At 43.5% G+C, this 60,133-nt stretch overlaps 1 protein-coding gene across 1 annotated transcript; it reads left to right on the forward strand.

Annotated features, from left to right (window-relative positions):
* Nucleotides 1-40,985: 40,985 nt before the first annotated feature.
* On the forward strand, nt 40,986-52,280 carry LOC138672564 (putative gastrointestinal growth factor xP4). Its single transcript, XM_069760664.1, has 6 exons — nt 40,986-41,101; nt 41,377-41,517; nt 43,429-43,575; nt 46,947-47,096; nt 51,021-51,167; nt 51,282-52,280. The coding sequence occupies exons 1-6, from the start codon at nt 41,029-41,031 to the stop codon at nt 51,299-51,301; spliced, it is 678 nt and encodes a 225-aa protein (XP_069616765.1). The 5' UTR covers nt 40,986-41,028; the 3' UTR covers nt 51,302-52,280.
* Nucleotides 52,281-60,133: the final 7,853 nt, after the last annotated feature.

Below are 60,133 nucleotides of genomic sequence, written 5' to 3' on the forward strand. Positions count from 1 at the left end.
ATAAAGGGTGATGGTGCGTAGTGCAAGGAATAACGAGGACACAGGGTTCAGTGTCTTTACCTTTTACTGAAGGTTTCAGGATCCTCAATCCGGGGCACTGTCAACAGGGCTGTCTGAGACCAGCCGGTCCGAAGGCACATCCAGAGTTCCCCTTGCAGGTGGAAATCAGTGTCTACCCACTAGCGCCTGTGTGTTGTAGTGCTTCCCTGCTGAGCATTAAGGATAGTCCTCACAACTTCGAGGAACTCCAGCTTAAAGAAACTGTAGTTGTCTGGGTTCCTTTCAGTGGGGCGAAGCTTCCTGCTGGCATAAGCGATTACTCGTTCCTTGCCCTTCTGGACCTGGGACAACACCGCTCCCAGCCCCATGTTGCTGGCGTCCATATACAATACAAGTGAACGATCCTTCCAGTCCGTCGTTCCAATCCAACGGGGTATTCTTACCCTTGGGTTTCTTGGGCTGGCCCACCAACAGGTCTTGCAACGGCGCGGCCTTCTTGGTGAAGTCCTTGATAAACCTCTGGTAGTAACCCACCAACCAGAGGAACTGCCGGACCTGTGGCCAGTCCTTGATCACCGTGACCTTGTCAGGGTCTGGGGCCACTCCTTCGGCACTCACCACATGGCCCAGGTACTGCACTTTGGGTTTGAGCAGATGGCATTTGGACGGCTTCACCATTAAGCCAAAGTTGGACAGCGCTTCAAATACCTCGGCCAGGTGCTTCAGATGGTCTTCATAGGTCTTAGAGAAGACAATGACATCGTCCAGATACAGCAGCATGGTCTCAAAGTTCTTGTGTCCCAAACAGCACTCCATCATCCTCTGGAACGTCCCCGGGGCATTACACAATCCGAAGGGCATGTAGTTGAACTCACAGAGACCCATCGGCGTCGTGAAGGCTGTCTTTTCCTTGTCCGCCTCTGCCACGGGAACCTGCCAATACCCACTGGTGAGATCTAAAGTAGAGAAGTAATTAGCAGACTTTAACGCGGCCAAGGACTCCTCTATCCTAGGCAGGGGGTATGCGTCCTTATGTGTAATGCGGTTTAATTGCCTATAATCCACACACATCCTCATGGTGCCATCTTTCTTCCTAACGAGGACTAACGGAGCTGCCCAGGGGCTACAGCTGTCTCTCACTACCCCAGCCTCCTTCATCTCTCGTAACATGTCCTTGACACACTGATAATGAGCTGGGGGTACAGGACGGTATCTTTCCTTTACGGGTGGGTGATCTCCGGTGGGGATGTGATGCTGAATCCCTTTTACCCGCCCGAAATCAAGGGGGTGTTTGCTGAATACCCGCTCATACTCGTGAACCACCCTGACACCAATCTTTTGATTGCTCTGCAGAGCCGTTGTCCTCTGCCGACTTGGACGGAGCCAAGGGCTCGGGTGCGTGTATCACACTATTATTAACAGTAAACAGCTTGGCAAGTGTGACATATTTGGTTAGGTGGACTTCCTCCTCCCCGCAGTTAAGAACACGCACCGGCACCCTCCCCTTGCCGACGTCAACCACCCCTCTGGCTGTCAGGAGGGTAGACCTATTCTCTGAATACACAGGTTCCACCAGGGCCAGATAGTCCTTACCCCCGAGGCCTATGGCTGCCCGACACCATATTAACATTTCACTCCTGGGGGGTATTGCAATGGGATTCGAATCACTCACTGTGACCCGGCCAATTTCACCACCAGTCAGCTCCACTTGCTGTCTCCGCATTAGGGCTCTGATTTCTTTCTGCAAAGCACGTTGTTCACTGTGACCAGCTGTCTCTGCTACTTGCTGCAACAAGACAATAACTTCTGCAAGACAATTTTCTATGACATTAGTACCGATGGTCATCATGGGGTAACGTTCACGATGGTCAATATCAATAATGACAAATCCTTGGGCCTCCAATTCTACCCGCCCCTCCTTAATAGTGACCTCTTTATATCTCACTTGCGGCAGTGGCTGACCATTGCTAGCTATTATGGTGAAATCATCATCAGGGGCATGGGTAATGTCAGTGTCCTCCCAATAACGCCTATAAAGAATGTAGGGCATAGTTGTCACCTGGGAACCAGTGTCCAGCAAAGCGTTCATGGGGATACCTGTTATGAAGGCAATCCAGTGACACAGTGTGCCAGCAATCAGAGCACATACAGTGATCTGACAATACCCAAAAACAATAGAACGAGCTCTGAGACATGGAATCTCTGTAGACCGCAATACCTGAACCTAACCTAAACACAACTAAAGGCAGCTGTGGATTGCGCCTAAAACTACCTATGCAACTCGGCACAGCCTGAGAAACTGACTAGCCTGAAGATAGAAATAAAAGCCTGACTTGCCTCAGAGAAATACCCCAAAGGAAAAGGCAGCCCCCCACATATAATGACTGTTAGCAAGATGAAAAGACAAAACGTAGGGATGAAATAGATTCAGCAAAGTGAGGCCCGATATTCTAGATAGAGCGAGGATAGCAAAGAGAACTTTGCAGTCTACAAAAAACCCTAAAGCAAAAAACCACGCAAAGGGGGCAAAAAGACCCACCGTGCCGAACTAACGGCACGGCGGTACACCCTTTGCATCTCAGAGCTTCCAGCAAAAACGAATAGACAAGCTGGACAGAAAAAATAGCAACAAAAGCAAAGAAGCACTTATCTAAGCAGAGCAGCAGGCCACAGGAAAGATCCAGAAGCTCAGATCCAACACTGGAACATTGACTAGGAGCAAGGAAGACAGACTCAGGTGGAGTTAAATAACAAAGCAGCCAACGAGCTCACCAGAACTCCTGAGGGAGGAAGCTCAGAAACTGCAGTACCACTTGTGACCACAGGAGTGAATTCAGCCACAGAATTCACAACAGTACCCCCCCCTTGAGGAGGGGTCACCGAACCCTCACCAGAGCCCCCAGGCCGACCAGGATGAGCCACATGAAAGGCACGAACAAGATCTGGAGCATGGACATCAGAGGCAAAAACCCAGGAATTATCTTCCTGAGCATAACCCTTCCATTTAACCAGATACTGGAGTTTCCGTCTAGAAACACGAGAATCCAAAATTTTCTCCACAATATACTCCAATTCCCCCTCCACCAAAACCGGGGCAGGAGGCTCAACAGATGGAACCATAGGTGCCACGTATCTCCGCAACAACGACCTATGGAATACATTATGTATGGAAAAGGAGTCTGGGAGGGTCAGACGAAAAGACACAGGATTGAGAATCTCAGAAATCCTATACGGACCAATAAAACGAGGTTTAAACTTAGGAGAGGAAACCTTCATAGGAACATGACGAGAAGATAACCAAACCAGATCCCCAACACGAAGTCGGGGACCCACACGGCGTCTGCGATTAGCGAAAAGTTGAGCCTTCTCCTGGGACAAGGTCAAATTGTCCACTACCTGAGTCCAGATCTGCTGCAACCTGTCCACCACAGAATCCACACCAGGACAATCCGAAGACTCAACCTGTCCTAAAGAGAAATGAGGATGGAACCCAGAATTGCAGAAAAATGGAGAGACCAAGGTAGCCGAGCTGGCCCGATTATTAAGGGCGAACTCAGCCAACGGCAAAAAGGACACCCAATCATCCTGGTCTGCAGAAACAAAACATCTCAGATATGTTTCCAAGGTCTGATTGGTTCGTTCGGTCTGGCCATTAGTCTGAGGATGGAAAGCCGAGGAAAAAGATAGGTCAATGCCCATCCTACCAGAAAAGGCTCGCCAAAACCTTGAAACAAACTGGGAACCTCTGTCAGAAACAATATTCTCAGGAATGCCATGCAAACGAACCACATGCTGGAAGAACAAAGGCACCAAATCAGAGGAGGAAGGCAATTTAACCAAGGGCACCAGATGGACCATTTTAGAAAAGCGATCACAGACCACCCAAATGACTGACATCTTTTGAGAAACGGGAAGGTCAGAAATGAAATCCATCGAAATATGTGTCCAAGGCCTCTTTGGAACCGGCAAGGGCAAAAGCAACCCACTGGCACGTGAACAGCAGGGCTTAGCCCTAGCACAAATCCCACAGGACTGCACAAAAGTACGTACATCCCGTGACAGAGATGGCCACCAGAAGGATCTAGCCACTAACTCTCTGGTACCAAAGATTCCAGGATGACCAGCCAAGACCGAACAATGAAGTTCAGAGATAACTTTACTAGTCCACCTATCAGGGACGAACAGTTTCTCCGCCGGACAACGATCAGGTTTATTCGCCTGAAATTTTTGCAACACTCGCCGCAAATCAGGGGAGATGGCAGACACAATGACTCCTTCCTTGAGGATACTCGCCGGCTCAGATAAACCCGGAGAGTCGGGCACAAAACTCCTAGACAGAGCATCCGCCTTCACATTTTTAGAGCCCGGAAGGTACGAAATCACAAAATCGAAGCGGGCAAAAAATAACGACCAACGGGCCTGTCTAGGATTCAAGCGCTTGGCAGACTCGAGATAAGTAAGGTTCTTATGATCAGTCAATACCACCACGCGATGCTTAGCTCCTTCAAGCCAATGACGCCACTCCTCGAATGCCCACTTCATGGCCAGCAACTCTCGGTTGCCACATCATAATTACGCTCAGCAGCCGAAAACTTCCTGGAAAATAAAGCACATGGCTTCAACCAGAACCTCTCTGTGACAAAACCGCCCCTGCTCCAATCTCAGAAGCATCAACCTCGACCTGGAACGGAAGAGAAACATCTGGTTGACACAACACAGGGGCAGAACAAAAACGACGCTTCAACTCCTGAAAAGCTTCCACAGCAGCAGAAGACCAATTAACCAAATCAGCACCCTTCTTGGTCAAATCGGTCAATGGTTTGGCAATGCTAGAAAAATTACAGATGAAGCGACGATAAAAATTAGCAAAGCCCAGGAACTTTTGCAGACTTTTCAGAGATGTCGGCTGAGTCCAATCCTGGATGGCCTGGACCTTAACCGGATCCATCTCGATAGTAGAAGGGGAAAAGATGAACCCCAAAAATGAAACTTTCTGCACACCGAAGAGACACTTTGATCCCTTCACGAACAAAGAATTAGCACGCAGGACCTGGAAAACCATTCTGACCTGCTTCACATGAGACTCCCAATCATCTGAGAAGATCAAAATGTCATCCAAGTAAACAATCAGGAATTTATCCAGATACTCACGAAAGATGTCATGCATAAAAGACTGAAACACAGATGGAGCATTGGCAAGTCCGAACGGCATCACTAGATACTCAAAATGACCCTCGGGCGTATTAAATGCAGTTTTCCATTCATCTCCTTGCCTGATTCTCACCAGATTATACGCACCATGAAGATCTATCTTAGTGAACCAACTAGCCCCCTTAATCCGAGCAAACAAGTCAGATAACAATGGCAAGGGATACTGAAATTTAACAGTGATCTTATTAAGAAGGCGGTAATCAATACACGGTCTCAGCGAACCATCCTTCTTGGCTACAAAAAAGAACCCTGCTCCCAGTGGTGATGACGATGGGCGAATATGTCCCTTCTCCAGGGATTCCTTCACATAACTGCGCATAGCGGCGTGTTCAGGCACGGATAAATTAAATAATCGACCTTTAGGGAATTTACTACCAGGAATCAAATTGATAGCACAATCACAATCCCTATGCGGAGGTAGGGCATCGGACTTGGGCTCTTCAAATACATCCTGATAATCAGACAAGAACTCTGGGACCTCAGAAGGAGTGGATGACGAAATTGACAAAAATGGAACATCACCATGTACCCCCTGACAACCCCAGCTGGATACCGACATAGAGTTCCAATCCAAAACTGGATTATGGGTTTGCAGCCATGGCAACCCCAACACGACCACATCATGCAGATTATGTAGCACCAGAAAGCGAATAACTTCCTGATGTGCAGGAGCCATGCACATGGTCAGCTGGGCCCAGTACTGAGGTTTATTCTTGGCCAAAGGTGTAGCATCAATTCCTCTCAACGGAATAGGACACCGCAAAGGCTCCAAGAAAAACCCACAACGTTTAGCATAATCCAAATCCATCAGATTCAGGGCAGCGCCTGAATCCACAAACGCCATGACAGAATACGATGACAAAGAGCATATCAAGGTAATGGACAGAAGGAATTTGGACTGTACAGTACCAATGACGGCAGACCTATCGAACCGCTTAGTGCGCTTAGGACAATCAGAAATAGCATGAGTGGAATCACCACAGTAGAAACACAGCCCATTCAGACGTCTGTGTTCTTGCCGTTCAACTCTGGTCATAGTCCTATCGCACTGCATAGGCTCAGGTTTAATCTCCGACAATACCGCCAAATGGTGCACAGATTTACGCTCGCGCAAGCGTCGGCCGATCTGAATGGCCAAAGACATAGACTCATTCAAACCAGCAGGCATAGGAAAACCCACCATGACATCCTTAAGAGCCTCAGAGAGACCCTTTCTGAACAAAGCTGCCAGTGCAGATTCATTCCACAGAGTGAGTACTGACCACTTCCTAAATTTCTGACAATATACTTCTATATCATCCTGACCCTGGCACAAAGCCAGCAAATTTTTCTCAGCCTGATCCACTGAATTAGGCTCATCGTACAGTAATCCAAGCGCCAGGAAAAACGCATTGACATTACTCAATGCAGGGTCTCCAAAACAAAAAGAGAAAAAGGGGGATGAGCTGCACAGCCTAGCTCCTTCCTTGTAGATCGACAGCGGTGAATGTAATCAGCCTTCAGCGCAGGGGGTGCTCGCATGGAAGACAACTGCATGTGTAAAACAACAACGAAGAAATGCGGCAGCACTCACCCTGTAGTGGTCCAATGCTTTATTCAATGCATAACCGGTTACAGCTTCACGGCCCGAGGGAGTGCTGGTGGATGGGAGGTGAGCAGGGGAAGACGACGGCCGTTTCGCGCTGATACAAGCGCTTCTACGGGTCTGGTATGGGAGGAAGTGGCGCCGGCTTATGAACAGGTGAGTGAGGATAACCGCCCCCGCCCCTCAATGCAGGGTCTCCTGGCGCAAGAGAAAATGCCCAGTCCTGAGGGTCGCCGCGCAAAAGAGAAATAATAATCAAAACCTGTTGAACAGGATTACCAGAAGAATGAGGTTTCAAGGCCAGAAATAGCTTACAATTATTTTTGAAACTAAGAGACTTAGTTCTATCACCAAAAAACAAATCAGGAATAGGAATTCTTGGTTCTAACATAGATTTCTGATCAATAGTATCTTGAATCCTTTGTACATTTGTAACGAGATTATCTATTGAAGAGCACAGACCCTGAATATCCATGTCCACACCTGTGTCCTGAAACACCCAAATGTCTAGGGGAAAAAAACAAAACAAAGACTGAACACAGAGCTGAGAAAAAAAAAAAAAATGATGTCAGAACTTCTTTTTCCCCTCTATTGAGAATCATTAGTTTGGCTCCTAGTACTGTTATGAAGGCAATCCAGTGACACAGTGTGCCAGCAATCAGAGCACATACAGTGATCTGACAATACCCAAAAACAATAGAACGAGCTCTGAGACGTGGAATCTCTGTAGACCGCAATACCTGAACCTAACCTAAACACAACTAAAGGCAGCTGTGGATTGCGCCTAAAACTACCTATGCAACTCGGCACAGCCTTAGAAACTGACTAGCCTGAAGATAGAAATAAAAGCCTGACTTGCCTCAGAGAAATACCCCAAAGGAAAAGGCAGCCCCCCACATATAATGCCTGTTAGCAAGATGAAAAGACAAAACGTAGGGATGAAATAGATTCAGCAAAGTGAGGCCCGATATTCTAGATAGAGCGAGGATAGCAAAGAGAACTTTGCAGTCTACAAAAAACCCTAAAGCAAAAAACCACGTAAAGGGGGCAAAAAGACCCACCGTGCCGAACTAACGGCACGGCGGTACACCCTTTGCGTCTCAGAGCTTCCAGCAAAAACGAATAGACAAGCTGGACAGAAAAAATAGCAACAAAAGCAAAGAAGCACTTATCTAAGCAGAGCAGCAGGCCACAGGAAAGATCCAGAAGCTCAGATCCAACACTGGAACATTGACTAGGAGCAAGGAAGACAGAATCAGGTGGAGTTAAATAACAAAGCAGCCAACGAGCTCACCAGAACACCTGAGGGAGGAATGTTATGCTGTGCTATCAGGCAACACAGTGTGCAGTAATCAGCGCACATACAGTGATATGGCAATAACCCAAAAACAATAGAACAAGCTCTGAGACGTGGAATCTCTGCAGACTGCAATACCTGAACCTATCCTCACACAACTAAAAGCAGCAGTGGATTGCGCCTAACACTACCTATGCAACTCGGCACTGCCTGAGGAGCTGACTAGCCTGAAGATAGAAATACAAGCCTGACTTGCCTCAGAGAAATACCCCAAAGGAATAGGCAGCCCCCCACATATAATGACAGTTAGCAAGATGAAAAGACAAAACGTAGGAATGAAATAGATTCAGCAAAGTGAGGCCCGATATTCTAGACAGAGCGAGGATAGCAAAGAGAACTATGCAGTCTACAAAAAACCCTAAAGCAGAACCACGCAAAGGGGGGCAAAAAGACCCACCGTGCCGAACTAACGGCACGGCGGTGCACCCTTTGCGTCTCAGAGCTTCCAGCAAAAGAGAATAGCACAGCTGGACAGAAAAAACGGAAACAAAAACAAAGTAACACTTATCTAGCAGAGCAGCAGGCCACAGGAAAGATGCAGTAGCTCAGATCCAACACTGGAACATTGACAAGGAGCAAGGAAGACAGACTCAGGTGGAGTTAAATAGCAAGGCAGCCAACGAGCTCACCAAAACACCTGAGGGAGGAAGCCCAGAGGCTGCAATACCACTTGTGACCACAGGAGTGAATTCAGCCACAGAATTCACAACAGTACCCCCCCCTTGAGGAGGGGTCACTGAACCCTCACCAGAACCCCCAGGCCGACCAGGATGAGCCACATGAAAGGCACGAACAAGATCTGGGGCATGGACATCAGAGGCAAAAACCCAGGAATTATCCTCCTGAGCATAACCCTTCCATTTGACCAGATACTGGAGTTTCCGTCTAGAGACACGAGAATCCAAAATTTTCTCCACAATATACTCCAATTCCCCCTCCACCAAAACAGGGGCAGGAGGCTCCACAGATGGAACCATAGGTGCCACGTATCTTCTCAACAACGACCTATGGAATACATTATGTATGGAAAAGGAGTCTGGGAGGGTCAGACGAAAAGACACCGGATTGAGAATCTCAGAAATCCTATACAGACCAATAAAACGAGGTTTAAATTTAGGAGAGGAAACCTTCATAGGAATATGACGAGAAGATAACCAAACCAGATCCCCAACACGAAGTCGGGGACCCACACGGCGTCTACGATTAGCGAAAAGCTGAGCCTTCTCCTGGGACAAGGTCAAATTGTCCACTACCTGAGTCCAGATCTGCTGCAACCTGTCCACCACAGAATCCACACCAGGACAGTCCGAAGACTCAACCTGTCCTGAAGAGAAACGAGGATGGAACCCAGAATTGCAGAAAAATGGAGAGACCAAGGTAGCCGAGCTGGCCCGATTATTAAGGGCGAACTCAGCCAACGGCAAAAATGACACCCAATCATCCTGGTCAGCAGAAACAAAACATCTCAGATATGTTTCCAAGGTCTGATTGGTTCGTTCGGTCTGGCCATTAGTCTGAGGATGGAAGGCCGAGGAAAAAGATAGGTCAATGCCCATCCTACCACAAAAGGCTCGCCAGAACCTCGAGACAAACTGGGAACCTCTGTCAGAAACAATATTCTCAGGAATGCCATGCAAACGAACCACATGCTGGAAGAACAAAGGCACCAAATCAGAGGAGGAAGGCAATTTAACCAAGGGCACCAGATGGACCATTTTAGAAAAGCGATCACAGACCACCCAAATGACCGACATCTTTTGAGAAACGGGAAGGTCAGAAATGAAATCCATCGAAATATGTGTCCAAGGCCTCTTCGGGACTGGCAAGGGCAAAAGCAACCCACTGGCACGTGAACAGCAGGGCTTAGCCCTAGCACAAATCCCACAGGACTGCACAAAAGCACGCACATCCCGTGACAGAGATGGCCACCAGACGGATCTAGCCACTAACTCTCTGGTACCAAAGATTCCTGGATGACCAGCCAGCACCGAACAATGAAGTTCAGAGATAACTTTACTAGTCCACCTATCAGGGACGAACAGTTTCTCGGCCGGACAACGATCAGGTTTATTAGCCTGAAATTTCTGCAACACTCTCCGCAAATCAGGAGAGATGGCAGACACAATGACTCCTTCCTTGAGGATACTCGCCGGCTCAGATAACCCCGGAGAGTCGGGCACAAAACTCCTAGACAGAGCATCCGCCTTCACATTTTTAGAGCCCGGAAGGTACGAAATCACAAAATCAAAACGAGCAAAAAATAACGACCAACGGGCCTGTCTAGGATTCAATCGCTTGGCAGACTCGAGATAAGTAAGATTCTTATGATCAGTCAATACCACCACGCGATGCTTAGCTCCCTCAAGCCAATGACGCCACTCCTCGAATGCCCACTTCATGGCCAGCAACTCTCGGTTGCCCACATCATAATTACGCTCAGCAGCAGAAAATTTCCTGGAAAAGAAAGCACATGGTTTCAACACTGAGCAACCAGAACCTCTCTGTGACAAAACCGCCCCTGCTCCAATCTCAGAAGCATCAACCTCGACCTGGAACGGAAGAGAAACATCTGGTTGACACAACACAGGGGCACAGCAAAAACGAAGCTTCAACTCCTGAAAAGCTTCCACGGCAGCAGAAGACCAATTAACCAAATCAGCACCCTTCTTGGTCAAATCGGTCAATGGTCTGGCAATGCTAGAAAAATTACAGATGAAGCGACGATAAAAATTAGCAAAGCCCAGGAATTTCTGCAGACTTTTCAGAGATGTAGGCTGAGTCCAATCCTGGATGGCCTGGACCTTAACCGGATCCATCTCGATAGTAGAAGGGGAAAAGATGAACCCCAAAAATGAAACTTTCTGCACACCGAAGAGACACTTTGATCCCTTCACGAACAAGGAATTAGCACGCAGTACCTGGAAAACCATTCTGACTTGCTTCACATGAGACTCCCAATCATCAGAGAAGATCAAAATGTCATCCAAGTAAACAATCAGGAATTTATCCAGATACTCACGGAAAATGTCATGCATAAAAGACTGAAAAACAGATGGAGCATTGGCAAGTCCGAACGGCATCACCAGATACTCAAAATGACCCTCGGGCGTATTAAATGCCGTTTTCCATTCATCTCCCTGCCTGATTCTCACCAGATTATACGCACCACGAAGATCAATCTTAGTAAACCAACTAGCCCCCTTAATCCGAGCAAACAAGTCAGATATCAATGGCAAGGGATACTGAAACTTAACAGTGATCTTATTAAGAAGGCGGTAATCAATACACGGTCTTAGCGAACCATCCTTCTTGGCTACAAAAAAGAACCCTGCTCCCAATGGTGATGACGATGGGCGAATATGTCCCTTCTCCAGGGATTCTTTCACATAACTGCGCATAGCGGTGTGTTCAGGCACGGACAAATTAAATAAACGACCCTTAGGGAATTTACTACCAGGAATCAAATTGATAGCACAATCACAATTCCTATGCGGAGGTAGGGCATCAGACTTGGGCTCTTCAAATACATCCTGATAATCAGACAAGAACTCTGGGACCTCAGAAGGGGTGGATGACGAAATAGACAAAAATGGAACATCACCATGTACTCCCTGACAACCCCAGCTGGTTACCGACATAGAGTTCCAATCTAATACTGGATTATGGGTTTGTAGCCATGGCAACCCCAACACGACCACATCATGCAGATTATGCAGTACCAGAAAGCGAATAACTTCCTGATGTGCAGGAGCCATGCACATGGTCAGCTGGGCCCAGTACTGAGGCTTATTCTTGGCCAAAGGTGTAGCATCAATTCCTCTCAACGGAATAGGACACCGCAAAGGCTCCAAGAAAAATCCACAACGTTTAGCATAATCCAAATCCATCAGATTCAGGGCAGCGCCTGAATCCACAAACGCCATGACAGAATACGATGACAAAGAGCATATCAAGGTAATGGACAGAAGGAATTTGGACTGTACAGTACCAATGACGGCAGAGCTATCGAACCGCCTAGTGCGCTTAGGACAATTAGAAATAGCATGAGTGGAATCACCACAGTAGAAACACAGCCTGTTCAGACGTCTGTGTTCTTGCCGTTCAACTTTAGTCATAGTCCTGTCGCACTGCATAGGCTCAGGTTTACTCTCAGACAATACCGCCAGATGGTGCACAGATTTACGCTCGCGCAAGCGACGACCGATCTGAATGGCCAAGGACATAGACTCATTCAAACCAGCAGGCATAGGAAATCCCACCATGACATCCTTAAGAGCTTCAGAAAGACCCTTTCTGAACCAAGCCGCCAGTGCAGATTCATTCCACAGAGTGAGTACTGACCACTTCCTAAATTTCTGACAATATACTTCTACATCATCCTGACCCTGGCATAAAGCCAGCAAATTTTTCTCAGCCTGATCCACTGAATTAGGCTCATCGTAAAGCAATCCAAGCGCCTGGAAAAACGCATCAACATTACTCAATGCAGGGTCTCCTGGCGCAAGAGAAAACGCCCAGTCCTGTGGGTCGCCGCGCAAAAAAGAAATAATAATCAAAACCTGTTGAATAGGATTACCAGAAGAATGAGGTTTCAAGGCCAGAAATAGCTTACAATTATTTTTGAAGCTCAGGAACTTAGTTCTGTCACCAAAAAACAAATCAGGAATAGGAATTCTTGGTTCTAGCATAGATTTCTGATCAATTGTATCTTGAATCTTTTGTACATTTATAACGAGATTATCCATTGAGGAGCACAGAGCCTGAATATCCATGTCCACAGCTGTGTCCTGAAGCACTCTAATGTCTAGGGGAAAAAAAAAAAAAACTGAAGACAGAGCTGAGGAAAAAAAAAATGATGTCAGGACTTCTTTTTTCCCTCTATTGAGAATCATTGGTTTGGCTCCTTGTACTGTTATGCTGTGCTATCAGGCAACACAGTGTGCAGTAATCAGCGCACATACAGTGATATGGCAATAACCCAAAAACAATAGAACAAGCTCTGAGACGTGGAATCTCTGCAGACTGCAATACCTGAACCTATCCTCACACAACTAAAAGCAGCAGTGGATTGCGCCTAACACTACCTATGCAACTCGGCACTGCCTGAGGAGCTGACTAGCCTGAAGATAGAAATACAAGCCTGACTTGCCTCAGAGAAATACCCCAAAGGAAAAGGCAGCCCCCCACATATAATGACTATTAGCAAGATGAAAAGACAAAACGTAGGAATGAAATAGATTCAGCAAAGTGAGGCCCGATATTCTAGACAGAGCGAGGATAGCAAAGAGAACTATGCAGTCTACAAAAAACCCTAAAGCAGAACCACGCAAAGGGGGGCAAAAAGACCCACCGTGCCGAACTAACGGCACGGCGGTGCACCCTTTGCGTCTCAGAGCTTCCAGCAAAAGAGAATAGCACAGCTGGACAGAAAAAACGGAAACAAAAACAAAGTAACACTTATCTAGCAGAGCAGCAGGCCACAGGAAAGATGCAGTAGCTCAGATCCAACACTGGAACATTGACAAGGAGCAAGGAAGACAGACTCAGGTGGAGTTAAATAGCAAGGCAGCCAACGAGCTCACCAAAACACCTGAGGGAGGAAGCCCAGAGGCTGCAATACCACTTGTGACCACAGGAGTGAATTCAGCCACAGAATTCACAACAGAGGAAGCTCAGAAGCTGCAGTACCACTTGTGACCACAGGAGTGAATTCAGCCACAGAATTCACAACAGATACCGTCGATCACGATGGGGAGAACAGGATGCCCCCCGACGTATTTGGCTCTCCAATTTTGCGGGCCTGGGCGTTCTACTCCTGGGGGTTGGCCCTTGGCCCCAGGGGTTGCTCGTTTAACTGACAGTACCTTGCAAGATGGCCCACCCGGTGGCAGTGGCGGCAGATAGGTCATCCATCCTGATGAAAACGATCGTCGTCTCTGCCTCTGGTCCATGGAACCCTCCTTGGTCGTTGCCAGGGGACATCCTCCGGTCTGGAAGCCAGCTGGATCTTCTCCTTGGGGGCCTTCTGTAGGGACTGGACGGTCCGGGCTAGGGCAGCAACGCTCCTGGTCAGTTCCTGTACCTGAAAGCGCAGTCTTGCAGGGGAGTAGTCTTCCAGGATCTGGGCATTAGCCTCGGCGGAGACAGGTGCGTCCGGCGCCACCTCCTGGTGGTATGTGAGGGCTTGCCACCTGGGAAGTGTGGCACGGCTGGGCTGCCGCTCCGGTAATGCCTTGATAGCTTTATCTTTGAATTGCGCGAAAGTCAGATCTGGATTCTGCATGGCCAGGAAGTGTAGCTGGGCCCTTTGGTTACTGCACAGGAGCCCTTCAACGAACCGCTCTTTCAGGAGTTTATCTTCATCTTGCATGCTGTTTGGGTCACTTTGCTTGATGGCCCGCAGCGCCTCCTGCAGATTAAGGGCATAGTCCCATAAGCTATCCTGAGGCCGCTGCTTGCACCCATAGAACGTCAATTTAATTTCAGTAGCGGTGCAGGTGTCAAAGGTGGCTTTAAGCTTGGCAAATACTTGTTGCGCAGTTTTCTTGTCCGCAGCGGGCCAGGACTTACTTCCCTCAATGCCGCTCCAAAGAGTTGGCCGATTATCATATGAACCTTCTGAGGCTCCGTCAAGGGATAAAACTCGAGCAGGCTACAAATCCCTTCTTTAAAGTCAGTTAACGTATGAGCTTCTCCAAAGTATCGCAGGAGCCAGGCAGCCCCTGGTAGGTGCGGCATAGAGAAGGGCATTATGGCTGCTGTAGTGGCGGCAGTATCCGGCTGGTTGGTGGGAGCGGTAAGCCATGCGGCCTCTAGCGGTGATACCGGGTTTGTGGCTGCGCTTACCGCAGAATCCGGAAGTGCTCCCGAGTCTGCAGCTGTGGCCGCCGCCTCCGCTCCTCCGGAATCCGACATGGCCGTTCCTCCCTCCTTGCTAATCTGTTGGGGTCGGGGTTCTCCTTCCGGGGTCGGCGCCTCACCGCGTCTTCCGCTCCACGCGCTTTTCCAGCCGGCTCCACCCACGAAGCTATGGCTCCTCCCTTCACACTCCACACGGCGCGGCAATGGCGGATTTTTGGCGGCAAATAGCAATACACAGTCTTTGCAATAAGTCACAGTTCAATCACAGTTCCAAGGCACACATGACCTGATTCCTCAGGCTTAAAGGGACACTGTCACCTGAATTTGGAGGGAACAATCTTCAGCCATGGAGGCGGGGTTTTTGTGTTTTTGATTCACCCTTTCCTTACCCGCTGGTTGCATGCTGGCTGCAATATTGGATTGAAGTTCATTCTCTGTCCTCCGTAGTACATGCCTGCACAAAGCAATCTTGCCTTGCGCAGGCGTGTACTACGGAGGACAGAGAATGAACTTCAATCTAATATTGCAGCCAGCATGCAGCCAGCGGGTAAGGAAAGGGTGAATCAAAAACACAAAAACCCCGCCTCCATGGCTGAAGATTGTTCCCTCCAAATTCAGGTGACAGTGTCCCTTTAAGTAGATCCTGTTCGTGACGCCAAGTTGGATCGCCCCCAGACACAGGGCCACGAGTTACTCGGTACCGGTCCTCTGCTGGCTCAGTTCTGGGGTTCTCACGGTGGCTGGACCCGGTCCGTGACCCTGCTAAGGGGCGTCCAATAAAGGGTGATGGTGCGTAGTGCGAGGAATAACGAGGACACAGGGTTCAGTTTCTTTACCTTTTACTGAAGGTTTCAGGATCCTCAATCCGGGGCACTGTCAACAGGGCTGTCTGAGACCGGCCGGTCCAAAGGCACATCCAGAGTTCCCCTTGCAGGTGGAAATCAGTGTCTACCCACTAGCGCCTGTGTGTTGTAGTTCTTCCCTGCTGAGCATTCAGGATAGTCCTCACAACTTCTGTTCTCGTTCTTTCTAGATCTTTCTCTTCTCCGTCCCCCAGGTATGTTATGGCTATGCGCCTCAGTAGGATGTTGCCGTTCTCGGGGCACGACTCCTACTGGATCTCCTTTGTGCTGATCTCGTTTCTCACTGTTCCACAATATCCTTCGCTTCGTGTCTCTTTCTTAGGATACCGCAGCAAGGTAGTGCAGGCGCGGTTCCGTAACAATCTGTCCTTTCGCTAGGTACCTGCCAGATTTCCCAGTTCTGACAGGTCCTCCCTGGAGCTCTCCCAGGCTTCGTTCTGCCTAACTTCCTGTCCAACCCCTAGTTTTACCAATGTGAGGAGTGGCCCAATAAATAAAGCCTTTTACTCCCCTTAGTGGCCGGAGTGTGAAGTGTAGTGTGTGCTTGGTGATACCTGGTCAGTAGAACTCCTTTAGTGCAGTCAGATGTACCATCACTCCCCTTAGTGGCAGAGCGCCGTTACTGTAATGACCAGATCTCTGGGGCGCTGCAGTTCCATGACTAGAAATTTTCCCAGATAGTCAGAAGACAGAGCTAATATTGAAAGGTTTTAGTGATGTTTTTTGTCCGCGCTTTTAATTTCCTCCAATGCTACAGGTTGGCAATTTGAAATCCCAGGGAAGATAAAAAAAGATCGCCTTGATATCTGATGCGGTGTGCGTTACAACTGTACTGTTTGCTGAGCAAGTTCTGATACGGTACCTTCTACCTGCTGGCCTCATCTTCCCTACCTGAAGCTGCCTTATTCCTAGTCATATTCCCTGGTCTCCTTGTCCCTGGTGCCTGAGTGTTAGATACAGCATAGTTCAGTTCTTGATACATTCCCATCTGCCTGCTGTTCCTGTGGATACTCGTTCCACTTCGTTCCTGGCCTCCTTTTATTTGTAATACTATTACTGAACCGGGTTCCTAGTGATTACTGACTGCGCTCCTATGGAGACTTTTTGCTATCACATGTAATCTGTTGTGAATTCTGCTCTTGGGCCCCCTCCGGTGGTTATGAGTGGTAGTGCTGCGGTAGTTGGATCACAGCATTTATCAGGTGTATCTATTTTTTGCAATTTGGGCTGGGCTATATAGCCTTGCTTGATCCTTTAGTCAGTGCCAGTTGTCCATTGTTTATGGAGGATTCACATCCCTTCTGGTCTCTCCTGTTCGCTGTGCTTTTCTTCAAAGATAAGTCCTGGCTTTGTTTTTGCTGTCCACCTGCTGTGGACCTTCTAATTCTGTGCATTTTTCATGTCTGGTCTTGTCCAGCTTGTTGTGAAGGATTTTTTGCAGCCTAGCTGTGTCTCTGGAGATGCAGATATACCCTCCATGTCTTTAGTCAGATGTGGTGTTTTGTATTTTCTGTGGTGGATATTTTCTAGTGTTTTAATACTGACCGCATAGTACTCTGTTCTATCCTTTCTTTTTAGCTAGTATGGCCTCCTATGCTAAATCCTGATTTCATGTCTGCGTATGTTATTTCCCTCTCCTCTCACAGTCAATATTTGTGGGGAGCTGTCTGTCCTATGGGGATTTTCTCTGAGGCAAGATAGGTTTCCTGTTTCTGTCTTTATTGGTAGTTATTTCTTAGGCTGTGTCGAGGGGTCTAGGGAGCGTTAGGTACCCCCCATGGCTGCTTCTAGTTGCGCTGCTAGTTCAGGGTTTGTGGTCCGTACAGGTACCACCTTCTCCAGAGTACTTCTCATGCTGCTCCAAGGCCACCAGATCATAACAGGTTGGATTCTCTGGAGTTGCAGTTATACTCTCCACATCTTTAGTTAGGTGGTGGAGTTTTGTATTTTCTGCTGTGGATATTTTTGTAGTATTTTTATGCTGACCGCTTAGTATCCTGTCCTGTCCTTTTCTATTTAGCTAGAAGTGGCCTCCTTTGCTAAGCCTGTTTTCTGCCTGCGTGTGTCTTTTCCTCTCCAACTCACAGTCATTATTTGTGGGGGGCTGCCTATGCTTAGGGGGTCTACTCTGAGGCAAGATAGTTTTCCTATTTCCATCTTTAGGGGTATTTAGTCCTCCGGCTGTGTCGAGGTGTCTAGGTTTTGTTAGGCACACCCCACGGCTACTTCTAGTTGCGGTGTTAAGATCAGGATTTGCGGTCAGTATAGTGCCACCTACTCCAGTGAAGGTTTTCATGCTGCTCCAAGGCCACCTGATCATAACAAATCGCTATTTGGCTGTGAGTTTGGTTATAGGTCTGAAGTTATGAATGTGAAGTCCAGGAGGCTTTTGTCTTCTATTGGATGAACCAATAGACTAATTTTGATGCCACTTGAATAACACTGGGTTTTTAATTTTGTATGTAGTATATTATCAACTGTATATCAAAAACTATAGCATTGTATATATCAGTGGAGGTGTTTCAGTATCTTGGTCACAACTAGTCAACATTGACAATTCACCTTGGTCAAGATAGGTCACCATAGACAACAGTACTATAATAAATAGGCTAGATGAGTGTTGTGAATTCTGTGGCAGAGCTCCCTCTTGTGGTCACAAGTGGTACTTCGGCTGATTCTCTCTGTGAGCTTCCGTTGGTGGAGGAAAGTGGTACTGCGGCTTCTGAGTTTCCTTCCTCAGGTGATATGGTGAAGTCGTTAGGTGCTACCCTATTTAACTCCACCTAGTGCTTTGATCCTGGCTTCCAGTCAATGTTCTAGTATTGGACCTGTTTCCTCCTGGATCGTTCCTGTGGCCTGCTGCTTTGCATAGCTAAGTTCCTCTTTGCTATTTGTTTGCTGTTTTTTTTCTGTCCAGCTTGTCTTTTTGTTTTTTCTGCTTGCTGGAAGCTCTGGGACGCAGAGGGTGTACCTCCGTGCCGTTAGTTCGGTACGGAGGGTCTTTTTGCCCCCTTTGCGTGGTTTTTGTAGGGTTTTGTGTTGACAGCAAAGTTACCTTTCCTATCCTCGCTCTGTTCAGAAAGTTGGGCCTCACTTTGCTAAGTCTATTTCATCTCTACGTTTGTCTTTTCATCTTAACTCACAGTCATTATATGTGGGGGCTGCCTTTTCCTTTGGGGTATTTCTCTGAGGCAAGGTAGGCTTATTTTCTATCTTCAGGCTAGCCAGTTTCTCAGGCCGTGCCGAGTTGCATAGGCAGCGTTAGGCGCAATCCACGGCTGCCTCTAGTGTGGTTGGTTAGGATTAGGGATTGCGGTCAACAGAGTTCCCACCTCTCAGAGCTCGTTCTTGTTTTTTGGGTTATTGCCAGGTCACTGTATGTGCACTGACCTCTATGTCCATTGTGGTACTGAATTACCTTTCATAACAGATGAGCTATCCTTTTCTCCTAAAAGGTATATGCTGCTATTAAGGATGGTTAGTTGCTTAAAAAATAGCTCAGCTGTTAGAAATCAACAAATAATGCTGTGTCACAGCTCGACTCCAGGGTTGTTCCGGCGACCTCAGGCTGTGTGTTCCGTTTCCCTCTCTTTTGGACCACAGCATTCGTTGTCTCTGTCTAACTCCTGATAATGTTCTTGTCTCTGCTTTTCTTCGCTGTGCTGCTTCTATGCAGGTGTTTTCACTTCCTCGTTCTGATTTGTTCTAACACATCTTGGGAAGGGCTATTTATACTCTCTGGGCACATGTAGTCTTTGCTGGCTATATTCCAAGTTAGATGGATGTTTGGGTCCCAGCTCCCCAGTAAAGGATTATCTTGCCGGTGTTTTCGCTGTTGCTCTCCTGTGGTTTGTTTGCGTGTTCCTTTTCCCAGCACTCTTCCCACTTTCTTACATTTAGGATCTGAGGGTTTCTACACATATGATGGAAAAATATTTGGAATTGAGAGTCCTCAGTGGTTGATACCTTTTAATGGCTAACTGTTAGTCAGTTAGCCATTAAAAGGTATCAACCACTGAGGACTCTCAATTCCAAATATTTTTCTATCTACTGGCTAACACGGTACCAAGATATTTATCTTTCCTGTACACATATGACTGTCTTTTTGGGTTCCTTTCTGTTTTTCCATCTTTTTTGTGTGAATAAGTCCTTAGCTCTGTGTCTCACCCTCTCTCTGTGTGCACTGCATTGTGGTCAGAAGGTGTTGGAATGGTATGGGTTCTCCTGTGCCACCATCAATAAATGATAAGAAGACAGGAATCCAAAGATCAATTGCTGCGGTTTATTGGTCAACGCGTTTCGAGGTTCGAAACTTCTTCATCAGGACAAAACTACGGCAATCATTACTGTGGTTTTGTCTTGATGAAGAAGTTTGAAACTTCGAAATGCATTCCCAACAAACCGCAGCAATAGATCTCTGGATTCCTGCCTTATCTATCGATGGCAGTGCAGGTGAACCCTTACATGAAGTATTCAAGACACAAAGTCAAGAAAGACAACGGTACATACGTCGATATAAAGCCATGTCCAAATTACCTACAAGGACATATGATCTTTGTATATGAGCATTCCCTGGTAAGGACCCCTCTCTATATGCTAGAATGGAGAGCTCAAACATAACATGAATAACTACCATGTAATGCTACATATTTATTTGAGTACCTATGTATACCTAGATGAGTCTTCCCAGGCCAATTAGAGCTGATTGCCATAAGGTCTGGAAATATTCTAGCCAAATAATTCAACATGGTCAAAAATACCTCAACAGGAAGAGTTCAACAGGGTAAACCTCAGCCAAAAGAAGCCAACATGAACACCATAACTTAGGTCAAAATTGGTCAAAAAGGCTAAAAAACCATAGAAGATTAATGAGGTCAACAAAACATCCATCTACAGGTGAGATCTGAGTAGAATATCACTATCAAGAGGGACTCTCAAAATCATTACAACCTACTGTCAGTCAAGAGAGATGACCAAAGGTAATCATCCCTGGATCCAGAGGTGTCAACAAAATTCAATATTTGGAGATCTGACCGATTATAAAGAAATATGAAGGAATGAATTAGCACTGATTCAGTTTTAACAACAACATGGAGTTAAAAAGTGCCCATTCACATTTAGGATCATATAATGAATATTAACCCTTACCTCAGTAATACGATACGATACGATACACTTTATTGATCCCGTGGGACAAACGATTTCCTATATTTTTCCTTCTTACACCTCAGAAGTATTAGCCGGTTACTGAAGGTGCTCTTCTGTCTCATGAATAGCAGATATAATGGATGTGCATTATTGTTCATAATCGCCATACACTTTCTCAGAGTTCTTCTCTCCACTACCTCCCCAAAAGAGTCCAGCTTGCAGCCCACAGCAGAACTTGCCTTCTTAATAATCTTATTCAGCTTATTAGCATCAGAGGCCCGCACACTACTACCCCAGCACGTGATTGCAAAAAAGATGGCAGTTGCCACCACAGACTGGTAGAACATTTCTAACATTTTGCTACAAACATTAAAAGACCTCAGTTTCCTTAGGAAATACAATCTGCTCATCCCCTTCTTGTAGACAAACTCTGAGTGGCATCTCCAGTCCAGTTTGCTATCCAAATGGACCCCCAAATATTTGTAACTCTCCACCTGCTCTACCTCCTGACCAGCAATAGTGATCGGTAAGCATTCCATCTTTATCCTGCTATAGTTGGCCACCAACTCCTTGGTTTTCTTAACATTTAGTTGCAGATAGTTACCATTGCACCAATCCACGAAATTCGACACCACCCTTCTGTATTCCTCATCCCCCTGATCTCCCCTAATGCATACCACAACCATGGAGTCATCCGAAAATTTTTGAAGGTGGAAAAGTTCAGATTTATACTGAAAGTCTGAAGTATACAGAGTGAAAAGAAAGGGCGCAAGCACCGTTCCCTGGGGGGCACCTACACTGCTCAATAATCTGCTTGACACCACTGCTCCCATCTGTACAAACTGTGGCCGATCTGATAGGTAGTCAGTTATCCAATTTCTCATCCCCTCCTCAACCTTCATATCAGTCATCTTTTTGTGTAGTAAAAGTGGCTGCAGGGAGTTAAATGCACTCGAGAAATCGAAGAACATCACTCGCACCGTGGTTCCGTCAGTCTCCAGAAATGAATGTACCCTATGTAACAGAGAAAGGATAGCATCATCCACCCCCAATCTATGTCGGTAAGCAAACTGAAGGGGATCGATAAAAGCATTGACCCTCGGTCTTAAGTGAGCAAGCAATAATCTTTCCAAGGCCTTCATAGCGTGAGATGTTAAGGCTACAGGACGATAGTCATTTAGGGTTGCAGGAGAAGAAGTCTTGGGTACCAGCACCAGACAGGAAGTTTTCCATAACAGAGCAAAAGAGGGGAGAAGCCAGCGCAGCCTAAGGTTAAGACGCAATACATAAAGTGTAAATGCACATATTAATTTCTAACTGTATTTTCAAAATGAGACATTTAGCAAACAATTGATCAATTCTTTGAGCCACCCCGCCTCTTCACGGCATTCTCATATTGGGGTAGTCCTACAGTACGTTTTTTATATTCGCTGTGCCATAAAGGCCTCCTAAATGAACTAAAAGCAAGACCACATTAAATGCAAGCTGTACCTGGAGCATTACTGAGTCACCCCCATGGCGCCAGAGAAGGCAAGCGAGGATAAAGGTTGGCCAGGTCCAGACAGACATTTCAGATCCAACCTCCACACTGCCCATCCAGTACCACAGATGAAGAGTGAGACAGGCTGAGGCACAGGTGCATAATTAAACAAAGCCTAAGGCAGTGCAGGGCTGCTGTGTGTGTGTACAGCAGCCTATCAATCACAGGAAACACAGAAAGAATGGCGCACATAATCCGGCGAGGCGCACGGCAACAGTGGTGGTCAGCCACTTACCAATATCAAAGCAAAAGAGGGGAGAAGCCAGCGCAGCCTAAGGCTATGACGCAATACATAAAGTGCAAATGCACATACAGTATTAATTTCTAACTGTATTTTCAAAATGAGACATTTAGCAAACAATTGATCAATTCTTTGAGCCACCCCGCCTCTTCACGGCAATCTCATATTGGGGCAGTCCTACACTACGTTTTTTATATTCGCTGTGCCATAAAGGCCTCCTAAATGAACTAAAAGCAAGACCACATTAAATGCAAGCTGTACCTGGAGCATTACCCCAGCACGTGATTGCAAAAAATATGGTGTTAGGACTGGCGGAACGCACCAAAACAGATGGTATAGATGCGTTCGCAGTCCGGGGTCCACCGTGCAGGTGAAAACCTGCTGCTAGCAATTAGCAGACTATATGGCGGTACACTAGAGTATACACGCGTGGGTTAACCTCACCCAGCGTGAAAGAAGCAATCCTGTTAAGGCACAGGACCGCGGTACCGCACCTAAAGCGCGAGCAAGTAGTCAGCGAACTCAACCCCAACTGGGATTGAAGTCCGATTAGACCCTTGCTGGCGCAACACCGCAACTGGGTGTGAAATGAAACAGAAGAGCATGCAGTGCCGCACTGACGAACGCCACTAACCACCCAGGCTTGGGTAAGGAAAGCACAGAGGAAGTGCACGGCGCCGTACTGGCGGTCACAGCAACTGGACGCTATAATGTGTGACTAGTGCTGTAGGATAAGTCGGGCGCTAGGTAGCAGCCATACACCTTCCACGAACAGTCATACTATAGGGTAGGGGTATCCAAGGACGACTTGCACTCACAACATACACACATTAGCAATTGTTTGACAATACTAGCGCATGGCCGTGCGGTCATGCGCAGTTTATATAGCCAACCTACAAAAGAACAGGAGTATGCCCTCATTCGATAGAAAAACATAATAATAGAGCCTAAGTCTAGAAGTGGTGATTTTCCAAAGTGGATATTTTATTAGACAATTAGCTCATAAATTAATACAAAAACGGCTAAAAAGCTCAGATGTGTAAATGCATGACAAAAAAGACAAGGGGGAAAAAACACATAAAAAACAAAATCAGTCTGCCGAGGGGTCCATCCCCATATGCGAATGCTCAGAGTGGATTATAATCAGACATCCCCCAGTCAAGAAGACAAAACGGTTACATAGGGAGCCCATATATATGTATACCCCAGCAGGTAACACTGGAGTTACTATACTCATCGAGCGTAACATGCACGGTGCTTACCCATGTGGGAGAAAAATATGGAGAGACCACGGCAGACTGAAAGGTAGGGCCCCAACGAGCGTTTCACGAAGATGGCTTCCCCTGAGGAAGCCATCTTCGCGAAACGCGCGTTGGGGCCCTACCTTTCAATCTGCCGTGGTCTCTCCATATTTTTCTCCCACATGGGTAAGCACCGTGCATGTTACGCTCGATGAGTATAGTAACTCCAGTGTTACCTGCTGGGGTATACATATATATGGGCTCCCTATGTAACCGTTTTGTCTTCTTGACTGGGGGATGTCTGATTATAATCCACTCTGAGCATTCGCATATGGGGATGGACCCCTCGGCAGACTGATTTTGTTTTTTATGTGTTTTTTCCCCCTTGTCTTTTTTGTCATGCATTTACACATCTGAGCTTTTTAGCCGTTTTTGTATTAATTTATGAGCTAATTGTCTAATAAAATATCCACTTTGGAAAATCACCACTTCTAGACTTAGGCTCTATTATTATGTTTTTCTATCGAATGAGGGCATACTCCTGTTCTTTTGTAGGTTGTATATATTTGGTGGAGTCGCAGCTGCGCTCTCATTTTATGGTCTAGCATTTTGGGACCATATATATTCTATGTATATCCAGCATGTCAGCCATTGTTAACGCAGTTTATATAGCAGCAGCACAGGAAGTGGCCACAGCACTTTTGCCCTTCTAGGACCTGCCAAGAGGACCAATGGAATGTGCTGCAAAGCCTGAGCACATGACCCTCGATCTCCAACGGGAGACCTTACGCTGGGCATGCTCAGTACGTGCAGACAAGGACTTAGTCCCAGAGAAGTCCGCTCGCTGCTGACCAGCACTGACTTTAATGGCAGAGACTGGAGAAGCAGCAGTAACTCTCAGAACAGAGTGAGAATGAGCAAGACACTGGGACCGACGTCCCTGCTGAGCAGACTCCACTGCGGCTGGACAAGAATGGGAGACCGCAGCGGAAGTGGCTCGAGATTCCCCCTGTGCAGAAGCGGGAACTCGACCCCTAACATATGGCACTTGCCACTACAGATTGGTAGAACATTTCTAACATTTTGCTGCACACATTAAAAGACCTCAGTTTCCTTAGGAAATACAATCTGTTCATCCCCTTCTTGTAGACAAACTCTGAGTGGCATCTCCAGTCCAGTTTGCTATCCAAATGGACCCCCAAATATTTGTAACTCTCCACCTGCTCTACCTCCTGACCAGCAATAGTGATCGGTAAGCATTCCATCTTTATCCTGCTATAGTTGGCCACCAACTCCTTAGTTTTCTTAACATTTAGTTGTAGATAGTTACCATTGCACCAATCCACGAAATTCGACACCACCCTTCTGTATTCCTCATCCCCCTGATCTCCCCTAATGCATCCCACAACCATGGAGTCATCCGAAAATTTTTGAAGGTGGCAAAGTTCAGATTTATACCGAAAGTCTGAAGTATACAGAGTGAATAGAAAGGGCGCAAGCACCGTTCCCTGGGGGGCACCTACACTGCTCAATAATCTGCTTGACACCACTGCTCCCATCTGTACAAACTGTGGCCGATCTGATAGGTAGTCAGTTATCCAATTTCTCATCCCCTCCTCAACCTTCATATCAGTCATCTTTTTGTGTAGTAAAAGTGGCTGCAGGTAGTTAAATGCACTCGAGAAATCGAAGAACATCGCTCGCACCGTGGTTCCGTCAGTCTCCAGAAATGAATGTACCCTATGTAACAGAGAAAGGATAGCATCATCCACCCCCAATCTATGTCGGTAAGCAAACTGAAGGGGATCGATAAAAGCATTGACCCTTGGTCTTAAGTGAGCAAGCACTATTCTTTCCAAGGCCTTCATAGCGTGAGATGTTAAGGCTACAGGACGATAGTCATTTAGGGTTGCAGGAGAAGAAGTCTTGGGTACCGGCACCAGACAGGAAGTTTTCCATAACACTGATGAATACTTACAGAATATATATTTACTCTTGTGTCTTTATCTGTCAAAGAATATTTATATTCCATGGAATTGTAGACTTTCAGGTCATTCCATATCTTGCTCCATTTATGTAAAGCACTTTACGTCCAGCTACAAGGCTTGATAAGCTGAAGTATAAACTTTGCTTTGGCTGCAGTCATAGACCATTCATAATTATGATCAACATCCTAAAGAAAGTCCTGGAAAGGAAATATCTGAATTTTCTGGTGTTTATTATGTGACGTGGGACCAAAATAGTGCATTTATAAGTTCTTAAAATGAGATATTTAGTACTGCACACTACAGTGATCCATGAATTCGAAAAAGAGAATTTTCTGATGCGTCAGGGAGTCACTGGATTGGATCTGGGAACTCCTCTTATGTCATAAACAAGTAGGTCCTGATAATTATTTTGAATTTGGATATGTGTGAAAATTCCACATTTTCCAGGATCAGGTTGGCCCGGCAGAATGCCAGAAGTTCTCAGTAATTTTATCTTTAACCACTCCTGAAGGAGGCATCATCAATGGCTTGGCTCACGATGCACCCACAGACTTAGTTCCCTATTTATAGATTGGATAGGATCAGCGCTCTTCCCAATCCTTAATTTGACTGTACAGCTTTGAAATTGCAGCCATACAGTCCTTTCTTTCTCCTCCCTGGCAGTAATCTCAAAATAATTACTGGAAATATTTGCTTGTTTTGTCGTCATACTGTCAAGTCGCTTGTCTATTTGGGCCTACTAAGTCTCTCAGCGCCACTCATTACTGTTGTCCTCCTCCACTGAACAAAGCAATGCCGTCTGTGTACTCCTGTTACCAATTTTGAACTGCATTTAGCCTACTTTTTTATTTTGGGCCTACTAAGTCTCTCTGCACCACTCATTACAGTTGTCCTCCTCCACTGAACAAAGCAATGCCGCCTGTGTACTCCTGTTACCAATTTTGAACTGCATTTAGCCTACTTTTTTATTTTGGGCCTACTAAGTCTCTCTGCGCCACTCATTACAGATGTCCTCCTCCACTGAACAAAGCAATGCCGTCTGTGTACTCCTGTTACCAATTTTGAACTGCATTTAGCCTACTTTTTTATTTTGGGCCTACTAAGTCTCTCTGCGCCACTCATTACAGTTGTCCTCCTCCACTGAACAAAGCAATGCCGCCTGTGTACTCCTGTTACCAATTTTGAACTGCATTTAGCCTACTTTTTTATTTTGAATAAAATTGGTGAATCGAACAATCCATTTATCTCAGAAATTCTCCTAAAACAGATTCACAAACAAGAAGAGTAACGATGTCAGCGTCCAAAATGAAATGACATCAATGATGTTTATTTATCTTCAATAAGCCATATCAAATATGGAGGACCAAAAGAGAAACATCTAATTACATGTTTTGCAATTGGGGCCCTTCGTGAGAAGAAAATCAGGTGAAAACTTTCCTACTTCAACCAAAAGTCTGAAATTTACTTGTTACTAACTGTTGATATTTATTATACATATAACAAGATGTCCTCAGTATTCTTCAGAGCAGCTAAAGAGGACATAGCTGTTACACAAGATTCATCTGCTAATAGGAGGACACAGCTGCTTGTAAAGGGTTAATCTGAGTTTCTAACTACATACTGCACAGAGACGGCTGTAGGATTTACCTGTACTGCAGACAATCTTATATTGTCACATACTGTATATAGCTACATTCGGTTTGCAGAAACTCTCCTGTGTTTACAGGATATATCCAAGCTTAGAAACAGGAATCTGTCAAATAGTGAGACTCCCGACTTTAGACTCCTTCGCTTAAAAGGTCAAAGCTTTTATCACTATATTAGTGAGGATATGTTTTTTTTAAATTCTGTATATTTGAGAAAGGCTTTTAATTGGTTTTATTTTACTATAAGCGGTTTCCAAAGAGGTGATAGTTTGTCTTTCATTTCCAATAACCATAAGCTGAGGTAGTCTAAATGGGTCAAATATGTGCTTGATGAATAAGGTGGACAAATGAGTTTACAAATAAGAAGGCTGGAAAGTGGACTACAGTATACCATTTTGGAGAAACAGTCTACACTACCCAGATAACTGCAATCCGAAGAATTTGGAAAATTGGTTCTAAAGTCCATGGAGATGTGTTCCTGATGAAGAGTCTCAACCTGCAGGATCATAAAATGGTGGAGTAGTGGACAACTTCAGTCAATATTTCAAGTGAGGCTTTTGCCTATTGTTTTTCCAGGTAAGACACTGTAATCTGGTGATGTATACAATTAGCAGATGCACACCTTCTGGCTAACAGGTACCTAAATGACTCTATTTCTTAAGTCCAGACAATTGGCAAAAAGGCCTTAAAAAAGCTTGCAGTGACTGGGCATTGACTAGTGTGGGAGTCCAATGTCGTGTGTTAACCAACGGTCAGTGACACGTTCAGAAAGAGGTTGCCTAATTAGGAGATGACCCAAAGAAGGTAGGAGATTACCCAAAGAAGAACACCATATTGTAAGCAAGCACAGCCCTATAAGAAGAAGCAGAATTTGACTTATTTGATTTTTCAGCCTTTTATCCAGCTAAACCGCCATGAAAAATCCTTTCTTCACAACCCTATACCACCAGGAAGACAAGTCCACCAGATAATTTTTCTTGACCACCAGATAACCTTCCTTGAAACTTCATGAAAAAAAAAAAATCTGAGCCAAAAATACATATTACGGTAAATTGCAGACAATAAAGGTTTTTAGTGGTAGAATTCCAGGACAACCAGGAATACTAAACCCTAAATTGTAGAAACCACTAGGAATATTATAAACCTGTAGACCACATTGGATTCTTACTACTACATAGCATAGTGATTTAGGCATTTGGTGGCACTGCTGCTTGGTTGCTGTAGGTCACTTTGGCAGGGGCTCGGTATATGAACTTGTGATGTTGGGGGGTGTACAGTTTTAATGGTGGACCAGAATAAAGGTATAACTTTTTTAATTTTGTTAAATTATAAAAATTAATTAATTTTGCTTCAGCCTTCTTTCTTCAGTATAACTTTTCTTAACAAGATATCTAGCAATAAATTGCTTTGTGGACATACGTGTAGAAAATCAGTGATGGTGCATCTGGTAATCTCGTAATCTTGCCAGGAATGAGTCGATGAATTAACCTGTGAGGTGCTCAATCTAATGGATATAAATGACTGGCAGGTTGCGATAAGTGTCTACGTAGGCAGCCATTGTTTGACTGGACAAACCTTCTAGGTCACAGATTAGATATAAACGTAATCAGCTTGGAAACTGCCCAATGAGTCACTTATGATAACCGTTATTAATAGTTTCACTATCCCTAATAGTACACAATAATAATGACATAAACACAGGATAGAAAAGAATTCAATCTGATCGCCATTGCTCCTGTCAAGTCAGTGGCTGCATGCGAGAGTGCATGTACCACACCATAGAGGCCAACCAGACAGACACTATGGGGCTCCAGGTGACATACTTGTAGGCACATGATGACTTCTTGAACCTGGCCAGAAAAACTGAATCGTAACAGTGTGTATATTATCCACCCAGAGGTGTAGCTAAGAGTTTAGCTCAGGGGAGCGAAACATCTGAGTGGGCCCTAAACCTGGCAACCATGTTTACAACTACAGTAGTGGACCCTAATCATGGGTTTAGCGGAACCTTGGCAGATGACCGCGCTGTGACTGAAAACAGTGTCCACATTTTACCCCCAGAACTAATGCCCTATGTGAACTACATTGATGGTCTCTGTATGAGAGACACCTGTCTCCTCCATACATCTATGACCTCGTCTCCCGGTACTTACCTACACACAACCTTTGATCCTCACAAGATCTCCTTCTCTACTCCCCTCTTATCTCCTCTTCCCACAATCATATACAAGATTTCTCTCGCGTATCACCCCTACTCTGGAACTCTCTACCACGACACATCAGACTCTCGCCTACCATCGAAACCTTCAAAAAGAACCTGAAGACCCACCTCTTCCGACAAGCCTACAACCTGCAGTTACCACCGATCGACCAAACCGCTGCACGACCAGCTCTATCCTCGCCTACTGTATTCTCACCCATCCCTTGTAGATTGTGAACCTTCGCGGGCAGAGTCCTCTCTCCTCCTGTACCAGTTGTGACTTGTATTGTGTAAGATTATTGTACTTGTTTTTATTATGTATACCCCTTCTCACATGTAAAGCACCATGGAATAAATGGCGCTATAATAATAAATAATAATAATAATAACCAATGGTCACAATACCGAGTGTTCCTATAACAATAATTTTTCTAAAGTGCCCACTTAACATTTGTCCCTTGAGTTCCCCATATACAGTAAAAATGTTCCCTGAGTCTACTCACATACCGTAATATTGTCCTGATTTCCCCATCATCCAGTTATAATGTTCCCTGAGTCCCTCCATGTACAGTAATCACATCCCCTGATTGTTTGTTTATTCATATTGTTTCTTCAATTGACATTGCTGCTGCTTCAGCATTTTTTGTTAAACTCCTTGACTAATTGGGTTTTATAATTCATTTTGTTTACCTGTTTTGTTTTCATCCCAGTCTGATGAAGGTCTATGTGAAAGAGCCAAATGTCACAAGATATTGGGATCTTTAATAAACTAATTGCACATGCAACTATTTGGCCGGCGTCACACTACCGAGTTTTACAGATGTATGAGCGCAGAAAATACGTCCACAAAATACGCATTGCACACGGCCCAATGATTTTCTATGAGGCAGCTCCTATCTGCCGTATATTACGCATCCGTAATATACGGTATGTTACGGGCGTAGAAAATCGCAGCATGCTGCGTTTGTCAGCGTATTGCGCAAAAAATACGCCAATGAAAGTCTATGGGAGCGAGAAAAATACGGATTACACATGGACCAGCAGTGTGAATTGTGAGAAATACGCAGCGGTGTTCTATAGAAAAGCCGGTAATTCAGTGCGGTGTACAGTAAAATCACACTGAGAGGTTAGAATAGAATAGGTAGAATAAATGTCTACACATAGAATAGGTATATATATATATATGTCAGTGAGACACATATATATATATATATATATATATATATATATATATATATATATATATATTTATATTTAATTCAGTGCTAGATAGCAGAAAATCCGGTAATTCAATTGCCGGCTTTTCCTATCTCCTTCCCAAACCCGACAGGATATGAGACATGGTTTACATACAGTAAACCATCTCATATCCCTTCTTTTATTACATATTCCTCTTTACTACTGTAAGAAGTGTCTTTGTGTCAAATTTGGGGCCTCTAGCTATTAAATTAACGGGTTAAATCACAGAAAAAATTGGTGTGGGCTCCCGCGCAATTTTCTCCGCCAGAGTAGTAAAGCCAGTGACTGAGGGCAGATATTAATAGCCTGGAGAGGGTCCATGGTTATTGCCCCCCCTGGCTAAAAACATCTGCCCCCAGCCACCCCAGAAAAGGCAAATCTGGAAGATGCGCCTATTCTGGCACTTGGCCACTCTCTTCCCATTCCCGTGTAGAGGTGGGATATGGGGTAATGAAGGGTTAATGTCACCTTGCTATTGTAAGGCCAGGTTAATAATGGAGAGGCGTCAATTATGACACCTATCCATTATTAATCCAATAGTACAAAATGGTTAATAAAACACACACATTATTACAAAGTCTTTTAATGAAATAAAGACACAGGGTGTTTTAATATTTTATTATACTCTTAATCCACCTATAAGAAAATCCCAAAGAGCATTATCGGTGGTGGAGACCAATTCTATCAGAACTGAATGTGTGTGTATATAGAAAACCACACACTGATGTATATCTATCCAGTATACCACCACCTATGCCTGGACACCTGGACAACTGCAATGTATAACAAATACGACAACAAGGAGCACCCAGCAGTCAAAAAGTCCAAATAACAATAATTTTATTATATCACAACATACTAAAAATAGACAAAAGATACATAATGGGGCTAAAAAGATGACTCAAGAGGGTCACCCACAACATGAAAAGCCCAAGGTAGGGTGTCAACCTATCACAGAAACAATGGTAGCAAACAGGGTATAGCGCTTAATATATTAGTGTGGCCACATAAAAGAAAATAGTTTTGGCCATAATCCATATACGCTGTATAGTAACAAAACTTCCCCAAGCTCAAATGAGCCATGTACGTTTACCTGATGCAGATGGTCAATACTGTAGGGACACCCGACCACCCCGACGCGCGTTTCGGTGTGTTACCTTCCTCAGGGGGCGCATAACCAGACAGGGGGCTAGTCCGTATATAAAGGGTTCCGATGATCGGGTGGTGCAGCTGTGTGCAATAGCACTTCCGCGCAGCCTCAGTGAGCCGGGCGCGAGACGACCGGAAGTACGTGGGGCCCCACGTGACCAGGAAGTCCGCGCACGGTCAGCAGAGAGCCGGCGGTAAAGAGTGTGCAAGCGTACAACAGTATACAGCCGGCGCCACCATATTGAAGGAGGGCAACATACGGGCAGAGGGACAAGACGCCGCAGTAGTAAGAGTGAATGAAAATATAACAGGCGCCGGCATACGGTACACAGTACTAGGCGGATACTACCCTGCCATTCTAATGGTAAATATAACTATACAAACAAATATAGATACATGCAGGGCTAATTCGAGAGGACAAACAGTACAGTCCATAGTATGTATTATAGGTGTGTATACATCGCCAGAAACCCCATCACCTCCCACAGTATCCACAGTATACCAATGTATATACAAGTAATACATAACAATATAATAGCTCTAAATACAATTAATACACGTACAAATAGGAAACATTGTGGAGGGGGTACATTGTTTCACAATAATGATCAATCACCGCCATAAATATACACGTTTGCAAAATTGGAAAAGTATGCCCCCAATGTGCAACAAAGGACCGAAATATGCCAGATGGAAGTCTTCCTCTCTTCCAGGCCTCTAGCAGGTTCCCGAAAGTTGCCTACTTTCCTATCCCTTTAAAGGAAACCCTAAAATCCAAAAAGAAAGATAGAAAGAAAAAAGAACAGTTAAAACCACAATAAAAACAAACACGATGCGGGCGTATACCCCGACACAGCAATGAGGTGACTAGAGAAACGGCGCATAACTAATGTTTTCGTTCAATCCCATAGGGGCAACTGTATCCAAAGCCCAAATCCAACGTGTCTCCAACTGACCCAAGCGTTTAAACAAATTGCCCCCACGGATATTAACATTAAGTACATCAATGCCCCGTACTCTAAAGAGGGTACTATCACAGTTGTGTAGGGCCTTGAAGTGCCTCGGGATGGTTTTTAACATAGATGGATCTTGTTGGGTAGCAGCGGCTTCAATTCCCAGCACGTGCTCCCTGATTCTCACTTTCAGTTGTCTCGTTGTCATCCCGATATAAATTAATCCGCAGGGGCAAGTTGCATGATAGATAGTGTATCTAGTGGTACATGTGATCCATTTACGAATGGTGTAACTCCTATTCCCATTTGAATTTGTAAATACTTTACACCTATCCATATTTGGGCACGCGACACAACGGCCGCAGGGGGCACAGCCACCTCTAGATGCAATGTCGTCAAGGAAGGTTTTAGATCCCTGACCCACATAATGACTTTTAACCAAATGGTCCCTTAGGTTCCTAGCCCGCCTGAACGTTAACAATGGTCTCTTGGGAAGAAACTTGCTGATGACTGGATCAACTTGTAAAATAGGCCAGGCCTTGGTAAGTGCCTCCCTAATTCACCTTAATCCACCTGAAGACCCTTGTCACCTGAAATAAAGTTAAAAAAACAAGCAACAATATTCTATACCTTCCGTCGTTACAGTCTTGTCCCACGCTGTAAATCCATCTGAAGGGGTTAAGTCACTTGTTTTTATTATGTGTACTTGTTTTTATTATGTATACCCCTCCTCACATGTAAAGCGCCATGGAATAAATGGCGCTATAACAATAAATAATAATAATAATAATAATAAATCATTTTACACCCAGGAGCTCTGCTAATGCAGCTGTGTTTCTGGCTGTAAAACTTGGTGAATGAATGGAATGCAGGGGAATGTACTGTAGTTACTGCGAGTTGCGGTGATGCGCCCTATGCTGGATGAACTCATATGAACTCGAGCCTGGGAACTTTTCAGAATATTTAAAAAAATAACCAATAAATTTCATTCAACTTCACAATTGCGTTCCACTTGTTGTTGATTCTTCACCAAAAATTAACATTTGGTATCTTTATGTTTGAAGCATGATATGTGAGAAAAGGTTGAAAAGTTCCAGGGGGCCGAATACTTTCACAAGGCACTGTATTTGCCATTAAAAATTCAACCTCTTCAGCACCAAGTTTTCACTTTAAAGGGAACCTGTCACCCCAAAAATCGTATCTGAGCTAAGCCCACCTGCATCAGGGGCTTATCTACAGCATTCTGTAATGCATTCTGTAATGCTGTAGATAAGCCCCCGATGTAACCTGAAAGATGAGAAATAAAGGATATATTATACTCACCCAGGGGTGGTCCCGCTGCGGGCCGGGTCCGATGGGTGTCGCGGTCTGGGTCCGGCGCCTCCTATCTTCATTCGATGATGTCCTCTTCTTGTCTTCTTGCAGCCGCTCCGGTGCAGGCGTACTTTGCCTGCCCTGTTGAGGGCAGAGCAAAGAACTGCAGTGTGCAGGCGCCGGGCCTCTCTGACCTTTCCCGGCCCATCGGACCCGGCCCGAAGCGGGACCGCCCCTGGGTGAGTATGATCTAACCTTTATTTATACATCAGGGGCTTATCTACAGCATTACAAAATGCTGTAGATAAGCACTGATGCTGGTGGGCTAAGCTCAGATATGATTTTTGGGGGTGACAGGCTCCCTTTAATGACTGGGCCAAATTTTACAATTACGACAACAGTCACTTTATGTGTTAATAACTCTAGATCCCAGTGATTCTGAGACTGTTTTTTCATGGCATATTGTACCTCAGGATAGTGGTAAAATTTATTTGATATGACTTGCGTTTCATTTGATGAAAATTTGTAAAATTTAGAACATTTTAAATTTAAATTTTTTTTGCCTCAAACCAGAGCTATGTCACACAAAATAGTTCATAAATAGCATTTCCCACATGTCTACTTTACATCAGCACAATTTTTGAAGCATAATTTTTTTTTTCGTTAGGAAGTTATAAGGGTTAAAAGTTGACTGGCGATTTCTGATTTTTCCAACAAAATTTACAGAACCATTTTTTTTAGGACCGCATCACATTTGAAGTGACTTTGAGGGGTCTATAAGTGCTTCTCAATAAATTAGGATATCATCAAAAAGTTCATTTATTTCAGTTCTTCAATACAAAAAGTGAATCTCATATATTATATAGAGTCATTACACACAGAGTGATCTATTTCAAGTGTTTATTTTTGTTAATATTGATGATTATGGCTTACAGCCAATAAAAACCCAAAAGTCATTATCTCAGTAAATTAGAATACCTTGTAACACCAGCTTGAAAAAATGATTTTAACATTCGAAATGTTGTGCTACTGAAATGTATGGTCAGTAAATGCACTCAATACTTGGTCGCGGCTCCTTTTGCATGAATTACTGCATCAATTCTGCGTGGCATGGAGGCGATCAGCCTGTGGTGCTGCTGAGGGGTTATGGAAGCCCAGGTTGCTTTGATAGCTGCCTTCAGCTCGTCTGCATTGTTGGGTCTGGTGTCTCATCTTCCTCTTGACAATACTCCATAGATTCTCTATGGGGTTAAGGTCAGGTGAGTTTGCTGCCAATCAAGCCCAGTGATACTGTTGTTTGTAAACCAGGTATTGGTACTTTTGGCAGTGTGGACAGGGGCCAAGTCCTGCTGGAGAACGAAATTTCCATCTCCAAAAAGCTTGTTGGCAGAGGGAAGCATGAAGTGCTCTAAAATGTCCTGGTAGACGGCTGCGCTGAGTTTGGTCTTGATAAAACACAGTGGACCTACACCAGCAGATGACATGGCTCCCCAAACCATCACTGATTGTGGAGACTCCACACTACACTGTGTTCCAAATTATTATGAAAATTGGATTTAAGTGTCATAACGACTTAATTGTTTTGTTTTTCAAATAAACTCGTGGATGGTATTGTGTCTCAGGCCTCAATGGATCACTGAAATCAATCTTAAACACATGTGATAATTAGTTTTCCAGGTGATTCTAATTAAAGGAAAACTACGTAAAAATGATGTTCCACATTATTAAGCAGGCCACAGGTTTCAAGCAATATGGGAAATAAAAAGGATCTCTCTGCTGCTGAAAAGCGCTAAATAGTGCAATGCCTTGGACAAGGTATGAAAACATTAGATGTTTCACGAAAACTTAAGAGTGATCATCATACTGTGAAGAGATTTGTGACTGAAACAGAGCACAGACAGAGTTCATGCAGATAAAGGCATAATGAGGAAGGTTTCTGCCAGACAAATTCAATGGATTAAGAGAGCAGCTGCCAAAATACCATTACAAAGCAGCAAACAGTTATTTGAAGCTGCTGGTGCCTCTGGAGTCCCTCGAACCTCAAGGTGTAGGATCCTTCAAAGGCTTGTTGTGGTGCATAAACCACATGTAACTTGGCCTGTTAGGAGGTTTTGGAGTTAAATAGCTTTTTTTTGTTCAGTGAATGTGACCTCCTAATGCTGCAAATTCCACAATTGAGCATTTTTAGTTCTTTAAAACAGATCAAATGTTTAGAAATTCTACTGTGCCTAATAATTTGGAACAGTGCATTTTGAGTTTTTATTCATTTTGGAGATTATACTGTTATCATTGGGAGGTTTCTTCAATAAAATTCGATGTATAATCTAACGGGAGATTAGGAAAATCCAAGAAAAATGTCATTTGCATAACAATTTGGAACATGATGTAGACCTCAAGCAGCTTGGATTGTGGCCTCTCCACTCTTCCTCCAGACTCTGGGACCTTGATTTCCAAATGAAATGCAAAATTTAAATTCATCTGAAAACAACAACTTGGACCACTGAGCAACAGTCCAGTTCTTCTTCTCCTTGGCCCAGGTAAGAGGCTTCTGGTGTTGTCTATTGGTCACGAGTGGCTGACACAAGGAATGTGACACTTGTAGTCCATGGCCTGGATACGTCTGTGTATGGTGGCTCTTGAAGCAATGACTCCAGCAGAAGTCCTCTCCTTGTGAATCTCCTTCAAATTTTTGAATGGCCTTTTCCTAACAATCCTTTCAAGTTTGCGGTTATCCCGGTTGCTTGTGCACCTTTTTCTACCACACTTTTTCCTTCCACCCCACTTTCCATTAATATTCTTGGATACAGCACTCTGTGAACAGCCGGCTTCATTTGCAATGACCTTTTGTGGCTTCCCCTCCTTGTGGACTGTGTCAATGACTGCCTTCTGGACATCTGTCAGGTCAGCAGTCTTACCCCATGACTGTGGAGCTACTGAAACAGACTAAGGGACCTTTTTATGCGCTTAGGAAGCCTTTGCAGGTGTTTATTGTTAATTATTCTATATTACAAACGCTATATCTACTATCTATCAGACTAATTTTTTATGTAGACTCTATCTGATCCTTAGGTCACTTGGACCATTTAAAGAGGATTTTCTACCCTTTTATGAATACATGTTTTTTTATTGATAATCCGTAAGTTAACAACGCATATTTGTTTGTCTTTTATATAACCCTTGGCACTTTTCCATACTGGTCAGACCGACTTTATTTTGCACATCGTGTCTTCACAGTTTTAACTTACATGGTTGTTGTTTTGGAAATTTTACATTTTAAAATTGATTATAAAAAAGTGTTGAAAAAAGTGATAGCTTTTTTTCTTTTCTCTGATGTATAACTTAAGACCTTGTGCCTTCTTTTCGAGAAAATTTTCCTCTGCTGAGAGGAATTATGATGTGGGTAACCGGGAGCTGTTGGCCATTAAATTGGCATTTGAAGAATGGAGGTACTTTTTGGAGGGGGCTACCTATCATATCACTGTCATTATGGATAACTAGAATCTGTCTTACATCGAATCTGCCAAACGTTTGACCCCAAGATAGGCTAGGTGATGACTTTTTTTTTCCCCGATTTCAGTTTTCTATTACTTTCAGACCAGGGTCCAAAAATGTGAAGGCTGATGCTTTATCTCGTAGCCTGGATCCAGTTTCACCTCCTGAACCTCCTTCCTCCATTCTTCAGCGTGGAGTAGTGGTGGCTACGGTGTCCTCGGCATTGGAACGAGAGATTGGTGAGGCCCAATCTCTTGCTCCTTCGTCCGTACCCGATAATAAGTTCTTTGTACCTGTCCAGTATCCGTTAAGGGTGCTTCAGGAATTCCATGACTCAGCTCTTAGTGGGCATCCTGGAATCTTGGCCACGCGTAAAGTCATCACTAGGCTTGGGTTTGTGTCTTAATGTGAAACTTGTGCTTGCGCTAAAACCTTCAGTAACTGGCTGGCCTGGGAATTGGTGCCACTGCCAATTCCAAATAGACCGTGGACTCATCTGTCCATGGATTTTATCACCGATCTTCCCCCCTCTAATGGCAAAACCGTGATCTGGGTAGTTGTTGATAGGTTCAGTAAGCAGGCGCAGTTTGTACCTTTGACGGGCCTCCCTAATGCTGAGATTCTATCAAAACTATCCATTGAGCATGTGGTCCAATTGCATGGTGTGCCTCTCAGTGTGGTGTCTGATAGAGGGGTGCAATTTTTGGAAAAATTCTGGAGGGCCTTTTGTAAAAGGCAGCGTATCAGTCTGTCCTTTTCATCGGCCTACCATCCCAAGACCAACGGTCAGACTGAAAGGACTAATCAGTCTTTGGAGCAGATATTGCGATGTCTTGCTACGTCCAGACAGGATGATTCGTGCTCTGTGGTACCCATGGTGGAATTTGCATTCAATAATCATGTTAATCAGTCTACTGGTACTTCCCCGTTCTTCTGCAACTATGGGTTTCACCCTCACTTTGGTGAGTTTTCCCGGCTGGATTCGGGGTGTCCAGGGGCTGATTTGGCCTTTCCTGGAGGGAGTTTCAGAGAAACATTGGGGATGCTCAGGGCAAGTATAAATGTTTTGCCGATAAACGATGTTTTGTGGGGCCGGCTTGCCAGCTGGGGGATAAGGTATAGTTATCCACTAAGAATACTAGATTGAGGATTCCCTCTGCTAAGTTGGGTCCCAAGTTTATTGGCCCTTATGAAATTTTAGAAGTGGCCTTCTGTCTGCGCTTGCCTCCGTCGTTGCGGATCCCCAATGTATTCCATAAGGCACTTCTGAAGCCATCGGTTCCTTCCTCAGGTGAGTCTCCCTCACACCCGCCGCCTGTTGTGGTGGATGGCCAGACCGAATATGAGGTGGAACGGGTGGTGGATTCTTGAATGCTCCACCATTCACTGCAGTACTTGGTCCATTGGAAAGGTTACGGTCCTCAGGACCGGTCGTGGGTGCCGGCGCGTTCGGTCCATGCAGATCGGCTGGTCAGGGCCTTTCACGCTTGTTATCCAGGGAAGCCTGGGGGTCTGGTGTCCCCCCATTGAGAGGGGGGTACTATCATGATCTAGTCCTGAGTTTGTTTTAAGCTGCCTTGTCTCTGGACTGGTCATGTGGGAGTTAATCCCCTCTGCCTTGTTTTGAAGCTGGCTGGGCTATTTCAGTCCTCTGCAGCCTGCTGGCCAGTGTCAGTTATAGTTCATGCTTCCCAGCTTGAGCCCCTGACCTGTATTAGTGATCCTTGTGCCTGTGACTGCTTGTACCCGTGTATGACTCGCCTCTTGTTTTCTGTCTCTGCTACCACGCTCCCCAACTGGCTTCGACTCCGGCTTGTATTTCGACTTCATCTTACGTTTTATGTTTTGGTTACCACGTTCCTGGTAGGTTCTGATTTCTTGCTTGTCCCTGACTATTCTTCTGACTGCCCCTGTGTACTGCGCTGACCTCTCTATGTATGACCTTGGCTTGTCTGACTACTCTTTCGTTACCTGTGGCACCTGTGCTGCTGTTCAGTGTTGCTACACTGTGTATACAACCTCTCTTCCCTCACCAGCACCCACTGGTGGAGGTGGCACTATACTACACTGCAGCAGCACATTACACACATACTGGTAGACCTTCAATTGTACTTGCATAGCTATCCACCAATGACCCATGGTTTATCCAATATATCGTCAGTGTCCCAAGGTCATTTTCGGTCTACAGAGGTATTCTAAGGCAAAGATTTGAAGGCCAGAAAACCTTTTTAGTCTGGGACCAGCCCTTAGTCATGGTTTGGACATGATACAAACTCAAAATTCTATCTGGAAATCTAGGGACTCCAGTGCCAAAACCGTAACAGGACCCCTTCCCAACACATGTTGTATCATTTATAATACTGGTGATACCAGCTCAGATTCCAGTTTACTGGTGGGGCTGCTACCTCTACACTCCAGTTCCGTCAAGGCTGCGGCTGGGATCAGAGCACGTGTGGGTAGACCTTCAATTATACATACGTAACTCCAAAAATGGCTCATGGTTGACCAATGGTCATTGTTGATCTACAAAGGTATTCAAAGGCAAATAGTTGAAGGCTACAACCCCTTTATAGTCCTGGACCGGCCTTTCATCGTGGTTTGGACATGATATAATTTCAGAGATCAGAATAACTTCTTAAGTGGAGAAGATGATGATGATGGTGATGAATGATCTTCAACATTTGGTAATTAGGCTTCTGTATCTTCAAGTCAGAGACTGGATGCAAGCGATGGAAAGGTGAGCAGAACATTTAGATAGATGCACAGTAGATGCACATTTATTGGCTGATTGCATCTTTCCTGGTTCATGCCACGTCTTATTTGTCACATAAGCCTTCGTATCCCATCATCCTCATCTTCCTCCAAACAAATATTATCAAACTTGTGTGCTCAGAAAAAAATGAGGTTATCAACGCCAGTAAAGCAAACAGAAAGTAGATATAAAATGACCTCCATCAGGAGAGCTGCATACTTCCAACTTGGCAGCAAGGGAGAACAGCAATGGAACACTACACCGTCTGCTGGGTGGCCGCCATCCTCATCCTCAGTACTGAAGCCTACGCAACTCTCAACTGTAAGTGTCAAATAGGGGAATAATTATGGGATTAGGTTCTCTGTCTTTCCGTGTTAATTCATCCTGAACTCCTGGTGCATGAACGAAATTAGAGGAAAGCTAAATATTAAGAAACACAATGTCACAGAAGGGGATTATAATACCGGGGCGCCCTGCTTCATCCAACACACTGCTTCCTATTCTGCCCCTATTTGTCCAAGATGCAAAACCTAGAAATGGGCATCAAATTCCGATCTGCTTCTCTCTGTAAACGTTCTGCTTCTCTTTGTCCACAGACAGGTGCGGGGTGCAGCCCAAGTCCAGGGATGAGTGTGGCTACAAGGGCATCACATCCGTCGAGTGCCTGAAGAAAGGCTGCTGCTTCGATGATGCAGTGGAAGAGAGTATCTGGTGCTTCACACCATGGAAGCTCGAATGTAATGCTGTAAATTCATATATAAAATATTAATTATCTATATACGGTATCTATTATCTATCTAGCTACCTGTCTATCTATTATCTATCTATTATCTATCTATTATATATTGATCTATCTATTATATATTGATCTATCTATTTATCTATGTATGTATCTATCTGTTATCTATTATATATCTATTATCTATCAATCATCTATTATCTATCTATCTATTATCTATCTATTATCTACTTATTATCTATTACACAGGGGAACAATTTGAAAAACATTTTCTGTTGAGTTCGGTTTTTGAGCTGATTTATACTAAAATTGGCATGCTGATTCCAAAAATGTAGTCAGTTTTTTTCTAGCACGTCAAGTTTTTCCTCCATAACTTACCCGCCAGAGAAGTAGAATTGCACTGATATCTGTAATAAGACTTGTTATCTGATTACAATTCGACTCATATAGAGCTACGTGGCAACTTGTAAGAGTAGTCACAACTTTGTCATGCCTATTTCTTATATATTTCATTTTTTGTTCATATTTGTACTATTTAAAAAAAAACAACACTTTTTAGGTACAGTAGTTTACATAGTTTTGAGAAGACAAAAATCCTATAGTTCAAAAACTTGACGTGATAGAGAAAAACTGAGATCATTTCTGGATTCAGCATCCAAAAATTAGTTAAGAACAGTTGTCTGACCTAACTCCTAAAAAATTGTGTTCCCCAGTCTATCTATCTATTGTCTATTATCTATTATTTATTATCTATCTATCTATTGTCTATTATCTATTATTTATTATCTATCTATCTATCTATCTTTCTATTGTCTATCTATCTATTATCTATGTATTATTTATTATCTATCTATCTATCTATCATCTATCTATTATCTATTATTATTATCTATCTATCTATCTATCTAATAATAAAAAATCTTTATTTTTATATAGCGCTAACATATTCCGCAGCGCTTTACACACATTATCATTGCTGTCCCCATTGAGGCTCACAATCTAAATTCCCTGTCAGTATGTCTTTGGAATGTGGGAGGAAACCGGAGTGCCCGGAGGAAACCCACACAAACACGGAGAGAACATACAAACTCTTTGCAGATGTTGTCCTTAGTGGGGCTTGAACCCAGGACTCCAGCGCTGCAAGGCTGCTATGGTAACCACTGCGCCACCGTGCTGCCCTATCATCTATCTATCTATTATCTATCTATAGATCATTCTATCATCTATCTATCCATTGTCTATCTATCTATCTTTCATCTATCTATCATCTATCTATCTGTCTATCTATCTATCTATCTATCTATCTATCTATCTATCTATCTATCTATCTATCTATCATCTATTATCTATCTATCTATCTATCTATTATCTATCTATCTATCCCTCTATCTATCTATCTATCTATCTATTATCTGTGTATTATCTATCTATCTATCTATCTACCTATCTATCTATCTATCTATCTATCTATCTATCTATCTATCTATCTATCTATCTATCTATCTATTATCTATCTATCATCTATTATCTATCTATCTATCTATCTATCTATCTATCTATTATCTATCTATCTATCTCTCTATCTATCTATCTATCTATCTATATATGTATCTATTATCTGTGTATTATCTATCTATCTATCTATCTATCTATCTATCTATCTATCTATCTATCTATCTATCGTCTATCTATCATCTATCTATCATCTATCTATTATCTATCTATATTTCTATCATCTATCTATCTATTATCTATGTATTATCTATCATCTATCTATCTGTTATCTATCTATTATCTATTATCTATCATCTTTCTATCTATCTCTCCAGCCCTTGGCCTCATAGTAGTCACATGGACAGCATCCATGGTGCGCCATTGACATTGGACTTTCCTTTTTCCCACATTACAGCCACAGAATGTAATGCTGCTGAACCCAAAGCCAGAGTGAACTGCGGATATCCCGGAATCTCCGATAACGACTGCACAACTAAAGGCTGCTGCTTTGACTCCAGCGTCCCCGATGTTGCATGGTGCTATCAGCCGGAATTACAAGCAGGTAACACCAGATGGAACCTATAAAGAGCACATATAGGATTCTAATGACCGCCGATACGTCTTTTTACTGACCCGAGATATAAGAGGACAGCCTCCCCATACAGGAGACAATCCCGCAGCCGTCAGCTGTACACTATATCAGCGCTGGCACCGTCCAAATCTGTTTAACCTCTGAGATGCTGTTGTCAAAAGTGACTACATCACACAAATGGTTAACAGAGTGTGGGGGCTTCCTATTTGTCCCCAATTGGCACCCAGAGATCATGACTGTGTGGTCCTGATGGTTGCCATGGCGCTTCATGGCCAAATAGCCAAATAGCGGCCTTCGAGTCTGCCGGCTACAGCGGCCTGTTCAGAAGTTAACAACATTTAGGTGGTAGAAATACACTTCTTCATTCCCGTCATGCCACTTTGCATTAATTCCTGAATATCACCTGAAGGGTTAGTAAACTACCTGACTGCATTTTTCATTTTTTCGAGGGGTGCAGTTTTTAAAACAGTATCACTTTTGGAGGTTTTCCAATATATAGGACCCCCAAAGTCACTTCAAACCTGGATAGGTCTCTAAAAAAAATAAGTTTTGCTAATTTCCATGAAAAAAATGAAAAATGACTGCTCCATTTTTAAACCTTCTAAAACGCTAGCAAAATAACATATCATTTTACAAATGGTGCTGATGTAAAGCCGACATATGGGAAATGTTATTTATTAATGTTTTTTTTCTGTGGTATGACTATCTGGATTAAAAGGATATTCATTCAAAGTTTGAAAATTGCTAATTTTATTTTAAATGTTTGTCAAATTTTTTTATATTTTTTATAAATACAAAACATATCGACCTAAATTTACCATTATCATAAAGTATAATGTGCCACGAAAAAAAAAAAAACAGTCGAAAACCACTGGGATTTATTAAAGCGTTCCAGAGTTATTACTACATAAAGTGACACTAAAGGGTTAAAGGAACAATGACGTGAAAATAGTAAAGCTACTTCCGGTTTTACACATCCATGTTAGCATGGTCCGATTTACTATGATACTGCTGAGTTTTGATTAAGGGTCCCACGGCAAGTCTGTACATCATGATCCCTCCTCAACCCTGATGAACAAATGCAAGAAAACAGCATAAAGAGAAGAAAAGTGATAGCACAAAAGAATATCAGTCTGTAGAAAGTCCAGGAGTTCATTTCCTTCCATTTTCAACTGAGATATAGCGTCAGATATGAGATTTAGTCAAGGGGGAGGATCTTAGCTTTATCGGTCTCTTGTTTCACCTGGAGGGGAGAGGCTCCTGCTGCAGCCAGCCAGAGGTTTCAGAGAAGAAAGCAGGAAAAATGACTGTTCTCTTGAGACAAGCGTTTCAAATTTTATCCATGACCTGATAGTGAAAGAAGGAGACAGAAGGAGATTTCTTTGATGAGATACATTAGAAAGTTTATGAAATAAAAATGAAAACAAGGGTTACTCTTAAACCCTTTGATGACCGCCGATACGCCTTTTAACAGCAGCAGTTAAGGGTACTTAAGCCACAGTGCCGCTTTTTAACGGCACTGAGGTTTAAGTGTATTGTGTTCCCCAGCGTCGGAATTTCTCCGAGGGTGGCTGAGACCCCAGAAAACATGATTCGGGTTGGTTTTTACCAACCATGATGTTGCGATTGCCGTTATTAACGGTATAAAGGCGATGGCAAAAAAAAATTCACATTTTCCATTTTCTCTGATGTGTGATCACATCACAGGAGAGGTAAATAGGATCCCCCGGTCCCCCGATCACCCCTCTGGTACCCCTGGTCTCCAGGCATTCCCCTGTGCCACCGCATCTTCTTCCGTCAGAAAATGGCAGGCGCATGTGAATTGCTTCCGCCGAGATCTGACGGCTGGCACCCAGCAACATTAGAAAATTTTTCCTATTGTTTCATTTTGATCACTGATAGACCCTATCACAGTGATCAAAATATAAAAAATAGTACATAGAAGCCCCCTTTATCACCCCTTAGTTAGGGGAAAATAACAAAATAAAAAATATATATTTATTTCCATTTTTCCATTAGGGTTAGAGTTGGGCTAAAGTGAGTTGGGCTAAGGTTAGGGTTAGGGCTGGGGTTAGGGCTAGGGTTAGGGCTAGGATTAGAGTTAGGGCCAGGGTTAGGGCTATGGTTAAAGTTATGGTTAAGGTTGGGATTAGGGTTAGGGGTGTGTTAGGGTTAGGCTTGTGGTTAGGGTTATGTTGGGGTTAGGGTTAGAGGTGTGTTGGGGATAGGTTTGTGGTTAGGGTTATGGTTAGGGTTGGAATTAGGGTTAGGGGTGTGTTGGGGTTAGGTTTGGAGTTAGAATTGGGGTTTCCACTGTTTAGGTACATCAGGGGGTCTCCAAATGCGACATGGCGCCACCATTGATTCCAGCCAATTCTGCTTTCAAAAAGTCAAACGGTGTTCCGTCCCTCCCTCACTTCTGAGCCCTGCCATACACCCAAACAGTAGCTTTCCCCCACATACGGAGTATCGGTGTACTCAGGAGAAATTGCACAACAAATTTTGTGGTCCATTTTCTCTTGATATCTCCTTGTGAAAATAAAAAAATTGGTTCCATTGTAAAAATTTTTGTGCTAAAAGCACCTGAAGGGTTAATCAACTTCTTGAATGTGGTTTTGCGCACCTTGAGGGGTGCAGTTTTTAGAATGGCGTCATTTTGAGGGCATTTTCCGTCATATAGGCCCTCCAAAGTCACTTCAAATGCAAGGTGGTCCCTACAAAAAATGGTTTTGTAAATTTTGTTGGAAAAATGAGAAATTGCTGGTCAACTTTTAACCCTTATAACTTCATAACAAAAAAAAATTTGTTTCCAAAATTGTGCTGATGTAACGTAGACATGTGGGAAATGTTATTTATTAAGTATTTTGCATGACGTGACTCTCAGAACATTTCAAAGTTTAAAAATTGCTACACTTTCCAAATTTTCGCCATATTTCCGTTTTTTTTTTCCATAAATAAACACAAGTCATATCGAATAAATTTAACCACTAACATGAAGTACAATATGTCATGAAATAACAATCTCAGAATCAGCGGGATCCGGTGAAGTGTTCCGGAGTTATAACCTCATAAAGTGACAGTGGTCAGATTTGTAAAAATTGGCTTGGTCATGAAGCACAAAATTTGCTCTGTCACTACGGGGTTAAAGTTCTTGGAATGCAACAATGCAAAAAAAAAAAAAATTGCTTCGTCCTCAAGGACAATAATTGTCCCGACCTAAGTGGATTACATAATAAGCATGTTTATTGGTCGACCATAAGATTTTTTTTTATAGTGTCTGATTTCTGCCCATAAGAACAATATAACAAGTCGATGATGATGATGATGATTCCCTATTTCAGTGGAACGTGACTGCGGCGTCATTGAACCAAAGAAGAGAGCAAACTGTGGCTCTCCAGGTGTGTCCCCCGATGAGTGCAAGGAGAGCGGATGCTGCTTCGACAGCAGTGTGGCCGATGTGCCCTGGTGCTTCAAGCCAGAGGTCAAGAAAGGTAAAAACTACTCAAAAAATTCTATCAAAACTATACACACTTCTCCAGTGTTACACTCCTAATCTGCAGCCAAAGGCCCACGGTTATTGCTCCTTGTAAGACTACGACCACTTTTCTAGTCATTTTCCAACTTAGCAAACTACCAGAAATAGCTACTTGGTAAATTAAGGGTTAAAAATTCCATATATATATATATATTTTTTATTTTCTAAGTCTCCACATGGCTCCAGAGGTATCGTACTTTTTTATTCGATTAAATTTTTGGCGGACTTTACTAAGCGGGTGTGTCTAAAGATAAAGACACGCCCCTGAGGAGCTTTGAGCCACACTCCCCTTGGTAAAGACCAGAAAAATAAGCCATAAATAATAAGGCCCATATCTCTGGTGCATTTATAACTAAAACACACAGAAAAAAAACCCCAGAATATTCAGAGGAGTAGTAAAAATAAAAAAAAGTCAAAAAGTGGACACTTTGGACCCTTAAAACTGCCATTTAAAAAAAAAAAAAATTTCCATAACTTTTATTTTTCAATACCAAGGGTTTGTTTTTTTGTAGGACGAGTTTTAATTGTGAATGATAACATTCATATTACCGTATAATGTACTGAAAAGCAGAAGACTGCCTAAATGGTGAAAAAAATAAAAATTGCAATTCCGCCACTGTTCTTCGGGTTTTGTTTTTTACGCTGTTCATTTTGCGGTACAATTACAGACAATACCAAATGTAAACTATTTTTAAAATTTATTATTTTTTATACTATTTATTTATTATAAATTTGTATTTATTATTTTTTTAATCTTTTTTTGTATTTACCATTTTTATATTATTTTTTTAATTTATCATTTTTATACTAATTTTTTTTTATCTATTATTCTTTATGCTATTTTTTATTTATTTTGTGTCTATTTTTTAATTTATAATATACCTTTTTATTATTTTTATGCTATTTTTTAAAGTTATTTTGTACACTTTTTTTAATGTATTATTTTAATGGCTTAAAAAATATTCTGAACTTTGCAAACAAAATTAGGGTTATGTCATCAGTAACTTTTTTATTTTTCCATTGACAGACTTGTATAAGGGATTGTTTTTTGCATGACAAACTGAAGATTTTAATCATACAATTTTAAGGTACATGTGAGGTCTTAATCACATTTTTGTGTGGATCTGCACCACTGAAAAGACGGCAGACCTGGCTGTTCAATTTTTTCTTTTGCTTATGGGGTTAAATAATTTTTTTTTATAGGACTTTTTTATTTCTTTATTTTTAAATTGGGAAAGAGGTAGATTTAAATAATTTAATTAGATATATATTTATTTCATTATATAGTTAAGCTTTTTTTAAATGATTATTTTATTAATTATTGCTTTATTTTTTAAATCTCAGAGGCTTGATTGCTTGTACTATATATGCAATACTAGAATATAGCAATATATAATGAAATTACTGACTTCATAGGTTGACCAAGATGGCATTGATGGGAGCCCTCAGTAGGCTCCCTACTGATATAAAGACCCTTTGGAACCCCCCCTATCATGATCACAGTGGGGACCATTAGGCATCAAAACAATTTGAATCAATCCTTCGATTTGAATCTAATTGTTGGAGATTGATGGCAGCCTTTACAGTGCCTTGCGAAAGTATTCAGCTCCCTGGAACTTTTCAACCTTTTCCCACATATCATGCTTCAAACATAAAAATACGAAATGTGAATTTTTGGTGAAGAATCAACAACAAGTGGAACACAATTGTGAAGTTGAACGAAATGTATTGGTTATTTTAAATTTTTGTGGAAATTCATAAACTGAATAGTGGGGCGTGCAATATTATTCGGCCCCTTTACTTGCAGTGCAGTAAACTCACTCCAGAAGTTCATTGTGGATCTCTGAATGATCCAATGTTGTCCTAAATGCCTAATGATGATAAATATAATCCACCTGTGTGTAATCAAGTCTCCGTATAAATGCACCTGCTCTGTGATAGTCTCAGGGTTCTGTGTGAAGCACAGAGAGCATCATGAAGACCAAGGAACACAACAGGCAGGTCCGTGATACTGTTGTGGAGAAGTTTAAAGCCGGATTTGGATACAAAATAATTTCAAAAACTTTAAACATCCCAAGGAGCACTGTGCAAGCGATCATATTGAAATGGAAGGAGCATCATACCACTGCAAATCTACCAAGACCCGGCCGTCCCTCTAAACTTTCATCTCAAACAAGGAGAAGACTGATCAGAGATGCAGCCAAGAGGCCCATGATCACTCTGGAGGAACTGCAGAGATCTACAGCTGAGGTGGGACAGTCCGTCCATAGGACAACAATCAGTCGTACACTGCACAAATCTGGCCTTTATGGAAGAGTGGCAAGAAGAAAGCCATTTCTCAAAGATATCCATAAAAAGTGTCAATTAAAGTTTGCAACAAGCCACCTGGGAGACACCAAACATGTGGAAGAAGGTGCTCTGGTCAGATGAAACCAAAATCGAACTTTTTGGCAACAATGCCAAACAATATGTTTGGCGTAAATGGAACACAGCTCATCACCCTGAATACACCATCCCCACTGTCAAACATGGTGGTGGCAGCATCATGGTTTGGGCCTGCTTTTCTCCAACAGGGACAGGGAAGATGGTTAAAATTGATGGGAAGATGGATGGAGCCAAATACAGGACCATTCTTGAAGAAAACCTGTTGGAGTCTGCAAAAGACCTGAGACTGGGACGGAGATTTGTCTTCCAACAAGACAATGATCCCAAACATAAAGCAAAATCTACAATGGAATGGTTCACAAATAAACGTATCCAGGTGTTAGAATGGCCAAGTCAGAGTCCAGACCTCAATCCAATGGAGAATCTGTGGAAAGAGCTGAAAACTGCTGATCACAAACGATCTCCATCAAACCTCACTGAGCTCGAGCTGTTTGCCGAGGAAGAACGGGCGAGAATTTCAGTCTCTCGATGTACAAAACTGAAAGAGACAAACCCCAAGAGACTTGCAGCTGTAATCGCAGTTAAAGGGGCCGAATAATATTGCACGCCCCACTTTTCAGTTTTTGAATTTCCACAAAAATTTAACATAGCCAATAAATTTCGTTCAACTTCACAATTGTTTTCCACTTGTTGTTGAGTCTTCACCAAAAATTTACATTTGGTATCTTTATGTTTGAAGCATTATATGAGGGAAAAGGTTGAAAAGTTCCAGGGGGCCGAATACTTTCCCAAGGCACTGTAAATACTTAACCAGCAGTGATAGGAGCTGGCTCTGGTCTCTGCTGTTAGAGGCAGATGCTGGCTGTATAAAAAAAAAACCTGCACGGTGTGGAGGGGCTCAGCCTCCTCTTTAAACACAGAATTAATTAGTACATCTTATGTCAGGAAGAGGTTACATTGAATAGGGTCGGGCTGCAATACCTGACGCATCCTGTGCATAAGAGTGACGCTGTTTTGGTATGAAAGCAACCATGTTTTTCTAACCCCATACAATCCCTTTAACGGCCTCTTTTTCAGAACAACTAACCTAAAAGACAGTATGTTTAAGCAGCCAAAGTGTAATTCTGCTTTTTACAAAGTTGTATAACTTCACGGTAATTCTCCTTATAACCAGAGCTGTTTTCTAAATTCTGCTGGTAACAGTCAGCAGATTAGCGCCAGACATGTGACGTGACAGCTTAACTCCTGCTGTGTCACTGTCTCCTGAGCTCCCACAATGCATTGCTTTCTAGGAACATGGAATCAACAGAATTGTGCATGCAGCTCCGGAAGTGAACAGAAAACAGAACGTCATTTAACATAATGGACTGTACAATCCGAGTTGTTGGTGTAGGAAAATATTTATAGATGGATGACAATTCCTGCCTGGCCCTTGAGCATGATCATACCATAACTGATCATGTGTTAAATATATGGTATCCATTCTCTCCTACAGAGACCATCCAGTGCGCTGTGCTCCCTAAACAGAGAGTGAACTGTGGGTACGGCGGCATCACCATGGACCAATGCTACCAGAAGGGCTGCTGCTTCGACTCCAGTGTTCCTGACACTGCCTGGTGTTTCTACCCTGACATTATAAATGGTAATGAACTTACTATGTTGTTTTATGAAACGAATTCCCCTTTAAGAGCTTGGATAGTGACGAAGATATGGCAGCATTATTTTATATAAATCTTTGTCTCTCTTTTATTTTCAGTGGTCCTCATCGATGAATAAGATTTCTTGCGGTCATCGCTTATCCATTCTCACCCCGACTTCACTTTATCTGCTACAACGATTCCACCTCCGCTCATATGCTCCACCGATTCCACCTCCACTCATCTGCTACACCAATTCCACCTCCACTCATCTGCAACACCAATTCCACCTCCACTCATCTGCTACACCAATTCCACCTCCACTCATATTCTCCACTGATTCCACCTCCACTCATCTGCTACAACGATTCCACCTCCACTCATCTGCTACAACGATTCCACCTTCACTCATCTGCTCCACTGATTTCACATCCACCCATCTGCTCCACCGATTCCACCTCCACTCATCTGCTCCACTGATTTCACCTTCACTCATATGCTCCACCGATTCCACCTCCACTCATCTGCTCCACCGATTCCACCTTCTCTCATAAGCTCCACTGATTCCACCTCCACCCATCTGCTCCACTGATTCCACCTTCACTCATCTGCTCCACCAATTCCACCTCCACTCATCTGCTCCACCGATTCCACCTCCACTCATCTGCTCTACTGATTCCACCTTCACTCATATGGTCCACCGATTCCACCTTCACTCATCTGCTACACCAATTCCACCTCCACTCATATTCTCCACCGATTCCACCTCCACTCATCTGCTACAACGATTCCACCTCCACTCATCTGCTACAACGATTCCACCTCCACTCATCTGCTCCACCAATTCCACCTCCACTCATATGCTACTATTCCACCTCCACTCATCTGCTCCACCGATTCCACCTCCACTCATCTGCTTCACTGATTCCACCTCCACTCATATGCTCCACCAATTCCACCTCCACTCATCTGCTCCACCGATTCCACCTCCACTCATATGCTACGATTCCACCTCCACTCATCTGCTCCACCGATTCCACCTTCACTCATATGCTCCACTGATTATCAGTGATGAATTGTAAATCTCTCATAAACAATACACATAATGTTCAGTCTGCATTGTCGTCTCACATTCATTTATTATTTCTGGATTTGGGAAACCTGTGTTGTTCAGGGCTATAATATGGCCAGAAGCCATAGAAGTCTACGGGCCGTACAATACTTACCAGTTCGTAGGGGCGTCATGCAGCACCACAGGGCAGTGTACCTGGTAGACCAGGACAGATACATATTTTTTCTCTAAAAAAAATGACATGCACATTGGGCCACCTAACACTAGTTAATGATTTGTGCATAGTCCATTTTGTACTTGCCACTACCCTTACAGGGTATACAGTCATACAAACTGCCCTCATTCTGTACACTTGCCCCACCCATGGAAGAGGGGAGTAATACACCAACCAGACTAACAAGGTAATACAAACAGGGGTAGCGAAAAATACCAAACTTACAAATATTATCACACGTATAATAGAGGAATGCACCGCGGAGTGGATGATGGGGTTAAACCAAAGTAGGAGAAGAAAGGCAATTATCACACACTCAAAACCTAGCAACAGTCATACATAAATCCACCAACCACCTTCTCCAATAATAGCCACAAACAACATCCAGCCATGTAGCATAAGCTAGCTCTGACAATGAGTGCTACACATTGCTTAGATTATATAGGAGATGGGAGTGCCTAAAAGTGCACAGCTGAAAGCCTTAATGAAGGAAAGCATCCAGGAGATCTCAACTGAGCAGATTAACCCCTGAACTACTAATAGAAACTTGCACCGTTTAAAGGGAACCTGTCACCCCCAAAATCGAAGGTGAGCTAAGCCCACCAGCATCAGGGGCTTATCTACAGCATTCTGTAATGCTGTAGATAAGCTCCCCAATGTATCCTGATAGATGAGAAAAAGAGGTTAGATTATACTCACCCAGGGGCAGTCCGATCCGATGGGCGTCGCAGTCCGGTCCTTGGCCTCCCATCTTCATGGGATGACGTCCTCTTCTTGTCTTCATGCTGAGGCTCCGGCGCAGGAGTACTTTGTCTGCCCTATTGAGGGCAGAGAAAAGTACTGCAGTGTGCAGGCGCCAGGCCTCTCTGACCTTTCCCTGCGCACTGCAGTACTTTGCTCTGCCCTCAACAGGGCAGACAAAGTACGCCTGCGCCGGAGTCGCAGCGTGAAGACAAGAAGAGGATATCATCGTATGAAGATGGGAGGCGCCGGCCTGCAGCGGGACCGCCCCTGGGTGAGTATAATCTAACCTCTTTTTCTCATCTTTCAGGATACATTGGGGGCTTATCTACAGCATTCCAGAATGCTGTAGATAAGCCCCTGATGCCGGTGGCCTTAGATCACCTTCGATTTTGCGGGTGACAGGTTCCCTTTAATATGAAGGTGAAGTGCTTCTAATCAGTGTGGGAGTAGGAGAAATCAGACGCTGCAGTCTTCTGGCTCCTCTCTGTCCCGGTAAACCTGTGACAGTACCCCCTTCTACGAGGGACCTTCGGAACCTCTGAACTGGGTTTATCAGGATATGCCACAAGAAAAGACCGGACCAACCTGGCCGCATGAATGTCACATGTTGGTACCCATATCCTCTCTTCAGGACTGTATCCCTTCCAGTGTACGAGATATTAAAGTGATTGACGAACTAAGCATCTGAAATTCCAAATTTCCATTCACAATGACTGGAGATGGCAGTAGTGGTGATGGTACAGAGGACACAACGTATTTCTTGAGTATAGATCGATGAAACACATTATGGATCCTAAACGTAAGCAGTAAAGCAAGGTGGAATGCTATGGAATTGATGATGAACACAATCTTATAAGGACCGATGAACCTGGGACCCAGTTCCCAAGAAGGAGCCTTCAACTTAATATTATTTGAGGACAACCACACCAAGTCAGCAACACACAGGTCTGGACCCACCAAGTGTCTCCGATCAGCCACACTCTTGTATTTGGACCCGATTTTCCTCAAACCAAAAACCCCTTGCCACACATACGTAATTGATGATGAAAACCGTTCCTCTTCAGGTATTCAAGAAGATCAATTCCTATTAAATGAGCTGAACTGAGGATGAAACCCCTATGACCCCCAAAACAGGGTCTTATCAGTAGACTCATGACAACAATTATTTACCACAAATTTGGCTAGAGGTAAGTAGGTAACCCAATCCTCCTGATTTTCAGACACAAAACCTAAGATAAGCCTCAATATTCTGGTTAACCTGTTCATTTTGCCCATTAGACTGTGGGTGAAATGCTGAAGAGAACAACAGATGGATCCCCAAACGACTGCAAAACACTCTCCATGAAATTTTGCAATCTCTCTGATGAAATTTTGTGCCAAGGTCTTGGTGTTAGGTAAAGCGGGTAGCGCAATAAAATGTGAAATTTTACTGAATCTGTCCACCATCACCAAAATTACAGTATTATTATATTCAGAATATGTTGTGTGCAGGTGCTTACCTGGTAAAGGAAATCCTCCTTGCCTCCAAGCATAATATCGCCCTCCCTGAAAGGAAGGCAACATCACTGTAGCAACTGGTTACCAGTGGTGTTACAAGTACTGCCCAGACTTTCGCCGGATCCATGTGAAAACTGGTGAATGATAACACAAATCATAGAAAAGAGATCTCCTCACCCAAAAACATACATTTCTCTGGTTTGACAAATAATTTATTGTCTCTGAGTATCTGTGAGACCTGCCTGACATGTACCAGGTGAGTAAATTTATATGCCATCAAGATAGTTTACAACAAATCTACCTACCAAGTGACTAAAGATGTCATTTACAAAGTGCTAAAAGATGGCGGGAGCATTAGTCAACCCAAATGGCATCACAAGGTTCTCATAGTGTCCCTCAAGTGTATTGAAAGCTGTTTTCCAGTCATGCCCCTCTTTAATATGAATGAGATTATACGCTCCCCTGAGATCCAGTTTAGATAACCATTTTGCGCTTACAATCTGATTAAAGAAGTCCAGGAAGAGAGGGAATGGATACAGATCCCGGACCATGATCTGATTGAGTTTGTGGAAATCTAGGCTTGGGCGTAACACTCTGTCTTTCTTTTTTTACAAAGAAAATCTGCACAGCAGTGGGGGATGAGGTTGGTCTGATATGACCCTTTAGCAAACTTTCCTCGATATAGTCCTTCATGGCCTGCCTCTCTGGACCAGAGATATTATATAGTCTGCTCTTTGGCAGCTTGGCCCCAGGGACAAGATTAATGGGACAGTCATAAGGACGATGGGGAGGAAGTTCTTGGCACCCTTGCTCCAGGAACACATCCCCAAAGTCAGACAGGTATTTAGGCACAGGCTGGGCATGCACTATTGCAAGACTTGTGCCCAAGCAATGTCCTTGACAATACTCACTCCACTTTACCATCTCCTGAGTCTGCCAATCTGCCACAGGGTTGTGCAGAATGAGCCAAGGAAGTCCAAGAACCACAGGAGAGGGCAGACCCTCAAGCACGTAACAGTCAATACCTTCTGAGTGCTTGGCCCCTACCTGAAGATGTAACCCTCAGATGGCTCGATTAAAACACCCCTGTCTCAAGGGTGCGGAGTTGATGGTGATTATGGGTATGGGGTCCGGACAGTGTATGTAGTTGGAAGCCCTGGACCTGGACGAACCTAGCGTCGATCAAGAACCTAGCGTCGATCAAGTTAAACTTCGATCTTTTGCCCAGATGGATTTCACAAGGCAGAAAAAAATTTGTCCTGGGGTGACTGTTTATGTCTCACACTAGACCGCAAGCAGCTTGGATTGTCTGTCTCTCCACTCTTCCTCCAGACTCCGGGACCTTAAGTTCCAAGGTCTATTATGAAGTGTCCACAATCAGTGATGGTTTGGGGGCCATGTCATCTGCTGGTGTAGGTCCACTGTGTGTTATCAAGACCAAAGTCAGCGCAGCCGTCCACCAGGACATTTTAGAGCACTTCATGCTTCCCTCTGCGGACAAGCTTTTTGGAGATGGAAATTTCATTCTCCAGCAGGACTTGGCACCTGTCCACACGGCCAAAAGTACTAATACCTGGAGTAAAAACAACAGTATCACTGGGCTTGATTGGCAGCAAACTCGCCTGACCTTAACCTCATAGAGAATGATATGATATGATAGAGAATCTACGGGATATTGTCAAGAGAAAGATGAGAGACACCAGACCCAACAATGCAGACGAGCTGAAGGCTGCTATCAAAGCAACCTGGGCTTCCATAACCCCTCAGCAGCGCCACAGGCTGATCGCCTCCATGCCACGCTGCATTGATGCAGTAATTGATGCAAAAGGAGCCCCGACTAAGTACTGAGTGCATTTACTGAACATACATTTCAGTAGTATAACATTTCGGATTTTAAAATCATTTTCCAAGCGAGTGTTATAAAGTATTCTAATTTACTGAGATAATAACTTTTGGGTTTTCATTGGCTGTATGCCATAATCATTAACAGGAATAAACACGTGAAATAGATCACTCTGTGTGTAATGACTCTATAGAATATAGGAGTTTCACTTTTTGTATTGAAGAACTGAAATAAATTAATTTTTTTATTGTATAATTTTGTGAGATACACCTGTATATTTTTATTGCACTGCCATCTAGTGGCAATAAAAGCAATGGTATCTTATTAACAATTCAGAGCAAAATCCTATTTCCCAGTTCTCTCTGAAGTTCATTATATGCGTGCTGAGGAGAGTGCCAAGCGCTATTTATTAGTTGCACATAATCATACTACAATACCAATAAAGTGCATGTATAACAGGGTTAATTAAAAGTGCAGAATAGTGCAATATAAAAGTGCTGAAATAATGCAAAGCAACCCTCATGTCAAAACACTTATAAACCTTAGAACGACATACCACAGATTCATTTCGGGTTGTTGCTTCTTCTGAAGGGGAATTGTGATAAAATCATACTGCCATAGACAGCTGGAATATTACCACTACATTGTGATAAAATAATACTGCCATAGACAGCTGGAATATTACCACTACATTGTGATAAAATAATACTGCCATACAGTGCTTAAAATCTGCTGCCATAGAGTGATCAATAATGCCACTATACTGTGTTTAAATAATACTGCCATAAAGCGCTCAAGTACTACTACCATACAGTGCTCAATGGGATCCTGTCACCATGAAAAATGCCATTAACTCGTGGATTAACTCCACAAATTAATAGCATTTTTTTCTGGTGACAGGTTTCCTTTAAGTATTATTACCATACAGTGGTCAAATACTACTGCCATATAGTAGCCAAAATACACTGATATGCAGTGCTCAAATACTATTGCTGTGCAGTACTCAAATAATACTGCTATACAGTGCTCTTATACTACTGCTATACAGTGATAATACTACTGCATAAAGTGACAAAATAATATTAATATTGTATACTAACCAGATAATACTAACATAAATAATACTGCCTTAATTCTATTGCCATACTAACCAAATAATGCTAACATAAATAATACTGCCATAAATCTATTGCCATAGAGTGATCAATAATGGCACTATACTGTGTTTAAATAATAGTGCCATAAAGCGCTTAAGTACTACTACCATACAGTGCTTAATGGGATCCTGTCACCATAAAAAATGCTATTAACCTGCAGATTAACTCCACAAGTTAATAGCATTTTTCTCTAGTGACAGGTTCCCTTTAAGTATTATTACCATACAGTGGTCAAATACTACTGCCATATAGTAGCCAAATGACACTGATGTACAGTGCTCAAATACTATTGCTGTGCAGTACTCAAATAATGCTGCTATTCAGTGCTCTGATACTACTGCTATACAGTGATAATACTACTGCATAAAGTGACAAAACAATATTAATATTGTATACTAACATAAATAATAGTTACATATAGTGATTAAAGAGATTGTCTGGTCCAAATTGATAAGTCTGCAGTCACTCTGTGTGACTGCAGACTTAGGACATAAGATAGGTAGGATAAGGTAGTGACTGTAGATAGATTGTGACGATTGGGTAAGGTAAGTGTTAATGTTTGGGACTAGCCCATAGCGGGAGGTGTTTAGTGTTAGGACAAGTGACTGCTTCCCGTAGATAGTTAGATAGGGACAAGTAGCAGTAGGAAGTGTCTGTGAGAAGTGCAGCCATTGGGTGAACTACTAAGAAGGAGACTATGGAACAAGGGAGTAACGTGACCTTGTTCTGACCGAAGAAGAGACAGAGTGGCCTTCCATAGCTAAAGGGTCCTTAAATAGGAGAAACCCTGAGCTTGCTAAACGCCAAAGGTAACGACCTAAACAGGAATCATTTTGTGGGGGTTATCGGGGGTCCCGAGAGGTAAATCCAGGGCACCAGTAATGGACAAAATAGGATGCGGAACTGAAGAGCAGGTACAAAGACTGATCAGGACTGAGGCGACAAGCTAGACTGTGCCGAAGTAGGGCGAAACAGTGTGCTTCACCGGCCCTGGAGTAGACTACAGAGGAAGGAAACCATATGCTTTACGTTGTGAAGGATACGTCCACAAGACTTTGTACCCGCTACCCCGTATGCATAACCGTTCAGTAAAGACTGTGTGGTAGAACGGGAGTCTCCTTTATTGAACTCTGAAGCCGATAGTCCTGGCCGGCCAACACCACCGGCTGCAGGCGGCCTACATGGTCACCAGGCCCTCACAGCACCAACACCAACACCCAGCCAGGACAAACTCTTACGTGCAGCGCCCCGAGGCGTCACAGGAGAAGATGAGTGCCTCGTCCGCGGCTACTGCCCCGCGCTACAGTGCACATGTGTCCGCGCGTACCCGCAAAGAAAAAAACGGAGTCATGGACCAAACACTGATGATTCTTGGACCCAAAACATTGTTGATGCTCGGATCTTTTTTTTTAATTTTGCGTATGTGAAACATCATGGACGTCTTAATGAGACATCATATCACTCTGATTTCTCGAAATACTGATTAACTGCAGCGGTCACGTGGCTGCCGGGGCACGCAGCGCTGGAACGGTGAAGTATTAAAAGTGCTTTTTCCTATTATGATAGATCACAGAAGTGATCGAGGAGGGTTTCTATCAGATCCCAGCTTTAATTACCGGTTTGCAGGAGGGGGATGTTTCTCAGCTGCAGTAAAGGGTCCTCAGGGGGTCACTGCCTTGTTTCAATATTCACTATGAACTATGAGAACTCACAGATTTGACATTTATGTCTATAACACACATTGTTGTAAAAATGAACTTTTTGGGAAAGTCAGACCCACTCTCTAAAGTTTTCCATTTTTGCCTCACGGCATTCTGTCAGCTGCATTTTTAGTATCTTAGTATTTGTTTGTGCCTTTGCTTATTACAGGAAAAGTTCTGGATTTTTTTTTTATAATTTAGTGATTCAAATGAGTTACAGATTTTTTTTTTTAAATTAATGTTTAAAAAAGAAGGCAATTTGACCAATTTTTTTGTCTTATCTTTAATATCTTGTGCCATTTACTGTAGGGATCATTACGCGTGTGGGTTACTGTTCGCTATAAAGACACTAGATGGCGGCACACATACCTACATGCCAGTAATTCTGTGCCAGCGCTCCGAATCTAGGCATGAGGCAATGCTATGTTTAATCACAAACACTGTCCAAACTGATAAACAGATAAGTATACCCACCACACCCAGCCGATTGTTTGGATGGCATCAGAAGCCCTAATGTCTTAACCATTTATACTCTGCCTGTTGCATTGATTCACTATCAACCCACAAATCACACCCATAAGAGGGGGGTACGTTAATGGGAGAGGATATTGTAGAAAATACAAGTCCTTCCTGGTTAGTACACAGAGAGGGCTCAAAAATAAAAATGGCGCCTCCTTTGAATAATACGATGTTCATGGTGGTTGCTGGCTGTGCATAAAACTTTAATGATTCTCAACTTGACCT

The sequence above is a fragment of the Ranitomeya imitator genome, chromosome 3 (assembly GCF_032444005.1).
Source record: "Ranitomeya imitator isolate aRanImi1 chromosome 3, aRanImi1.pri, whole genome shotgun sequence".
NCBI lineage: Eukaryota > Metazoa > Chordata > Amphibia > Anura > Dendrobatidae > Ranitomeya > Ranitomeya imitator.

What these genes read in the sequence shown, in the direction of transcription:
- LOC138672564 (XM_069760664.1), top strand. Translation starts at nt 41,029, where the DNA reads ATGGAACACTACACCGTCTGCTGGGTGGCCGCCATCCTCATCCTCAGT. An exon ending in AGCCTACGCAACTCTCAACT is followed by an intron (nt 41,102 to 41,376) that starts GTAAGTGTCAAA and finishes CTTTGTCCACAG; the next exon opens with ACAGGTGCGGGGTGCAGCCC. An exon ending in CACACCATGGAAGCTCGAAT is followed by an intron (nt 41,518 to 43,428) that starts GTAATGCTGTAA and finishes CCCACATTACAG; the next exon opens with CCACAGAATGTAATGCTGCT.